The sequence below is a fragment of the Fundulus heteroclitus genome, unplaced genomic scaffold, assembly GCF_011125445.2.
Source record: "Fundulus heteroclitus isolate FHET01 unplaced genomic scaffold, MU-UCD_Fhet_4.1 scaffold_81, whole genome shotgun sequence".
Lineage (NCBI taxonomy): Eukaryota > Metazoa > Chordata > Actinopteri > Cyprinodontiformes > Fundulidae > Fundulus > Fundulus heteroclitus.
The window spans coordinates 730,892-802,980 of record NW_023397263.1 but is presented as its reverse complement, the minus strand read 5'-3'; the positions used below and the strand labels follow the sequence as shown (position 1 = coordinate 802,980).

Here is a 72,089-nt window from a genome sequence, read left to right as displayed (position 1 = left end):
GGCATTTTTCTCATTTTAAATGTTAGTCCTCCAAGGATAATTATTTATTGTCAGTTGATAATATAAATGATCTTGACAAAACTGCACCAAGTTAGCGTCCATTGTCTTATTACGCCCCCTAGTGTCTGAAAAAAGTTTTGGTTAGGCTACGATTAAACAACCCGGCGATCCAGACAGTAGATACCATGTAAAGCACTTTGAATCCTGCCAGTGCGAGCACACATTTATTCACGGGCCATAGGCGGAGCCCTTTGGTTTTATTTTAAAGTTTTAAGCCTATAAATGTACCTCTCCCCCCTCATTATTATCCCAAAGCTATTTGCGCCAGGCCCCCTCCTTCCTGCTTTGCTGTCCTAATTAATGCCTGAAGTAAATACCACGAGATTCGTGGAAATCTAAACATTTTGGAGCTATTGATAATGATAAACCAACATTTTTGTATTTTTTTAAACAAACACTTAGACAACAGAAAATAAAGTTCCACTGTTTGTAATGGCGAGGGGAACAGGCAACAAAGACCAACGACAAAGACCAACGACATGAACCAACGACAAGGACCAACAGCATATACCAACAGCTGAGAGCAATGACATTAACCAATGACGGAAGCTACAGACGTGCAGACAATTACGTGAACCAACAACAGGTGGCAACATCATAAAACAACTGCAAGGTGTAGGTTAGTTTACTGCACATGAACTGGCAAGATCACAGTGACTTAGCAACACAATAGCAGATAGACATGTGCAACCTAGACATATGCAACGGCTACATGTGCAACATAGATATATATATAACATAGACATGTGCAACATAGACATATGCAACATAGACATGTGCAACATAGACATATGCAACATAGACATGTGCAACATAGACATATACAACAGACATGTGCAACATAGACATATGCAACATAGATATGTGCAACATAGACATATACAACAGACATGTGCAACATAGACATATGCTACATCTACATATACAACAAATACATGTGCAACTTCTACATATGCAGACAACACATATGCAACAACAACACAACATCTAGACATATTACATCTGCAACATAGATATATATAACATAGACATGTGCAACATAGACATATGCAACATAGACATGTGCAACATAGACATATACAACAGACATGTGCAACATAGACATATGCAACATCTACATATACAACAAATACGTGTGCAACTTCTACATATGCAGACAACACATATGCAACAACAACACAACATCTAGACAAATTACATCTGCTTATTTTTGGTACAAACGGAACCCCATATAAAACTGTTCCTTGAATGCTGTTCTCTGATTTGTCTTAAATACATTAGATGGTGGCCTAGAATCAGCGGCCACAGAGGGGGAACAAGGTAGGAAGATACTGTATTATGGTCAGCATAGTTTTGGGCATGAAATGAGGTCACATTAAAATAACAACAATATGTTTTCACTTCTATAGTATTATTCAAAGTGGAGAGTGTTCTCCGAATATCTGATGGGACCAAGGCCAAAAGGTAATATTGAATGTCATCACTATCAATATTTCATACATTTACATAATTATTTCTAATGAATAAATAGTTCCAAACAATAACTGTCTACACATTGCGCCCCCCTCCCCCCAAGCATGCTATTTGATTTTGCTCTGCAAGCAGGGATGGAATGGAAGTTCAAATCTTTGCCTCAGATAGGTCCAATCACAGAAAAGGGTGTGGGTAGCATTAAGCTGATTGACTGTACAGTAACATACAGTCATTTGATCGCCATTTGTTAATGCCACCTTGAATATGAGCTTCCACCTAGATTTACTGGGCCAAAGCTGGGAATACAGAGTCATGTATTTAAGAAGCTGTTGGGAATGACTTATGTAGAACCCTTTTAAGGTCTCCTTTATGTGTTGTCCTGTACCTAAAGTGTTACCTACTGACATTTCTCCAAGGTTGAAGATTGTTTTAACTCAATATGCCTGCTTAAAATCTCCACTGATATTGCACATATACAGTGACTAGGGAGGAACTGTTTAGAAGGTGTGGGTCACCAGAGTGCTATTCATCCAATGCTCTGGTGGCCTACTTAAGGAAAGGCAAGAGCCAAAAAAGGTGCTCATGGCCAAGTTGCACAAGTCGGAGGTCAAGCCAGGACCACGAATCAAGCTGTCAACAAGTGTCAGCAAGTTGTGTGAAGGTAACTGAGGTTTAGAGGTTAAAGGAAAATTCCGTTTTTTAGCCCTTTAAGGCCCTTTTCTGCTTTGTTTTGGATGAACTAGAGTGGTGAACACCGAAATTTTGACGATTGGTCCTGTCTCGACTTTTCTGACTCGTTTTTCAGGGTGGCTGACAATGGGCATACTGTAGTAGGCTACTCAAACATGTCCTAAAACAACCCTTAACGTTCGTTTTCAAAACTGTGCAACTCAGCGAGTAGTTAGTGGAGTTTGTTGACTATTAAAAGCAAATATATCTGCGCAATGTATGATTCGTATTTGAACCTGAAGCATAGACGGTGGTGCAGTAATATCAGAGTCTTCCAACAGAATTCAATGGGATTTTACAAAATGCCAAATAAAAGACGACAGAAACTGTATTTCGCTACGCTACTTGTTTTGGAACATCAAGGACTAATTCTGTCACTTCTGTAACTCATTAATAGTGATGCTAGACATACCTGTTATTACAATACAAAACTGAATTAAAATTGTCATAGAAAACCAAGAAAGCAACCGATCCAGAAAAAGACTCAGCAAACCATATGATTGAGGAGCTGAAGAAGCAGTTGGCAAACAAAAAAGATTCAGAGGTAAAATAATAATATAATAATAATAATATTGACTGTATTTTATTTGGTGTACTTTAGGCCAATGTAATAGCTATGGTGTGAAATTTACTAAATGTAGAATGCTGATATGTTATATATGTTTTGGTTTAGTTAAGTAACTCAAATGAGGTGTCATCAGATGAGGAGCAGCTACCCAGAAACTGGAGTGCAGCACGGCGCAGTTGGATCTCATCTCTGTTTGGCGTTGGGTGTGCTGGATTGATGGTGTTGTTAACAGCAGAAAATATTAAGACTTTGACTTAGACAAATTTTAGTGAAATTTTGTTGCATACACCTTACAATATATGAAATATAGAGAAATATGCATCTCTCCTGAGCAGAGAATCTAGCGCTAGCACTAGCCCTGGTAGTTCAGAGGAAGACAGCAGCTAGGAAGAAGAAGCTGTGGGTGCAGGAAACCCTCAGGTTTATGGAGCAGGTCGGGCAGTTCAGGCTTTTAAGCAGGGTCCCTTTTCATAGCTGTTACAGGCTGGCCTTAGGCTTAGAGTTTGACAGTTTTCTGTCAATACACAGCACTACATTCTGTATTTTGCTTTCTGGTGTTCGCACATTTCGTTCTACTGACTTTGCTTAACTTTGACTGCAGCTTGTGCGCTAGCTTCCTTTCGCTTTACTCGCTGCAGCACTTTTGCGCCCTTGTGTGGCGCATGCCATTGAAAATAGAGCACAGCGTTGTGCATGCTGCCTCCTTTCTGATAGCCCCATTAATCAACCCCAGCCTTTATCCCACTCTTCATATCACAAATGACAAATGGAAATTTCTAAAATGGTATCAAAACACACTAATGACACCAACATTTGTTACCTTCTTTTAAGTTCTTTTTAGAGCTTCCAGCAGTAGTGACACAGCTGAAAGACGTAGTTGAAAGAATCACCGTTCAGATATCAACTGCTGTACCCACCTGTTCAACAACCATACCATCTGCAGAGTCACCGGTTTCTCCACCCACTTCTCCTCAAGTTTTGCCTGACCATGATGATACAGTATCTACCTCAAAATGCATGGAGATGGGGGGGCGCTAGAGCGCTGCAATGGAGTAGACGCTTTTTTGTGAGGCTCCGTGTCATCTCCTTAAACCTCACTTTTAACATAACACACCTGGCCCTCTATTCAATATTGTTTTATTTTTAGAGCTTGGGTATACTTTTTTTCTACTCTTGTTCCAAAATGGGGAAGAAGGACGGCGCACAGAAGGAGGCAGCTCAGTTGAGTTCCGGAGCTAGCAACGAAGCTATCCTAGGTGCTATCACAGCCCAGGGGGTGCAAGTTGCTAAACTTTTCGATCATATTGATGACCTTAAGAAGACAATGGAGGGTCGTTTCAACGCTATTGAATCTTCTCTCTCTGCCGTGCAAAATCAACAACGGAAGTTAGAGAGCCGAGTCAACGCCATTGATGAAGCCATGTCGTCTGCCGATGGCCGCATCTCAGCCCTTGAAGCCTCCTGTGATCAACTCCGGGAAGCTAACGCCATGTTGAGAGTGAAGCTAAGTGATTTGGAGGGTCGGTCCCGCAGATGCAATATAAGGGTGCTTGGCATCAAGGAAGGTGTAGAACAAGGTCGTCCTACTGACTTTATTTCACGGCTGTTACCGGAGGTACTCGGGAAGGATAATTTTGCCAAGCCCATCAAGATTGATCGCGCCCACCGCAGTCCTAGGCCAAAACCATCACCCGAGGAGCGACCACGTGCTATCATCGCAAAGATCCACAACGATAGGGACGTGGCTAACATTCTGCGACTCAGCCGTCTGCATTCACCCCTGATGTACAACGGAGCCCGTGTGTCCATCTTTCCTGACTACACAGCTGAAGTTGTGGCGCAACGGATGGCCTACAATAACGTGAGGAAGAAGCTAACCGAGGCGGGCGCTAAATGCTCACTACGCTATCCAGCCAAGCTGCAGGTTGTACACAACAACACTGTTAAGACTTTTCTCTCTCCGGCAGAGGCTGAACATTACACTGCTTCCATCGCTGCCGCAGCAGATGTCTCAAAATAGGCTCATAGGTTTGATAATTTTTGTACTTTGAAGCACAATATCGTTGGTTGTGTTTTTTTGTTTTTCTTTTCCTAATCGTATATCAGTTACATGTTATATTCTCAGCGGTCATTCTGGATTGACATTTCTTTCTTTATTCCTTTCCTTAACTTCTTTCTAGTTTGAATATTCTCTGGTTTGTACATCCCCTTGTAGCCGTTATATACCTGATTCTGAAACTTATAATTGTCCAGGTGTGTTATTTGTACTGTTCTTTGTTTTTTGGAGATCTCCAGGGTTTTTGCTCCCTATCTAGGAGTGGTTATGGAAGTTCTCGTGGTGTGCTGCTCTGGTCAGTTCCCAGCAGCCTCCCTTAGCTCAAAGGGAAGCACTGTTTGTTTTTTCACTGCAGTGTGGGAGTGGGAGGAGGGTGGTTTGAGGGCGGTATTTGATCATTTGGTTTTAGAATATGGGGCAGGGAGGGGTGGGTGGGTGCCTTTTTCTTTCTTTTTTTTTTTTTTTTTTTTTCTTTCTTCTCCTTTTTCCTTTTCTTTCTTCCTTTCCTTCCCCCCCCCCCTTTTTATTCAGCTCAGACATCACCTTTTTGTCCATCGTTCTGAATGTTCTTTGATTATGCCCCTTCCATGCCAGCTATGAATCCGATTACCTTCATTACCTGGAACTGCAGAGGTATGGGAAGGGCACTCAAGAGGGGCAAGGTTTTTTCTCACTTAAAGGATCTGTCGGCTGATGTTGTGTTCTTGCAGGAGACACATATCTCACCTGCAGAGCAGAGACGTTTGAGGACTTCATGGGTGTCGCGGGTGTATCAATCCAACTTCACCTCCAGGGCGAGAGGAGTGGCCATTCTCATTCGTAAATCTGTACCTTTCATATTTAAGTCACAGGTGACTGATTCAGGCGGGAGATATGTTCTTATTACTGGCTTTATTAATTCTGTCCCTCTGGCCCTCCTTAACATCTATGCACCTAACTTTGACTGTCCAGACTTCTACAAAAGAGTATTTAATCTCGTAGCGGAATACAGCGAACATAGGATCGTTGTTGGCGGTGATTTTAATTGCTACCTCGACCCTATCCTAGACAGGTCTTCTCCTAAACCTGCTCCACCATTGCAGTCCACATCGGTTATAACCAAATTAGCAACATCTTTGGATCTGGTCGATGTCTGGCGGCATCTACATCCCACAGAGTGCCAATACTCCTTTTTTTCTTCGGTACACAAATCCTCAACAAGAATTGATTATTTTCTGGTTGATTCAAACTTATTACCCCGTGTTTTCAAATCCACCTACCACCCTATTCTCATTTCTGATCATGCACCGTTGTCAGTTGAATTTAACTTTGATACTCAAAGAGCACAATACAATTGGAAACTTAATCCCTCCTTAAACTTGGACAGCTCCTTTTGCAAATTTGTCTCTAATAAGATTGTAGATTTTTTGGCCTACAATGACAATGGCGCTGTCTCTGATTCTACTCTATGGGAATCTTTCAAGGTTGTCATAAGAGGTGATATTATATCATACCAATCTAATGTTAAAAAGCTCAGACGTAACCGTCTGGCTGAAATTGAGAGGCAGCTGGCCACACTGGAAGATGCATTCCATAGCTCCAATTCTGACCACATATTTACCTCTATTGTGAACCTAAAGTATGAATATAACTGTATTTTGGGTGAGCGGGTTATGGATGATATCCAGAGGCTCCGTCAGAAGTATTTTGAATTGGGGGACAAGGCAGATAAAATACTATCTAGGCAGTTGAAGGGGATGCAGGCTGAGCGAGCCATTAATAAGATACTTTCTCCATCAGGCGAGCTTCTGACAGATCATAAGCTAATAAACAAAACTTTCTTTCAATACTACAATAAACTTTATGCCTCCAATACAACTGCATCTACAGAGGATATTACACGCTTTCTTGAGCCATTGGACATTCCAACTCTTGCAGATGCTGCCAGGCTGGAACTAGATGGTGAGGTGACTCTTGAGGAGATAAGGACAGCAATTCGCTCTTTTCCTAGTGGAAAGGCAAGCGGCCCTGACGGCTTTGGTATTGAGTTTTACAAGTCTCATATTGATATAGTGTCACCACTTTTACTGCGTATGGTCAGGTCTTCCGTGGAGGTTGGCCATTTTCCTGAGTCTTTATATGATGCTAATATTTGTCTTTTACTCAAAAAAGATAAAGACCCTACCAACGTGGCATCATATCGCCCCTTGAGCCTGCTTAACTCTGATCAGAAAATTATTGCTAAGGTCTTAGCCAACCGATTGTCCTCACACATTGGTGGTCTGGTACATCCAGATCAATCTGGATTCATTCCAGAAAGATTCTCTTTCTCCAACACAAGGAGACTACTTAATATTATGTACTCTCATGCTTTCCCCAACTCTGCAATCATATCTTTGGATGCTCAGCAGGCTTTTGATCAGGTGGAGTGGGGATACATGTTCGCTGTTCTCAGAAGATTTGGCTTTGGCACAGGTTTTCTGTCTCTGATAGAAATGCTTTACACTCAACCCAGGTCTCAGGTGTTGACCAATAGAGATAGATCACCCGCCTTTCTACTGAAACGTGGTACTAGGCAGGGCTGCTGCCTGTCTCCCATGCTTTTTGCTTTGGCTTTGGAACCCTTGGCTGTTGCCATTAGGTCTAATCAACTTATCACAGGTATCACATGCGGTACATCAGAGCACGTCATAGGTTTATATGCAGACGATGTAGTCTTGACGTTGCTTGATGCTAGTGCCTCTTTTCCACCGCTTCTTGAGGTGCTGCAGAGCTTTGGACAGCTCTCTGGTTTCACAATCAACTGGACTAAGTCTGCCTTTGTCCCTCTGTCTGATGGTCTTCACTCTGGTTTCCTGAATAGTTTACCATTAAAAATCTCCCATGACCACTTTATGTATCTTGGTATCAAAATTCCTGTAAACTCCAAGCTACTTTTCCAATTAAATTATTTAGAGTTACTCTCTAAGCTAAGAAATTGGATCGACAGCTGGCGGCTACTCCCACTCTCATTAATTGGTCGAATTAATATTATCAAAATGGTTGTCCTTCCTAAGTTTATTTATCTCTTCCAAAATATCCCAATTTTCATTCCTTCTTCCTTTTTTAATACATTGGATTCAATTATTATGCCATTCATTTGGGCATACAAGCCTTCCCGAATCTCTAAAGCGCATTTACAGAAAGCTAGATGTGAGGGTGGCTTTGGCCTTCCGATATTTCGGCACTATTATTGGGCCTGCAATGCGAGGGCTTGGACATTCTGGACCTCAGGCTCTGCCGGGGCGGGGACTCCTTCCGTTTCTCTCCCTGGCTGGCCTCAGATTGAATCTTATAACTTGTTGCTACAAACTTCTGCCTCATTACCTGCAATACTATTCTCTAAACCAGAAATCCCCCTAAAGAGGATCATGTCTGACTTCATACTCAGGAACTCAGTTAAGATTTTGACACAAATAAAGAGGGTCCTGAAACTCCCAGATCTGTCCATTTATGCCCCTTTGTGTAATAACCCCTGCTTTAAGCCAGGCCTCTCTGATCCCGCCTTCAAACTCTGGTCAGCCAGGGGTCTCTCCTCTCTCAAGGATCTTTTTACCAATAAACAGATTTCATCATACCCTCAGTTACAGTCTAAATTCAATTTGTCCCCAAATGATTTTTTTCGTTATTTGCAGGCTAGGAGTTTCGCAAACCAACTTGCTTTGAGCACAAATCAGCTTTCAGCGCAGCATATTTTTTATGATCTTCTTATAAAACCTCCCACTTCCAGATGTCTAATCTCACTGTTTGTAAATGTTTTCTCTATGCCAACATCATCTACTCATATCAGAGATGCCTGGTCAATTGATTTGGGAGTTACTATTTCCACTGCGCTTTGGGTTCGTGTGCTGTTAGGAATAAAAAACTGCTCTATTAATGCCAGATTGCAACTAATCCAGTTTAAAGTGGTGCATCGCCTGCACTACTCTAAAGCAAGGTTAAATAAAATATTCCCTAGTCATCCAAGTTCATGTGACCGATGTGGACACCCCAAGGCTACCCTTGGACATCAATTCTGGCACTGCCATCGTTTAACAACCTTTTGGTCTGACATATTTAATCTTTACCAAACGGCGTACAAACATCAGATACCTTCGGACTGTCTCACTGCTCTGTTTGGTGTCTCTGACTCCTGCTCTGCTCTGCCCCTGCCTGTTCGTGAGGCTCTGGCCTTTGGGATGGTCGTGGCTAAACGTGTCATTCTTACAGAGTGGAAGTCTGCCTCACCTCCCTCCTTTAAATGCTGGCTGAACAACATGGCTTCTTGTTTACATCTTGAAAAAATACGCTACACTCTCAATAATGATGTACGCAGATATGTTGGGACGTGGGGGCCATTCCTTGAACTTTTGAGTGGTGCCACTGGACACGTGTAGTGATGGATTGGCGTCTGCAGTGTGGCTCTGCTGCCTCCCTGCCTGTCAGAAAGCCTCTCGGTTGGTACACAAGGGACTTAATACACCCTTACGCACTCATTTCCAGCAGTATGCGGAGGAGCTGAATATTTTATTTAATTATCATACTTGTTTTGGTTATACAAATTAACCTTCCCTTTTTATTTTTTTATTATTATTATTATTATTATTTATTTTTATTTTTTTTCCTCTTTCTTCCCCATCTATCTTTTTTGCTGTTCTATCTTCTATTCTTGATAACTTGGGGTGGGTTGGGTCAGGGTATCGCTGTTTTTGTTGTTTTTATGGTTACATAAGTTATAGTTGGGCAGCTGTACTCTGGAATTTATTTGTAACTGCAATCTTGTTTGGATTCATTCACTAATGTTGTCATTGTAGAAGATCTCAAAGCCAGCGTCTTCCGACGCCAATTAGTCATTGCAGTCTGATCGATGTTCTGCATATCTTTGTATTTTGATAACTGTCCTGCAGTTTTGTTAATTTGTTGAAAACAATAAACATATATATATAAAAAAAAAAAAAAAAAAAAAAAAAAAAATGCATGGAGATTGTTTGTTATTGACACATGTATGAAAGCGTTTGGCATACAATTTCCCGGTTTATTAACTGTCCACACGGTTTACCTATACTCATTTGAAATCTTGGAAGATAAGGCCACTTATGTTCAGTAAACTATCTTTAATTGCTTTAATTGTTTGTTTAATGGAGTTGTTTTAATTTTTTTGAAATTTTCATGGCTTCCTGATTTGTTTGTTCTGGATAAGTTTTCTCCCGGTGTCAAATAGATACAGTAGATGAACAAATATTTTAGGCAATTTTACAGTAAATATTTTGTGAATAACATTCAAATCTTCGCAGGTGCCCCTTGTGCCAGGTTATGATGTAAATGTCCCAAGCCGAAAGCTGAAGTCTCTACGTACCACAAGCTCAGCACTGTACATTGGGGATCTGGTGGTGCTCGTGTATGGTAGAGAAACACTGTCCAACTCAAGTTTGACCGGGAGGCAGTCAGGGGCTCATAAAGATGTGGAGTCGAAGCCATAACTGGATACCACAAAGCTTGACGCTATACTTGGTAAGTGCATGTATTTTAGGACAAAACCCATCCTAAAGTAAATTCATACATGCTGTTTTCTCCTTCTTTTATGAGCAAATTACTTTAATTCAATTCAATTTTATTTATATAGCGCCAAATCATGAAACATGTCATCTCAAGACATTTTACAAAATCAAGTTCAATCATATTATACAGATTGGGTCAGATTATACAGATTGGTCAAAAATGTCCTATATAAGGAAACCAGTTGATTTCATCAAAGTCCCGACAAGCAGCATTCACTCCTGGGGAACCGTAGAGCCACAGGGAGAGTCGTCTGCATTGTACATGGCTTTGCTGCAATCCCTCATACTGAGCAAGCATGAAGCGACAGTGGGAAGAAAAACTCCCCATTAACGGGAAGGAAAACCTCCGGCAGAACCGGGCTCAGTATGAACGGTCATCTGCCTCGACCGACTGGGGGTTACAGAAGACAGAGCAGAGACACAACAAGAGAGACAAAAAAGCACAGAAGCACACATTGATCCAGTAATCTGTTCTACATTAGATGGTAGTAGCGGGTGAGCCGTCTTCTCTGGATGATGTCACAGTTAACAGAACGCCAGACCAGGTGTACCTACTATGAAGATAAAAGAGAGAGAACAGAAAGTTAAAGCAGAAATGACAACACATAATGCATAATTGAAGAACAGTAGAACTCTATAGAGTGAGAAAATTAGATTCTGATATCCTCCAGTAGCCTAAGCCTATAGCAGTAAAACTATAAAGGTAGCTCAGAGTAACATGAGCCACTCTAGTTATAAGTTTTGTCAAAAAGGAAAGTTTTAAGATTAGTCTTAAAAGTAGACAGGGTGTCTGCCTCACGGACCAAAACTGGGAGTTGGTTCCACAGGAGAGGGGCCTGATAGCTAAAGGATCTGCCTCCCATTCTACTTTTAGAGACTCTAGGAACCACCAGCAGACCTGCAGTCTGAGAGCGAAGTGCTCTGTTAGGAACATACGGGGTAATCAGAGCTCTGATATATGATGGAGCTTGATTATTAAGGGCTTTATACGTTAGAAGTAAAATTTTAAATTCTATTCTTGATTTAACAGGAAGCCAATGAAGGGAAGCTAAAATTGGAGAATTATGATCTCGCTTGTTGATTTTCATCAGCTGAAGATTTTGAACTGCATTTTGTGGACATCCTAATAGCAAATAATTACAATTGTCCAGCCTTGAAGTAACAAATGCATGGACTAGTTTTTCAGCATCACTCCTGGACAGAATGTTTCTAATTTTGGCTGTTGTGCAATTATACACTGTTTAAAGTTATTTAATGTTTCATAAATAACTCTCTGTCTGTTAAGTATTGTCTGGTGATGATCAGCTCTTAAGCTGATGTCAGGACAATGGTTTAAAGGGATGAATTCGAGCACTGGCGATCTTTTTAACAGCAAAACCTGCACACACATAGAATAAAAAGAAGTGACAACTTCTTTTCAAGTCCAAGAATTTAATAACAGAAATAAAATGAACATCCAGAGAACATCACTATGTAATGCTGTTTACCTGAATTAACACAATATTTCGATTAATAAATCCTCTCTACTAGGCTAGTGAAACTTAACTAAACTACTAAGCAAAATGAAGATAGAAAGAAGCTAAGCTAAGGAACTATTTACAAGCAAAAACAAACAAGACAAAACAATAGTGGTTGGTTATAATCAGAATACTTTGATTATCTGATTAACAAAAACATGGAATGGAGTTAAAACATTTGCCATGTATTTCAATCCATTCACAATGCAAAGCCCAAGTTGAACAAAACATTATTTGTTGAAATAATATCCTGAGGACCGGTTTGTCCTGTAAAATCATTTAAACCCTTTGTTAATGCAATTCTCCCTCCAGGCGCATGGGGTCGCTGCAGCAACTCGGTGGCTAAGAGGTTGCAACATAAAGTTGCCAAAATTGCAGGGAAAAAGGGCCCTTCAGGAGGAGAGAGAGAGGGAGAGAGGCCGTCCTTCCGGCCATGTCTGCAGCAGGACAGAATTCTTTTTGTCACCTCTTCCTTACTGTTCAGGATCCAATCTGAGATCAACTATTCATCATGGCGATATTATGGCATAACATTCCTGATGTGAAAAAAGGAAACTCGGGAAACCTGTTTAATATGGGATTTAAATGACATGTCTTGGTCGAAAATAACACCAAGATTTTTTACTTTATTACCAGAGGCCAAGTTAATCCCATCCAGATTAAGTGATTGATAAAAAAGTTTATTTTTTGAGGACTCTGGACCAAAGATTACAACTTCTGTCTTGTCAGAATTTAAATGCAGGAAATTTAAAGTCATCCATCTTTTGATGTCATCAAGACATGCCTGTAGTTGAAGTAATTGATTGGATTCATCAGGATTTATGGATAAATATAGCTGAGTGTCATCAGTATAACAGTGGAAATTAATCCTATGCTGTTTGATAATAGTGCCACTGATCAAAGGGAATATCTCCTTAAACAACTTGGTTGGGATTGGGTCTAACATACAGGTAGGTTTAGATGAAGCTAGAATTTTAGATAGTTCAGAAAGCTCTATTGCTTCTAAACACTTCAGACACTGTGCAGGTTCTAAAGATTCCTCCAACGGTCTCTCACTTACTGAGGACGAGGTAATCATGTTTTGGAGGATGCCAATTATTTTATTTTTAATGGCATCAATTTTATTTATGTAGAATCCCATAAAGTTATTACTGCTAAGAGTTAAGGGAATGGATGGATCAACGGAGCTATGACTCTGAGTAAGTTTGACAACTGTACTGAAGAGAAATCTAGGATTATTTTTATTCTCCTCAATTAATGATGAAAAATATGCTGCTCTAACTCTGCGAAGGGTCTTGTTATACAACAATAGACTGTCCCTCCAGATTAGGTAGGATTCCTCTTGGTGTGTAGAGCGCCATTTTCTCTCTAATTTCCTAACATTGTGCTTCAAGGAACGCAGCTCTGAATTAAACCAGGGAGCCAGCTTCCTGTGAATAATCCCCTTCTTTTTCAAGGGGGCTATATTGTCTAATGCAGAACGCAATGAGGAAGTCACACCGTTAACAAAGGTGTCGATTTCTGAATGGGAAGAAACAGCATTGCTGCTATCTACAAATAAAGTCTGATATATTTATTTGGTTACTATTAGTTTTAATGCCAATGGAAATACAGAGGGCTGTTTCACAGTCTGATCATTCCATCCTGGCCTTTTCTGTTTACAAAGCTTAAGTAATTCAGGTAAATGCACATTTCCAGCTTTCTTCTAGAGGTCATAAGGCCGATAACATATTTACTGATGCCACAATCAATAAGTTGTGTGCGCCATAAAAATGTCCCAAACAAGGGACATTTTTGATGGAGACCTATGAGAGATCAAAGCACATCATACTCAAGAAAGGAAACCTGCTGCTATTATAAAGGAAGACATGCGTTTGACAGTACTTATGTCAACAAATGTTAAACATTTTTCTTACCTATCACCGGTTATTACACCGTAAACTGCAGAAAATACGTGCAGAGTTGCTCTCTCTGCCTTTACTGCCGTCGGCTCCTATGGCGGAGGGATATTTCAGCTGGATACAGAGTGTGGGCAGTGCAGGCAGGTCTCATAATAACCGCTGTTTCGTCACTTATTTTAGAGCCCAAATAAGCGATTTCACTTTCAGAAACGTGCCCAAAAAAAAAAGCAACCCGTGACTCATGAAATTTAGAAGCGCTTTTAGAAAAAAGAAGCCCAAAGTCGCATGTTTCCGAGGGTAAAAGAAACCCTTCGGGGCGGGTGTGTTTTGCTACAGTTTTCTAGCACTCTTGAAACTATGGAAAGCGCCAAGGGTAAAAGAAACACAGTCCGGAGAGTGCGGCGGGGGAAAAAACATTAGGGAACGGTGTGTGTGTTTTGACGCGACGTGCGTTAACGGCGACAGAAAAATTGTCGGCGTTAAAATGGGTTTGCGTTAACGCCGTTAATAACGCGTTTAACTGACAGCACTAATTATATATATATATATATATATATATATATATATATATATGTGTGTGTGTGTGTGCGCGTGTGTGTTCCTGTATTACCACCCTCGAGACTATTCGTAAGCAAATCACCTTCCATATTAGGACAGGAGGAAAAGTTAGGACCAAAATCATGGTCCCAATAAGGAGGGTGGATAGAGTAGCCCTAGTGGTAAAATCTAGGAAAATCTTCCTGAACCTAATGAGGTATTTTAGATGAATGAGGGTTTTGCTCACATGCTGCCACTGACCAACTCGTGTAATTGCAAGTGTGTGTGGCAACTAAAATGTTTTGCTCACTGTCCCACCTATGGCCAACATGTGTAATTACAAGTCTTAAAGTTTTTGCCCACTGTATGAAATCTGGCCAACTTGTGTAATTGCTCAGTATCATGTTTTACATTATTTTGCTTCATATAGCACATTTGTTTAAATGGTGTAATTGTAAGTGCACCACAATTTTTTTTTACCTCTTTCAAAAATGAAGTAATTTATAAACTTAAACATTATATGGCATCTTTATTAACTTTATATACTCATGTGCTAACTAAAATCTTATTTATGCTCATAAACATTGTGGATTGTGTTTTCTGGTATAACATAAACCTCATAAGACCTTAAGACTCTCCATCCTCTTTCAGAGAAAGGGATCTATAGGTTAGTTAATCTGACTGGCCCGCATCTGTTGGTGCTGGATAGCATTTCCAATAGCTATCCTATGGTGCTGCTAGAAAAAAAATTGGGGAGCATTAATTGGGGCTGGGCCATATTATATTGTTTATGAATATACCGGTAAAACAAATTGCACGGGAAAAAACTATGTCATGATATGCTAATTTCTGTCATAAATATGCCATTCCACCACGCAGAGGATTACGCTCTTGTGAGTCATACAGTAATACTCAAGTTGTACAGGTGAAGGCAAACGTTGCTTTACAGCTTAAGAATCAATTTCCAAGTGGTGTGGAATTATTTTTTGATTAAAAATGACGTAAAGTGGTCCGAAAGGTGGAAATCTGTCTAAACTATTTCACCATCTCAAGTATCATCACCCAAATATTTACTAGGGGTTCAGGAGGGACTTGCAGCAGCTAACACTACTCAACCAGTGAAACGTAAGATAGCTCAGTATGGCATCGTGTAGTCCCTCGCCAGCTGTTCCCCGTAGGATAAATCAACCACATGCTGGAAACGTACATGCCAGTCCAAACCTGATAAGTTATGATAACCAGATAGACGGCTACACTCTGCTCATAATTAGCAATCCTTTCAGACAGAAATTTATTTATTTTTAGCATTTGCCACAAGTGTAGCAAATTATACTTTGTTTAAAGACAGCATATTTTTGATTTATGCTATATTTATTCTTAAACAATCCCAAGCTTTCACTTTATTAAGCTGATGGCTGGAAACTAGCAGTTAGCTAGAAGCCACTAGCTGATAGCTGGAAACTAGCAGTTAGCTGTCAGCCAATAGATGAAGCCAGTGGCTGGAAGCTAGCAGTTAGCTAGAAGCCACTACCTGATGGCTGGAAACTAGCAGTTAGCTAGAAGCCAATAGATGAAGCGGGTGGCTGGAAGCTAGCAGTTAGCTAGAAGCCACTACCTGATGGCTGGAAGCTAGCAGTTAGCTAGAAGCCAATAGATGAAGCTGGTGGCTGGAAGCTAGCAGTTAGCTAGAAGCCAATAGGTGAAGCTGATGGCTGGAAGCTAGCAGTTAGCTAGAAGCCACTACCTGATGGCTGGAAGCTAGCAGTTAGCTAGAAGCCACTACCTGATGGCTGGAAACTAGCCATTAGCTAGAAGCCAATAGATGAAGCCGGTGGCTGGAAGCTAGCAGTTAGCTAGAAGCCACTACCTGATGGCTGGAAACTAGCAGTTAGCTAGAAGCCAATAGATGAAGCCGGTGGCTGGAAACTAGCAGTTAGCTGTCAGCCAATAGATGAAGCCGGTGGCTGGAGGCTAGCAGTTAGCTGGAAGCCACTACCTGATGGCTGGAAACTAGCAGTTAGCTAGAAGCCAATAGGTGAAGCTGATGACTGGAAACTAGCAGTTAGCCAGAAGCCACTACCTGATGGTGTCATATCTATGTAAATGTGACTCTGAAGAACGCAATGACTGACGAAAAGGTAGATTTTAAAAGGTTTATTGTATGGTTGGAGATGGATGGTTCTTTCTGAGGTTTGAAGGTCTCACGGGTTCTGCCAGAAAGATGGAGAAGGTGGTGAACAACTTGAGCTTGGTTTATTGAGAAGATGAGACGTGGTCGGGAACTCACTTAGGCGGTAGCTTGGGTTTGGTGCAGAGGAGAGGTACTGAGCATACGTCCGGGTTGTCGGTGCAAGTCCTGGTTCCTTCTCGGTGTTGTGGCTGGCTGGAGGGTGGACAGGCAGGTGAGCGCAGGCAGGAGGGCAAACAGGGTTCCGTGGGTTCAGTTTGGTTCTTGTGGACTGATCCAGGTTGGCTTCTGACAATGTGACGAGGTTTCCAGGCTGAGGTCAGATGAATGGGTTTCTGGAGCAAGGAGGCAACAAGAACAAAAACAAGGTTAGTAACTGGTTTCAGGAAATCACGCGAGAACATAGGGTAGAGCTGTACCACGCAAGAGCGCAAACGAACTGACGCCCTTCTTCTTCTTTATGTTTTTTTCTGGCGGTTGGCACGCAACGAAACGGTGCATTACCGCCACCAACTGGTTTGGAGTGTGGATCAGAATGACTTATAAATTAAACCAAACTACCAAAACAAAACAAACACCCCCCCCCAAAAAAATAATAATAATAAAAAAACTAAAAAATTAAATCCTATCAATTAAATTACTTAATCTAAGATAATGAAACATAATCCCATAGCACTCATCTCTTGAATTACTTCTAAGCATTTCTATTAAATCAAATTTTATTATTTTCGTTTTTAAATTTTTAACCATTTCCCATCTTTCTTCTTTATATTTCTTACAGTATATCATAATATGCTCAACTGTTTCTTGTTCCCCACAATACTCACATCTTCCAGTGTTATGCTTCCCTATTTTGAATAATGTTCCATTTAATCCTGTGTGCCCAAATCTTAAGTCTTGATATGATTGTTTCTTCCCTTCTGCTCCTCCCTGCACAACTCATTTCTCCCACTCTCCTCTGAATCATGTACAGCCACCGTCCTTTCCTCTCTTCCTCCCATTGCTTTTGCCACCTTTCCTTCATCTTCTGTTTAATAATGCTCTTTACTTCCATCTTACTAACTTTAATTGAGATATCAATGTTTTCTCTAATTGTAGCCTCCTTTGCAACCTTATCTGCCATTTCATTTCCTTTTATTCCCATATGTGCTGGTACCCACAAAAATATAACTGTAATTCCCATCATTTGAATTCTGAACAATGTTTGCTGGATTTCTATTAAAATATCTGGTCTACTATCTGAATGACTTCTCTGTAAACTGATTAATGATGAAGATAAATCTGAACAAATTATTACTCTGAGAGGTCTTATTTCCTCTACCCATTGTACTGCCAACAAAATTGCTACCATTTCTCCTGTGTATATTGATATGTTATCACTGATCCTCTTTCCTATTGTAATTTTAAACTCTGGAACAATAGCTGATACTCCTATCTTATTAACTAAACTTTTTTGATGCATCTGTGTAGATCTGAATGAAACTATAATAACTGTTAATATATTTCTGTATTGTATCTAAATTCAAAATAAACTCCCTATCTTTGTTTTTCTTTTTTAATAATTTAAAATCTACTTTTGTTTCAGGTACTATCCAAGGTGGAACTGCTGGCATTGGTACTGTCGGACTGAAAATTAAATCAACTAATTCTAACTCAGTTGCTTTTTGTTTAACTGTCCATCCAAAGCTCTCCCTTTTCTCCATTTCCCAACAAGACTTTAAAGTGCTTTGTGCTGGATGATTATCACTATGACCTTTTAAATTAGCCCAATAAAGACAACTGAGTTCTTCTCAGCTCTAATGGCAGTTCTCACATTTCCACCTGGAGTGCTGCTGTTGGAGTTGTTTTAAATGCCCCTGTACATAATCTCAAAGCCTGAAACTGTATGTTGTCTAACTTTTTTAAAGATGAACTCGATGCAGATCCATACACCACACAACCATAATCCAGTACTGACCTAATTAATCCACAGTAAATGGCCTTCAATGCTTTTCTATCAGCCCCCCAATCACTTCCCACCAAACATCTCATAACATTTAACGCCTTCCTACATTTGTCCTGTATTTTCTGTATATGTACACTCCATGTTATCCCCTCATCAAACCATAACCCCAAAAACTTAGTGCTTTACTCTTTCTAATTCTTGATTATACATTTTTAGTTTTATCTCTGTACTAATTCTTTTCTTTGTAAAAAACATTGTCCTTGTCTTATCTACTGAGAATTTGAAACCCCATTTATATGACCACTGTTCTATTTCTGTTATTGCATCCTGTAGCTTTTTCTGACGCCCTCCTCCTGGTTCCAGCTCCTTATAAAGGCTGGCAATCAGCTCTGATGAAACACACCTGCCCGTCAAACCCTGCAGAGAAGAGAGAGCAAGGAAAACAGGCCTGCACCTAGACCACGGAGTATGACAGATGGCTGGAAACTAGTAGTTAGCTAGAAGAAAAAAAGCAGTGGAGAAATAGCCTAAGTGAACCTACCCATCCCCCACCCTGAAGAACTGCTAAGGTTACATGTGCTGTATGTAGAGCAGGGGTCAACCTTGCTCAGGCCTCCAGCTCTAGCATTAGTGCTGTAAAATATTTGAGATCCTGCCAATTAAAAAACACATTCCAAATTGGCCCTAAATGAAAAAGAATTTTCTGCCTGAGACTCAGAGGATGTGAAGTTGGAAGTTCCTAGCATGTTTGGATAGCTTTCTAGCTTTAGTAATAGGACACAAAAATTCTTGAATAGCTGTGTAAAACTTGTAAAATATGTAGAATTTGACTATACCTATTCTCCATATGGCTCTATCAGTTCCAATCTCAACCAAACCCCCTAAGTATATACCTCCCGCAGTTTCCCCATAAGATGTAAATCAATTAAAAGGTCCTAATTAGGACCAAGGATGGTTCTTATTGAGACCATAAGGTATCACACACATCCAATGTTCTATCAACATCAGGAAAACGGTGTGTGTATGTGTATGATATACAAATAGTCCCTATAACAACTATCACCCAGGTTCTGATAACAGATTTTTTTTTTTTTTTACTTTCCATCACCATATCTTTGTTACCTTTTTAAATATATGTTTCTGAAGTCTAGGAGCAATGGTTTGGTCCAGGAAGATAGGAAAAATAACAGAATCATCTCAAATTTGTGACACAGTTTTGACTGAAGTAGATTAAAGTACAGTCTGTTTGTTCCAGTAAGGACAAAAAAACAGCTGCTGCAAGACAAAGACTAACCCTAACCCTACCCCTCATTTTTTCCCATACCGGCACTCAGTACGGTCAAAAAACAGCTGCTGCAAGACAAAGACTAACCCTAAACTTAACCCTCATTTTCTCCCATACCGGCACTCAGTACGGTCAAAAAACAGCTGCTTCAAGACAAAGACTAACCCTAACCCTACCCCTCATTTTCACCCATACCGGCACTCAGTAAGGTAAAAAAAACAGCTACTGCAAGACATAGGAGGGGGCTACGTGGATTAGATTAATTATATTGTCCCTTTATGGGGACATTCATATGTTACAGCAGCAAGCAAGATACAAAAAGAAGAAAGACAACAGGGACATACAATAGCAGGTAATACCACCAGTATCAGCAGTTGTAAATGGGCTCGTAAAAATAAAATTGCACATTGTTATGATATTATGATATAGAGTGGATTATTTTACAAAAAGTTCAGATTATTATTGTTATTATGATGCACAGTGGATATTGCACATCGAGTATTGCGCACTATTATTATTACCATTTCACATTTCCCAGTCCTTGGACAAATTTTTGTACGATTTTTGGATGTCAATTTTGCTCTATTCATCGCAAAAGCTTATCCATTTTGAAAATGCTACCATTAGTTGGGCAGAGGAAGTTTCAGAAGTTGAGTATCTGGCAGTATTCATGTTTAAAGTAAAGTTTATATTGGACCTAACAAGTGCAGTAATAATATATAAAAAAGTTTTTATTTTTTCAATATTTGAAGTTATGATAATTTTGTTAAATTTTTTTCTGATTTATGTATGTCATTTTAATGTTCCTAGAGTGTCTAGAAAGCATGATCCTAACAAGGTAAGATTTTTTTGGTGGAGCTAAATAAGCCACAAATGTCAGAATGTGTGTGTGGTGTTTGTGTGTGTGTGTGTTATGTATGTGTTATGAATATAATATTAGGAACAGACTTTTTTCTTCTATGGATTTTTAAGTATTGAAGAGATAAAATTACTAATATGACAAAAAAGTCCTAGGACAATAAAGTTAAAAAAAAGACAAAAGTGGTAATATTATGAGAGAAATGTCATATTATGAGAATTAAAGGGGAACATTTCCAGAATAGTCACAGTTTGCAGAACTATTTCAGTCCTGGAGTAATAGGGCCAGGTTAGATGTTTTAATTATTTGTATTCTTTACGAGAATAAAGTCAGGAGAAAGAAGCGAAAGGGATACAAAAATAAACCCGTAATCTTTCAAAAATAAAATTATTACGAATATAAAGTATATTCTGAGATTAAAGTCCCTCTGATACTGTTTGAGTCTAACGGCAGATTTGCCACATTCAACATGGCGGACGCTCTGACTCATCCACAGCATAGGCAGACCCCACCCAATGAGATATCTACATATATAATGTCTATGGAGCAGACTTGTGCGTTCTTAAGACTGACCGCTTTCCCAGAATGTATCTCTGTAATACCCAGCCATCACAGCGTCTCAAGATGTCTCAATAAGTAGAATTAAGACGTCTAAAGACATTTGTGCACATTAAGACGTCTTAGGACATCTTAAGACAAAAATCTGAAGACATGCACCCATGTCTTAAGACATGCAATCGCAGGAAATGGGATGCTCTCAGACAGTATTTTGTGTCTTGAAGACATTGAGTGTCTTGAGATGTCTTAAGACATCGTTTTTTTGTCTTAAGACATTCAAATCTTAAGATGGCTTAAGACACCCTTTGCAGCCTGTCTTAAAATTAAAGCATTGTTAAGCTATCTTGTTTCAACAGGAGTTTTATGGTTATAATTTTGCGTACTTATTTTCATGTAAAATCTTATATAGTGTTATTGGAGTTTTAAATAATAATTACACATACACTCTGCACGCAGTGTGCAGTTGGTGGCTACAGTTATACACACAAACCTACACTTATTTCTGATTCTGCCTTTGTATTCATTTGATGCAAAATACCTACTTTTTTATTTTATTTGCAAAACACGACTATGGTAAAAATGTTTTTTCTCCAGATTTCATATGATGAAGTAACTCCTGCAGGAGCAAATATACTAAAAAAGTATTAGTGAAGACTTAAAGTCTTAGGTTGTGGCATCTGGTTAAATGTATTACAATGCAAAAAAAAAAAAAAAAAAAAAGAAGAAGAAAGGAACACATTTAGCTGTAATATTGATAATAGTACCATACTAACCCCAGGTAGCAGGCCATACAGGCTTTCAATGGTACTGTACATTACCCAATACACTTTATAGTGCTTCACATTCACCCACTCACACACACACACACTGACACAGTAAAAATGGCAATAATAAGATTAATGAATTTTTTTTGCAATTTATAGGGGGAAAAAAAATCACACAACATAAAGACATGTCAATTTATTTTAATGTATGATGCAGCAAAAATGCCAATAACTATCTGATAAAATGAACAATGTCAAACAAAGTACACACACAGTGCTCAAAACAACGTTTGATGATACTATGCACCCTCCATGTCCTGGACTGCCTTGGTAGCCTTAGCCTGTGTATCCTGTCCCTCCTTTAGGGCCTTAAGCCAGGCCTGCAGGTATACGGTCACAGTGTCTTTGCAGGACTCGTTCAGCTCTCTCCCACTGCTAAGGACATGGGCGAAGGCAATTCTTGTACCCCTTGTCACCTGTCTGTCCACATCTTCCTCCGTACTCTCACATGTTAATTTCCTTGCCTGTCTCCGGAGTTCTACAAACATAGTGTACCTGCAATTAGAAAAACAAAAATGTAAATATATTAAGAGACCCTGAGTATGTGGGGGAACCACAAGACTTTGATAAATCTTTGTGATGACAGTACAGCAAGTCTCTTATCTGCATACAGAAGAGATATAGCATAAGATCATGACATGGTAAAGAAAGATGTAATGTGCAGAGCTTTGCAATTAGAACACCTATATACAAATACTACATTATTAACTTTTCATACCTATAGTTAATGAACCATTTATTAATGGTTTTGATCTGCAGGCCTGTTACCAGCAGTTCGGTCTTCTCTTCTGTGGAGGGGTATCTTTTATGTAGATAGAGAGCCTTGCTCTTCTCCAGTGCCCTCTTCTGTCCACCCTCATTGGCTGAAAAAAAACAAATAAACAACGATACAGAGGGTTTTAAACCAGGGCTTTGAACCGATTTTTTTTTCCCAATCGGTTCGTTCCGAACAGAAACTGAATTATAACGTTTCTGGTTATGAGTTCCACCAATAAATTGACGTTCCCGAACCGGTTAGAACAAAAAAATACTGTTCCCGGAACGGTTAATTCCGTTCCTTTCGTTTGACAAATATAGCTATTGATATTGTGTTTGGAATGAGCGTTTTTCTTAACGATGGATTGTAATTTACCTCTTATTTAAGATGTGTAGCTCTAGTGGAGACACCGCTCTCTCTCCATTCAGTCAGCAAATGTGTGATGTGATGTCACACAGGAAGTGAACCTCAGCCGTCATGGTAACGTGGGCAGGAAAATAATTACTTTTTTTTTTTAGTTAATTAGGCAACAAAAACTTTGAGGAACAAAATAAACCGGTATTACCCATTACCATTATTTTTAAATAAGTGTTCCAGTTCCAGAACATAAAAAATAATAACGTTTCCGGTTTCATTTCTGTTCCCTGTAAAATACAAAGAGTTCCCGGTTTTCGTTTTCGTTCCTTGAACCGGTTCAAAGCCCTGTTTTAAACACCATATACTCTAGAAGTCATACATTATTTTCCTTTTATTCTCTTACCTATCATCCTATTCCTTGCATTGAGGTGGCAGGGGCATGAACATGCCAGACAGGGACAGCATGCCCCATCCTCTCGTCCAGCTGACCCTCATGCGATAAGTCAAAGACAAGAGTCTATACAGGAGCTATGACAGCTCTCCATTCCATTTTCTATATTAACATGCATTTCATAGTATCGCTTAAACCCCAACATATTTTTCAACCTCCTGTGCAAGAATGACATGCCCAAATTTAAAAGGCTGCAGTTTCAAAAATACTGGGGCAGGCTGAATACTTTTTGTCATCTGTGACATAAAAACTGCTAAAGAGGTCAGAATCAAGATATGTTGGTCTGAAAATATTCATTTGAAAACACAATTTATTTTTATCACTCACTCAACGCTTTCACTCACCTCAAACAACTCTCCCTTTGTTGGTGCCAAACCTATCAAGATTTGGCACCAGGATTTGTCCCCTTGTCTCCCGGCGTCCTCTCCTCTCGTCCCCTTCTGCTCCTGTCTTCTCCTAAATTACAAAGAATTTCAGCTGGCATGGTCCATGCTTTACTTTTTTAAATGGCATTAAAGTATGCTCTGATTCATATAGACTGTTCTGGTTCAGAATCAGACATACTTTAATGATCCTGGAGGAAAATTACTTATCTACTTTTCAGTAGGAAAAACAAGCATTTACATCTCTTATGAAAAAGTAGCGAGTAAGCAAGTGATCTCTAGTGGTTCAGATGCAATATTTGACACATACATATTAAATGGTCTGTCCTGTCACTACAATATTCAATTCAATTCAATTAATTTTATTTATATAGGGCCAATTCAGGAAATATGTTATCTCAAGGAACTAAAATTCCTTCAGATTATATAGATTGGTAAAAAAATGTAATATCTAAATGATGAGTATTGTATTTAAATAGCATTGCATAAAATGATTTGTGGAGCTCAGCCTGATGAAAACATTAACACGTTTTATTAACATAAAACTCAGTTAGCAATCACACACACAGCTCAATGTTGTCCCTGTGTGATGTTCAGGGACAGGTCAGGACAATCTGAGGACAGCTCTGAGGTTGAAGTTTAATGTAATAATGCAGGTGAGCTACCTACCTACGTATGGACAATGTCAGCTGATCAGCTGTAGCCGCTACTCTCTGTCCTAAGGTTATTTGTAATGTTAGCTAACATGAAGTGCAGCCTACTGCTAACTCATAACTTAAAATTGTGTGTCATTTTTTTTCAAATTGTGTACACAGTGACAGTTAGTTAGTTACAGATACCACAAACCTTGATTTTCTTCTTCACTGCTTGACTCGTTCCCATATCTTGCGGTGGCGTTAATAACGTTTGGTGGCGTTTTTTGCACATTATATCATCAGGAGGTTGTCTTTTATGTGCTCAGCCACTAGATTTAAAGGTGTTTTACCCAATAAGAACACTGCAGCACCAGACACAACCAGGAGATCCCTGATCGTTGGGGAAAGGCAGAAAGAAGATGCACCTTCCTTTCTGATCTAAATCCTTCCTTTCTGATCTAAATCCTGCTTAGTTCAATAATAAAGTCTGATATTACAAAAAACTCACTCTGCTTGTTCTCCCTACTTATGCCCTTGGTGCAGAAGATAGATGAAATCTTCAACAGAAATGTTATTATTAATTCTGAAAATATGTGAATAAAAATACAAAGCATACAGAAAATGCAGCTTTATTAAGTGACCTGGTTTATTTTATTTAGCTTTTAATTTCTTTTCAACATTTAGTTCTACTACTTGGCTTGTGCTTTGGTAGTTTCATGTTTAAAATGACAAAAGAAATATGAAAAACTTATGGTCGTCAAGTTGTAGTTACTCTCATATGACAGCAGATGGCAGTGAAAGCCCAAATTCATAAGATTAAATGTTTGAAGTCAATTTTTAAACGTCTGTCTACCACTTTTTTGTGATTAGAATCATCAGTGGCCGGTCTAAACATATTAAATTTCCAAGAATGCAAAGTGAGCATGAAACTATACCATTTTCCAGGGAATAAACAGTATTATGTGACGCTATGTTTAATTTTTTTTGTCTGTATGTACTGTTTTATTATCTCCATGTCTTTCTTTAAATGCCTCAGTACTACTGTTTGTATTATAACCTAATTTTGCAGACTGTATGTTAGTCTAACAAAGCTCCAGAAGCCAGAATCCTGAATTAAATTGTCACACCAAATACTGTATGGCTTGCTGATATTCAAAAAAAATACAATTTCCAACTAATTTAAGTTTTACAAATTGACAAGGAGTAAGCACTAGCTCAAATATTTGGTTCCCTAATCCTTCACACACCCCAGGTCATCAAGATCTTCCCTCCTGTGTTCCTCCAACCAGCTCTGCTGCTCCTCACCTATCAAACACATCCTTGAGGCCATTTTTGTCCAGATTACACCTTAATTACACTTCTCTGCTTAATTTACACACTTTATATGGATGATGAAATTATAGTTTCAATGTTTCAATTTGTCCAAATAACTTTATTTTGTGTCCAGTGGTTTCAATGAGAATTTCAGTTCTGCCTCCTTTATATCCATTTTAAACATCATAAACATATCATTCATTAACTTGTTTATGAACTGATTTATTGTAGTGGAGATCAAGGCTATGGCTTATAACTGGTCGGACTTCAAATGTGCAAAGCAAGTTGCTGAGTGAACAAAGTTACTCTTGAGTGGACTAATTACTGTTTTCCTAACACACTCCAGGTCCTTCACATCATGTGTTCTACCAACCAGCTTTCTTAAGGCCATTTTTGTTCAGGTTGCAATTGAAAGCTTCATTTATTTTTTTCACCAATATAATTGTTACAATTTGTCCAAGAAAATTTATTAGATTTAGTCCATTTAACATATTTAATGTATTACTATGCAAGAAGGATCTGTGTCTATCATCACAGTGTTGCTCCAAAATCAGACTGATGCAAACTTGCAAAGCATGTTGCTGTGTGAGCAAAAATAAATCTGCACTGCTCCATACTTGATGTTTTTTTCTTGCTATGGTGCTCATGACCTGTGGATCAGCCTCAGTTATATTGTAGAGTATGCTTAATTTGCACACATGCTTCAATTTTATTCCTTAGCAGGATATGTTGCATCTCAAACAATGGGCCATCTTTAAGTGCACAGCAGTTGTGTATAGTATGGTTCAATGAATCCATAATATAAAGCCTTAAACTGGTTTACAGTATACATCTAAGAGAACCATAAGAAAGGTCAGAAAACAGATAACCTTTGAAACTTTTATTATCACCAGGGTTTTTTTTTTTATCAGACTTTTCCAAAGCCATGTGAGCCCTTGATTTCCATCATGGCTTTAAATTGCTCCTCACACTCCACTCCTCTTGGAAGGAAAAGGGTGATGCTGCAGGTAGGGGAGTATGGCAGGCGTTGCTCTCCTGGTTCCTGGTCAAAAAATTCAACTGATGGGTTTGGTGAAGACCCAAGCGGAGGAATAGTATCCGCCCCTGACACAAACACAAGTATTTGCTCAAAGGAGATATCTACTTCTCCATCTGTAGAAGGATAGGGAGAGGTCACTCACCATTGATTCAAATGCAAATTAAGGACAGTTGTGTAAAATTACCTTCAATAGACCAGTTCATTGTTATTGTTTTGATCCGGGTTTTTCGCGCATGCGCGCCGGACTGGTTGGCAAAAGACGAACACAATGGCGGACGCAAACAGAGAAACTGACGGGTTCTCCACGTATTTTTCTTCTTTAGATAACGTATCACAAGATCGTTTTAAGAGTAAGTTGATGGTTGATGGTGTCAGATTGCCAGATCCACACAGCAAAAGCCTGAAGGGATGGAGCGAGTCTGTGAAATGCTGGCCAAGGGTTCCGTACCGCGACATATACAGCTGCCTTATAAACACGCAGGCCAGTACACACGAGAGAGCACGAAAGCATGAAACCACTGGACGGCTACAATTATTTTATATCGGGAAAAAGGCTCCAGCAACCCCCGCAACGCCATGAGGGATTAAGCGGTCAGAAAATGGATGGATGGTTGTTCACATGTTTGTGTAACAGCACAAAGCGGAGTCGCACACAAACCGCGTCTCAGCAGAGGAAGACCTGCCCGGTAGGTTGTTCACTACGGATTATTTTGGTGTTTTTGTCTTGTTAAAATGGGTGGGGGTGTCGGCGACATTACAGCGTAAACACAGAAGTACTAGCGCCCGTGAATGGGGGCGTAATAGCAGCAGCAGCAGCTGCTGTAGTCGCTGCTGCTAGCTGCTGTAGCCGCAGCGGCGGCTTCTCCGGCCCGTGTAGTGTTTACACAGCAGCCGCTGGCTTCTGCTGCGGCAGCCCGTGAACGGGCGGAGCAACCGCTGCCTGCTCCGCCGCCGTTGTCTGAAGCAGCCGCTGTCTGCTGCTTCAGACAACGGCTGCTGCTGCTACCGCTTCTCCGGCCCGTGTAGCGATCGCCACCTCCCCTCCGCCGCTATTTAAGTAGAGCAATGACTAGAGCAGAATTAAGTTGTATTTACCGGAGATGAAGTGTAGACTGCAAATTCTGTCGTAGTATGATGGCTCCCCCAGTCCATTGGGAGTGTCTGCCTGCGCTCTTTTCATTGAAAATATCCATTTCTTTCTTCGTCCTTCCTCCTTCGGTAAACGACAGAAACGTACATCCAACGATTTGGAATGCCTCTCTGTGCAACCGGGAGCACAACAAGTCGTAGGCATTGCTTAGATTCCAAAAATAAACGAACTGAAAGTACGCTCTAAATCACCCGTTTTGTCATGTAGTAGACGAGAGCAGCTCTGTTTTTTGCCAACCACAGTGCCCGGGTGTAGCGCTGACGTCACGCGTGACCTACCCTATAGCAACCAGCCACCAATCCCACCAGAAAATGGTCTGCTCTTCAGCCTCCCTGCGGTTGCTTCCAGGTGGACTCCATTTTATGGTGAAGAGAGACTGCATGCAGCTTCTCCCAAGTTTCTCACCTACGTTTGTAAACACAGGGAGAAACTGCATACAGTGTCTTTCCACCACCTGCCAGAAACCACCACATGAGTTGAACCCACTTATATATTGTTTCACCATGCTGGCCAATCTGTAAGTTAAAAAAAGGTGTAAAAACACACTCGTCTTTTCATTTTCTAATTATAACAACCAAACAAACAAAAATCTCCTTCAATACTTTTATTGCATTTGTAGTTGTTGTTACCTGTGGAAAACATAGTGCTCAACAACTGCTGAACGCAGGGATAGCGTCACATAATACTGTTTATTCCCTGGAAAATGGTATAGTTTCATGCTCACTTTGCATTCTTGGAAATTTAATATGTTTAGACCGGCCACTGATGATTCTAATCACAAAAAAGTGGTAGACAGACGTTTAAAAATTGACTTCAAACATTTAATCTTATGAATTTGGGCTTTCACTGCCATCTGCTGTCATATGAGAGTAACTACAACTTGACGACCATAAATTTTTCATATTTCTTTTGTCATTTTAAAGGTATACTATGCAACCGGGGTTGATTTTCCGGCGAGGCTCCCCCCAGAGGGCGAAAGTAAAAGTGCACTGTCGTAAAGATGCTCAGCTGTTCTGGTTTCTCCGTCAAGCCAGGCGCGCCGCCTCGCCAAGCCGCAGCATCTCGCCAACATAAATAAATAAATAAATAAATAAATAAATAATAATAATAATAATAAAACTCGATATGCTTGCATGTTTATTTGACGTTAACACGCGGTTCTTTGTTGTTGCTTTCGGGCGTGCATATAGTGAATGGCAGGGCAAAAACACATGGAGTTTTCGCCGTAAAGCAAGACCGACTCTCGCGGTCTTGCAGGATACTTCTGAGCCTATGGGTGCGGGCCGAGTGCTCCTGCAATTGCAAGCCCGGTATTTCCCCCACAGACCACCAGGGCGGCTGAGAAAACCTTTGTTCAACCTGAAATGACTCATTTAATCATCCAAAATGGTATGGAACACATTAATTAACTGAAAAATGTTGCATAGTATGCCTTTAAACATGAAACTACCAAAGCACAAGCCAAGTAGTAGAACTAAATGTTCAAAAGAATTTAAAAGCTAAATAAAATAAACCAGGTCACTTAATAAAGCTGCATTTTCTGTATGCTTTGTATTTTTATTCACATGATAATATTTTCAGAATTAATAATAACATTTCTGTTAAAGATTTCATTTATCTTCTGCACCAAGGGCATAAGTAGGGAGAACAAGCAGAGTGAGTTTTTTGTAATATCAGACTTTATTATTGAACTAAGCAGGATTTAGACAGGATTAGAAAGAAAGGTGCATCTTCTTTCTGCCTTTCCCCAACGATCAGGGATCTCCTGGTTGTGTCTGGTGCTGCAGTGCTCTTATTGGGTAAAACACCTTTAAATCTAGTGGCTGAGCACATAAAAGACAACCTCCTGATGATATAATATGCAAAAAAACGCCACCAAACGTTATTAACGCCACCGCACGTATTTTACGCGAGCGCGCGTTTTTTACGCAACCGCGCGTTTCCAGCCAGAACGCGCGGTGACGTAAAAAACGCGCGCTCACGTAAAAGACGGATTGGAACCGCGCGTTATTGTACCGGCGATAATTGTACGGGCGATAATTATTGGCCTTTGCCATACATTTGCAACAGTGTAACGTCAGCTGCTCCCCAAGCTTTGTTGGGTAGCAGTATAAAGCTTGTGACTCCACATTACTTCAGACTTTTTGAATTGAGAAAGCTTCCTGGATAGGAAGCAAAACGTCTTCAAACTTCGGAAAAAAGTCCAGTTGTTTTTTTTTTTACTTTTTTTGACATGCAACAGGTGGGTTTGTAATTTGTTTCAGAAAAGGATAGATCACTTCCATCTTGATGCTCTCGGTGTTGCAAGACTGCAAATAAGTCTGATTTGGGGCAACATGAAGGTTCAAGTCCAAAAGTTTGTTAGTGATCTGATTGTTACGATCGACAGACCTCACTGGCTCAAACAGGTAACTATAGTTATTCAGGGAATGTTCTTTTTTTAAAATGGATCTATTCCTTATAACTTTTTCTTTTTGCTACGAAGCGATGAAATTCATCACACAACACATTGTTCTTTCAGCTCCCAGATCTTCATCATTTGGCATGTGCCACTGGATGTGAGGTGCTACATCTTATTCAGATTTGGCCCATAATAACCAGAGATGTTTTGTGTTGCCCTGAGGCATTTACAGCAGCTTTAGTTGAATACATTGGCCACAACAATTGCGGCCTTGTCACCAAAGCCAACAACTTGCTCAGTGGCTATTTGTCTTCAATCCGATCAGCAAGTCTGACTGATGAGGAGGCAAAGCAACTCCAGGTCCAAATTAATGACCATCACAGACTATTTGAGAGGGTAATTTTCATTGAATTATGTTCTGCCTTCAGTGCTACCATACGTTTATAGATTAAAAAACTTTTTGTTTACATCTTTTTAAGATTTGGAAGGCAAATGTGGCAAACCGGGCCAACATTCATTGTGGCTATCACATTGGGGAGCAAATTGATATGCTGGGCCACCCTATGATTGGTGACTGCAACCGCTTTGAGCGATACCACCAGAGGATCAAGGACTTGGGTAGGTAAAACTTCCGTACATTTCATATACTAGGTCCTGAAGGTGTTTGAAGCTCAGTCTTGATATTTTTGTTGTACTTCAGTTATCGCTCACAAAAATGGTGTCAGTATTGAAAAATCAATGGTGAAGAGGATTGCTGTGTTGGATACCCTTTGCACACTGTCAACACCAAATGATGAAACAGCAGAAAATACATCTGTCCCCGGGCTTCTAGGCTACGCCCCGGTTTACAGGCCATTAAAATATTCTTTGATGTTCCATCAACGATGACTAAAAAAAGGTAAAAACATTATTTTATTTATTGTAATTAATTTCTTAACAGGGTTGCACATTGGAAACCAAATGCTAGAGCTATCCCACCTGAAAGTGTCAAAAATGATGCGCCAGCCAGACCTCATGGAGAGAATGGGGGATAGAGTCCTGACACAGGAAGAGATCTTCCTTGGCCCAAAGGTGTGACTCCTGTAGTTAATCTCAATCCAGTACAGGAAAATACATATTAATAAATATTAATTATACATTATGAGGTAAAGGTACTGTAAGCACTGTCTTCTCGTATGGGAACATCATTAACATAATTTACTTTTATTCCCAAGGTTTGGATAATGGGAAAACATGGGAAAACATGTGATCAACGTCATTAACAACCCTCTCTCTGGGCAACCAGAGAGATGCATTAAACACCAAACTACCACACTGTCCCCACAAAAATATAAGTACGTTATCAATGTTTATCATTTGTGTAATAGCAGTAGTAATGTACTGAATTCAGAATATTTTTTCAGCCAAATTCACAAAAGGATGGCGCAGAGCAGCAATAGTACCAGCAACACAACATACTGCATAGCATTTCCCAGAAGCTGTGCATCATTTTGTGTATTATACCCTTGGATATTTATCTAAATAAATGGAATACGCCTTTTATAATATACCTTTTTAATGAATGCAAGTGTTTTAAAAATATTTAATCTCATTCATATGTTGTGCCAGTTCAGACGTGACAGAAAGCGGGCATCAATTCGGGACGTAACGGACTGCGTTACCCATGATGCAATGTGGTCAAAATGGCCACCAACTCCCATCACGCAACACGGCAAAATGGCCGCCGATCAAGATAAGGTTGCTATGGTGATGGCTATAAAAGCCGATCACACACGAAAATCTTCCTTCTTCCCTGGCTTTTAGCCAACCCGAGGAGACACGCACACAGCTGATTCCGTTGGGGTGATTCCCCGCCACGTGTTCGATTGCTCGCTGGACCGAGATTTTTCGACGCAACGGTTATTCCCTGCTTTTATAACAGGAGGTCGACTTAAATAAGTACTTTTAAATTCCCTCTGATCAAAAGACTGAGAGACGCCGCATCTCCCACTGATCGAAGAGGACCCCGCTTTGTCTGGCCAACAAAGCGACTGTTGAACCCGGTGGAAGAAACGAAGGAGTTTTTTTTCCCCGTCCCGCTGCAGCCTGCGGAAAACTGCGCTCGTCAAGGCGCGTCCAGAAAGCCACACTCGGAGCGTTCCGGACCAGCCCCGAGGCACCTCAAAGTAACGGGGTTTTTCCCCTTTTATTTCTGTTTCACCAACAGGGTGTTTAGAAGTGCCTGGGCAGGCGTAGAACTTTGTAGGTGTTGGTTAATGCTTTTATTCCACGACGAAGTTGGAATTATTTTGCTGAACATTTTCTTTGTATGTGCATGCATTTTACAATTGATTTGCTGTGTTGATTTGTGATCCATCAAGAACCCCGCCGTGGGTTATTGCTTCATTCCTTTCCATCTTCTTCCCTGCTTCCCCCCCCCCCCTCTCTCTTTTCGCTTCTTCTTATTAGTTTAATTTCTTTGTCCGAGCTCAAGTCGCGGGCTTTGCTTTAAACTCCCAGTTAGCTGCGCCCCTCGAAGCGAGGCATTACCCCATCAGCGTAAGCGTGGTTACGTCATTAGGACCTCCCCTCATACGTCATCGTAGCAGCCATCTTGGGAGGGTGACGTGTATCTGAACTGTAGGTAGCTTAGCTGAACTAGCTTTGTGTAAGACATCAAAGCGTCCAGTGAGATTCCCGAAGCTGTTCTGTCTGTCAATGCTGATACGTGAAATGCCGGTGTTTCGAGGGCGGTGTTAAACAACTTTGAGTTAAGTTAAGATCTGCTAACCGCTCATTTTAATCCATTGTTTATTTTTGTTTTGTTCTTTATTTCTACATATATATTTTTGCATGTTTTAGTTTAGTAATGAGTAAGAATTCCAAAGTTGTTTGAATCAGAGAATTACTGTAACAGGGAATTGCTTTTGGTTCAATAAAACCAACCACTGCGGAATAGACATTGTTTTGTGTTCAGTCCAATTCACAGTTACATGGTTATTCAGAAATCAGAGCTAACCTCCTTTGGAGTTAACATCTGACATTAATACAGAGACAATATCATTGGATGGTGATAAGGAATAAGGATTTAAACTCTAATTGCAGTTACATTGGGGTACTCACAGCCTGCTGGATAAACCTGGTCGGTTAACAGTCCGACCTGATCATTTATTCCAGCATAAATGAGTTCATAACAGCAAATTAACTAATACATTAGTGGTATAAATACTTATAAGCTTATAGCTAACATCACCACCATTTGAACTATATTTGTTAAAGCGGAATTTTGAGTTGAATGATTTATTATTTAAATTATAATACCAAATTATAATTAATAATAATAATAAGCATATTCAACCAGCTTATGGCATAACACATAGATTTGATGTAAAGACTCTCAGAGTTGGCTCATTTGTGGAGATAGCCCCCTTCAACCCAACCCATGTGAATGACAGTGAGAGGCAACTAGTGCAAATCACAACTATATGGGCTTCAATCTCTGGTAAAGTAGTTACATCTTGAATATAATGTGTAAACAGGATTATAGAGAAACCAGGCAATGTAAATCTCATAGCATAATGCATAACACTAGGTTAAGTTACAGTTTTACTAGAGATAATTTTTGTATCCCATAGCTACATGCACAATGTTTCTCCCCAGATATTCCACTGGTCCTGTTTAAGGGTACCACTTTCTTGCTGCAACGCACAGAAGACCCACTGACAGGCTGCAAACAGTATCAAGAAGGCGGAAAAATCTTTTTTCCAACATCAGCCATCACTGACACCCTCCTGTTCCTCCACCACAAATGTTTCTGGGAGCCAATTGAAAACCAGGGATCAGGACAAAGCCTGCTGCCACCAATGTGAATAGTATTGTCAATTAGTTGAAAAAAATTCACAATCCAAGGAACAAATTGTTTCTTAGAAATGCATATCTACACTCTTATACAGAGTAACCTTACCCCACACACACACACACACACACACACACACACACACACACACACACACACACACATGCAGGTAACTAGATGTCAAACCCAACCCTCTTAACATGTACAGTATGTGCAATAATTGCAATACATTGAACTGTATTTCCCTATGTTTTATTATTAAATACTCAGTGTGTCATATAGGGTTTGTCATTCTTTTATATAAACAAATAGTTTGTAAACTATTATCAAGGAATAGTGGATTGTGATATTTTACTAAATTTTAGTTCTAAGACGTCTTCAGATATCTTAAGACATCTTCGTATTTCCAAGACATCTTGAGACATCTCAAGTCATCTCAAGACATCTTAAGACCATGTCTATAGACACGTCTTGACTTACCAAGACATCTCAAGACATCTCAGCAAATGTGTCTTGAGACACATCTTAACACGTCTTGAGATGCGGTGATGGCTGGGTATGTATTCTTGTGTGTTTTGTCCTGTGTTGTAGCCTGTTCATCTTGACTGGTGTTCCTGTGTTTCTCTTGTTGTCTGTGAGTTCAGTTTGCCAGTGAAAATAAAGTTTATTGTTCACCTACCTGTCTCTACCAGCGTCTGCATTTGGGTCCAGTTCTCTGCAATTCCTGCTTTGGGACATTTTGTGGCTGCCGGCTGTGGCAAAAGTGCCACAAACGTTTGCTGTAAATATTATCAATAAAACATGATTATTTGAAAGTAGTTATAGACTAACAGGCATCTATAATACATAATTTGCCTAAAAACAGCAACAGGAGTGCGGCAACGGCCGTGGCACTTTCATGGCAGCTGCATGCCAATGAAGGTGGCAGTGGAAGTGCCACTACTAGCTGCCACTACCACCGGAAGTGCCACTACTAGCTGCCGTTATCACCGGAAGTGCAATATTTAAAGTCTTTATTGCAGCAACTTCAGGAAACCAAAAGAAAGTTGCTGAGAAGCTGAGGTCGGGCCGTTCCTTGTCTGACGCGCTCGTTGACAAAAAGAGGAATCCGCTGAGATCCAAAAGTGCTGATGTGTAAACTTTATTGACAAAAATAAAATAAACAAATAACGTATCCAAAATTTCTTGACAAAGGTTAATCCCAGCGATCTGCATAGCGGTCAACAAAAAATACAGCAGCCCGCTCACCCACTCTTACCGTGACACTAACAGGTGAGTAATATGCCCAATTAGCAATCTCCGCCCACATCCTGTTTACCCATACCTCCACAAACAAATAACATAACAAAAGTTTTAAACCCAGACAAACGGACATCAAATTATCTTTCATTTATGGCTCTTACAGTCTTTATAGCCTTTTTATTACCAGAGTCAGATTGTTTCAAAATAAAGTTTGAGGTAATTTTTATAGAGACAAAAAAGTGATTTCCTTTTCATTATTTTGCTTTTGCTAATATGGAACTTTGCTAAGAACAGAATCCGATTTATGATTTATCTGCTGCCACAAATAGGCTATGTGCACGATGTTGTTACGCAACTTCCGCTAACTGAAATGGGTAAGAGAATATACTTCCGGTTCGGCTGTTCACCCACAGCAAGCAATGGCGTTCTACACATGCTGCCTTCAGGACCTTCCAAAGGTAACAACTAACGATGTCCTCCGCTTTATACGAACCTTATCATCTGCTCCACGGAGTAGAAAAGAGAAAGGCTTCAAGTTTTATATGTTGAATTACATTGACAACTTTGAAGATAAGTAAAGTACCAGTCGGTCACTGCTGAGCTAATGTTAACGGCCTAGGTAGTTTTTTTTTATACTGTACATACATATACTGTTTCGTTTTCACTTATAATATAATTGTTTTAACATAATTTCAAAGCCATTGTTTCAGGTTAGGATTCTGTTTTAATGTTTTAACCACAGTGTCCAACAAAGACTCGTCAGGGAGAGTGAGCTCAGAATAGGGTGAAATCACATAAAATGATGATCTGTCCAATGCAAAGAGGACTATATTTTGGGTGGTCTTATGTAGCTTGTGTGCAGCGTAAGTTGTAAGTATTTCTAGCTGTCGAGTGTTGGAATATTTGCGCACGTATAAGTTAGCTAACTTTAGCATTAGCGTTGCAACAAGAGAGTCCCAGAAGCTAGTCTGTAATGACTTCAGATTTTTGTTATAGTGTAAGTTAAAACATATTTGATGCTGTTAGTGCCAAGGTTAATTCCATGCCTGTTCATACTGCTCTTTTGCTTCTTTTTACTTCTTCATTTAAAGATTGAAACAGTGCAGTTTCCTGTGGCAGCGATCTCTGTTGTTGTTTACGTTGCGTGTGTTTGGTTGGCAAATATGTTCAGAAATGTGCATCTTATTTAAGTTATGAAGTCAGGGAAACATTAATTTTTGTAAACAAAGTTTCTTCATAGTACTATTTCTTATTAAAAATATGCATGGTGCCTACTAAAGTCACTGATGTGATGACTTCGCATTCGCTCTTATAAGCCTGCTTAAGCTAGTAGTTTTAGATGCTCTGTGATGCATAAAAAAGCTTGAAATTAATTAAAAACGCTGATCACCAAAAGCACATTGTGGTGCAAAGACAGTTCTTACTCTGTAGACAACTGCAAGCTTTCAATTGTATTTGTTTGACAGTTTGTTTTGTACTAGTTTGACAGTTTGTTTTTGATTTAGATTACATTTGAAGACTGCTCCCCTGTAGAGATCGCAGAAGTTGTGTTTTCCTCTGTGGCTGGTACCAGTGCCAGCCCAAGCCTCTTGGGGGGCCCTAAGCATAATTTTATTTGGGGGCTCCCCCACTGACTGGGGGGGGTGGGGGGTGGGAGGGGTTATGTGTGTGTGTGCATACACACACACACACACACACACACATATATATATATATATATATATATATATATATATATATATATATATATATATATATATATATATATATACATATATAGTGTATTAGCATCATCGTTTATCACTGCTATCACCACCTGAACATATGTCAATACACATGTATGTATGTATGTATATATGTACAAATGTATGCACGTATGTATATGCACATATATACGTGTAGGTATGTATGTAGGCGTATATGTATATATATATATATATATATATATATATATATATATATATATATATATATATATATAAAAATATGTATATATGTATGTGTATATATATATATATATATATATATATATATATATATATATATATATAAAAGTATGTATATATGTTTATATATATATATATATAGATCACTATGAATTTAAATAACACACCATATGCCCATTCCTATTTCTTTTTGTATTCTTCTGATCCATTGTATATACATATGAAGATTCACTGTATATAACTGAATGCACCTTTCCTACTCTGCACCTTCTTGTATTAACCAATGTGGCAAGTGAATTTCTCCATTGTGAGATCAATAAAGCCTATCTTATCTTATCTTGTTTTGGTGTAAATAGGCTCTATGCAGCGGGGATTGTGACGTGTTTCCGACTACACTTACTACTAGGCAAACAGTTTCCGGTTCCATATAAGATCTGACGCGCGAAAATTAACAACAACCAACATTCTAGTTATTCTTATCTTTGCAGCTTAACTATGGAGAAAAAGGTGTTCCGATATCAAAAACTAATGCGACCTAGATCGGAACATTGTTGTGTGCCGTCGTGCGTTGTGTCAGCAAGATACAACTCGACGGTGAGTTTTCATTAATTTCCCGTGGAAGAGGATCTAAGAAAAAAATGGATTGTCAAGATCAGGAGGGATGACTTCCAAGTCAACAAAAACACAAAGGTGCGTAGCGTTCATTTCAAACCCGATGACTTTATGGAAGGGACTAGACTGAGACGTCTGAAAAAAGGGGCTTTCCCTACACTGTTTGAGTGGATCTTTCCAAGTGCAGCCGCCGAGGTCAAGTGTTTGGGAACGGCGAGAGAGACCACTGCTCCCTGATCCTGACTCGGACGTAGAGCAAGATATGGACTTTGACGTGGAGAGAAGTAGACACGATTATTGTTCAGTTCCAGAAGCTGCAGCTGTGGACATCGTATTGCATAAAAATGAGGAGTTGACGAGGGAGCTAGAAGATCTACGGAAGGAGTTGAACCAGACCAAGATCACACTTCGCTTCGGTCTCCAGAGATTTGCTGGGTCAGATGAGGACATACGCTTTTATACAAGGTAAGTTAAACTTATATTGCCTGTGATAAGCATTTGTAATAGCATTGCCTTTGGCTTGAAAACACTATTCCACGTTGTTATTAAATATTACTGTTGTTGTATAAGCTAGATGCACGTAAAAGTAGGCCATAATTTTTATGACTCATGAAGTATTACAAGATTGTTGTATCAGTTACTTGTAGTTCAGCATTGTTATTTCATAAACTGGAAATTACTATACTATCTATAAAGCTAAGAGTAAGCCTTTTATGTCATGTGAGAACCAATGCATGTTTATTTCTTGACAGATTTGCAACCTACAACCACCTGATGGCCTTCTGGGAACTAATTGAACCGACAACGCACAGAATGATTCGTGTCACCAACTCCAAAGTCACCAAGGAGGCTGGAAACACTCGGGCACTTCCTGCTATAGACGAGTTCTTCCTGTTCATGATGCATCTTGCTTTGGGCCTCAAGCAAAAGGACCTTGGTCATCGCTTCAATGTACATCAGGCCACGGTGAGCCGCATCATAACAACCTGGGCCAACTTCCTGTACTTTGTCCTGGGGTCAGTGTGCATTTGGATGCCGAAAGAGAGAGTACGAGCCCATTTGCCAGAGGAATTTCATCTTTTCCGAGACACGCAGGTTATCCTAGATTGTACTGAGATCCGCTGCCAAACACCTTCCTCTTTGTTATTACAAAGTGAGTTTTTTTCAAACTATAAGTCTCACTGCACATTCAAGGCTTTAATAGGAATGGCACTTCATGGAGCAATAACATTTGTGTCTGGACTATATGCAGGGTATATAAGTGACAGGGAGTTGTTCAAACAGTCAGGGATCATTAACCTTCCTACCCCTGACATGGCCATCATGGTGGATAAGGGCTTCTTAATTGACAACCTAGTGCCATGCAAAATTCACCGGCCTGTTTTCCTGACCAAAGGAAAACAACCTACCTCATGAAGTGACCCACACTCAGTCTGTGGCCAGGCTCAGGGTACACGTTGAACGTCTTATCCGCCGAGTGAAGGAGCATAAGTTGTTTGATACAGTCATCCCCTTGTCCATTTCTGGTAGCATAAACCAACTGTTTACAGTGGCATGTTTACTTGTGAACTACCAATGTGGACCACTTGTTAAGGCATGGAGCCACTGAGTCTAAAAACCCTCATCCTTGTTAATGAGCTAAGGTAAATGTAAATATTGTATACTTTTGTAAAAACTATGGATTTCACACTCTGTTCATAACTCTGATCAACAGACAAAACTAAGACAGTGTTTCCTTATGCATTTTTTATTATAATTTCATAATGCATAACATTTATTTACTAGCCTGTACAAATCTCAATATATATCTATATATATATATGTACATATACATGTCCATGATAGGTGATAGGTGTATATATTCTAATGTGTATATATATATATATATATATATATATATATATATATATATATATATATATATATGTGTGTGTGTGTGTGTGTGTATGATTATTTTGTGTATATATGTAAATATTCTTTAAAGTGTAAATAACAAATTAGAATACAATAACAATAATGCTGTATATTATAATTGATTGGACCACCAGTGGTATGTGGCCACACTGTAACACACAGTCATTAAATAAACCAACATTTGTACAATTGTAGAAATTGGGAAATACTTCACTGGTTATCTAAAAATGACCTAAACATGCAAACACTTCTGTAGGTAGTGGTAAAAAAAAAACAGATCTGCTCGGTCTCTAATGGTGCGCATTACATCGCTATTTTTGTATATACGCTCAACAAGCATGTCCTCCTGCACACATACAACAAAATCACACCACTCTAAACCTGTTAGGAGGATCTGACCTTGCACTTGCCAGTAATACTTGTGCTGCCTCCTTAAGCTGCAAAGAACCATCCGACATTTTCAGGTAGGGACAGTCAACAGAACTCTGGATGTTGAAGCATTTTATTTCAAGCAGGCCATACGGTGGGTTATCAGAAGGATCGAAAACGACTCCATCGGGAGAACAACCCAGCCATGGAGCATCAGGGTGTATAATGAACCCGCAGGGTGAATAATTCACATTTTTTAAACTGCAGTACTCTGTCACGGCAGCTAGCTCCATATCGATTCCTCTCCTCATGTTCTTTGTCATGACAGTCCCCCTCAAAATTCTCTGTGCCAGATTTTCAGCAGATGTATGACATCGAACATGGCATGCCTCGTGAAAGCGTGTAGATGTGACTCGCATCTTTCTCAGTCGATGCCATTCCTGGCATGAGCTCTGCTCCTGTGTTGCAGCTTCAACCCTGTGGGCCATGTCGAATGACACCTGTAGCGATTTCATATATACATGTTCCTCCTCTGAGAACACATAAGCGCATGTGGTTGGCTCAAGCCTATAGCTTTGGATGGGAATAGAAGGTTGGGGAGGGGCGCCTGGGAGGTTGATGATTTCCCGCATTTCTGGTGGTTTTAGCTGGAATGACAGCACACTCCCTGCCTGGACAGCCCCATAAGCTGAATGAACTAATGGGTCTTCTGCTGATATGCCCATGGTGGTCACTAGAGGTGCAAGCAAAGGAGGAAAGTGCTTGTATACCTCTGCCACTCTTAATGTGGCTAGATCTGGCATTTCCCCGTCCAGTGCTTTGTAGAGAGAACTTCTGATAAAGGTAAAGTGAAAAAACTTTTGTTTAAAATGCAGCGTACATATTTAACACATAAACTAAAGGTAATATAATCTCACCTCACACAAACCGCGGTTGAATTTTTGGGTTTGCGGACCTCCATGTCACCCACCGGACCTGGCCTAACACCCTGACAGCAAAGGCACATTTTGACATGGCATCACATGTTTTGACATGGCAACACACGTGCATAAGTACAATTCACATGACAGAGAGATGACTTACCAAGGTCCTTGGTTTATGCCAGATCTGCTCAGTGTCTGTGCAACTGTGCACTGGGGGTACAGCAGGGATGTTTAATTGAGAAAGGTGGGCTGTTTGATACAGTAGTGCAACCAAATGGTTGCATAAGGCCCACCCCGCCACACAGGAGCAGTGGGTACTCGCCGAAATCACAGGTTTCTAGTGTTTTAATACCATCTAAGGAGAAATAGAAGCTTAGATGACAAATATCTCTCAAGAGCTAAACTGTTAGTAAGAGGAAAATATAACTAATAAAAGCATAGTGTATTCTAGATGAGAGGCACATATGTTAAAATGTAGGCCTACTCATTCATGCCCATAAACAGTAGACAGAGACTAAACCACATTTAGATAATGCTACTTATTAGCTGATATGGGCAACTTATCAGCAAGCCTAACCATTACCCTAACATTGACCCTAGTCACCCTACTCTCAATTCATGTGGCTTTTCATTTTTCCTCATGGATCTATGACAGACTGCCCGCACGCTGACCTCTCCTGTCACCTTGTCTTTCATTGACACTGTTAGGGAGAAAGATGAACATACATTTTAAACATACATACAATTATTAACTTTTGCATATAAAATAATGGCATTTTTTTAATGTATAAGATTTGTCTAAATTTCAATAAACACTAAAAAGAGATGAAAAATTAACATTTTGCTATGTTTAAATGTTTAGTGATATCTTACGATTTCTGAATTTCATCGCATTTTTTCTCTATAGAGCTGATATGGCAACTACTAAATACACTAGGTTTCGTCTATAGACAGTAGGCTAAAAAAGGTTTTGTCATGCTGGCATGTGTAGAATAAGTGCGTGTTGTGCCCCGCTTTCATCAACAAAAATGATCAAATTTTCATTTAATTTCAGTTTTCCTCAAAAACATTTGAGAAGTAGTTATACCCTTTGTGAACAAAGTCACTAAGTTTCAGTTCAATGCGTTAACATTGTTTAATTATACATTTTTACCGGGTCGAAATGACCCGAACACCACCTGAGGTGTTTAATATAGTAAGTACGTTACTACTTACCCTCATAGTTGTCGATATAGCTGCCTATGTATATTTTAAATCCCTTTTCCCGCCTGCTGTTGGGAGCAGCACATGACTTTTTTATGAGTCGATCTACATCATTTACCGTCAGACGAGGTAAGTCCTGAAGACAACTGACTATAAAAGAGAGCCATATCTGTCTGTGTATAAACCGGAAGTCGAACCGGAAGTTGGTAGCCTAGTACACGCGAACGCGGAACTGCGAGGTGCATAGAGCGTATTAGCACCTCAGGCTGGTTTTCTTTCAGGGTGGTCCTGGTGTTCTTGATAGCCTCCGGCTTTGTCTTCAGATCTTAGGGTTGAATTTTCAAATGGTCTTTGGACCTTTGGTGTAATCCAGAGCTTTTGATTCACCCAGGTGTTAAAAGTTTTGGATAACCTTGACATTATACATCCACATGTCTTAACTTACAAAAAGACTCAATTTAGAACTGAATTTAGAACTTCAGTCTACAGGTAAAAGCCAGTAAATTAGAATATTTTAAAAAACTTGATTTATTTCAGTAATTGCATTCAAAAGCTGTAACTTGTACATTATATTTATTCATTGCACACAGACTGATGCATTCAAATGTTTATTTCATTTAATTTTGATGATTTGAAGTGGCAACAAATGAAAATCCAAAATTCCGTGTGTCACAAAATTAGAATATTACTTAAGGCTAATACAAAAAAGGGATTTTTTAGAAATGTTGGCCAACTGAAAAGTATGAAAATGAAAAATATGAGCATGTACAATACTCAATACTTGGTTGGAGCTCCTTTTGCCTCAATTACTGCATTAATGCGGCGTGGCATGGAGTCGATGAGTTTCTGGCACTGCTCAGGTGTTACGAGAGCCCAGGTTGCTCTGATTGTGGCCTTCAACTCTTCTGCGTTTTTTGGTCTGGCATTCTGCATCTTCCTTTTCACAATACCCCACAGATTTTCTATGGGGCTAAGGTCAGGGGAGTTGGCTGGCCAATTTAGAACAGAAATACCATGGTCCGTAAACCAGGCACGGGTAGATTTTGCGCTGTGTGCAGACGCCAAGTCCTGTTGGAACCTGAAATCTCCATCTCCACAGAGCAGGTCAGCAGCAGGAAGCATGAAGTGCTCTAAAACTTGCTGGTAGACGGCTGCGTTGACCCTGGATCTCAGGGAACAGAGTGGACCGACACCAACAGATGACATGGCACCCCAAACCATCACTGATGGTGGAAACTTTACACTAGACTTCAGGCAACGTGGATCCTGTGCCTCTCCTGTCTTCCTCCAGACTCTGGGACCTCGATTTCCAAAGGAAATGCAAAATTTGCTTTCGTCAGAAAACATGACTTTGGACCACTCAGCAGCAGTCCAGCTCTTTTTTTCCTCAGCCCAGGTGAGACGCTTTTCGCGCTGTTTCTTGGTCAACAGTGGCTTGACACGAGGTATGCGGCAGTTGAAACCCATGTCTTTCAAGCGTCTCTTGGTGGTGGATCTTGAAACTCTGACTCCAGCAGCTGTGAATCTCCCCTACATTTTTGAATGTTTTTTTTTTTACAATCTTGACTAGGGCGCGGTGATCCCTATCGCTTGTACACTTTTTCTGACCACAGTTTTTCCTTCCCTTTGCCTCTCTATTAATGTGTTTGGACACAGAGCTCTGAGAACAGCCAGCCTCTTCAGCAATAACCTTTTGTGTCTTTCCCTCCTTGTGCAATGTGTCGATGGTCGCCTTTTGGACAGCTGTCAAATCTGAAGTCTTCCCCATGTTTGTGTAGGCTTCAGAACTGGACTGGGAGACCATTTAAAGCCCTTTGCAGGTGTTTTGAGTTAATCAGCTGATTAGTTTGTGGCACCAGGTGTCTTCAAAATTTAACCCTTACACAATATTCTAATTTTGTGACACACGGAATTTTGGATTTTCATTTGTTGCTGCTTCAAATCATCAAAATTAAATGAAATAAACATTTGAATGCATCAGTCTGTGTGCAATGAATAAATATAATGTACAAGTTACACCTTTTGAACGCAATTACTGAAATAAATCAAGTTTTTCAAAATATTCTAATTTACTGGCTTTTACCTGTAATTTAGGCGTCATGTAGCGTAAAAACACGCATTGAACGTGCGTATTATGCTTCTAGTGTACATTTATTGACTGATTAAAATGAAAAACTAAGCTAAGTGTAGGACGTGCGTATGCTGCTTTGCAACGCGTCTGGTGTAATTCCTCTTTAACATCGGTCTCTCCTGAGGGAGAGCTATCAGTCTCTGCCGGGAGGACAGAGTAGTTGGACGACACTGCCCTGTTTCTAACATAAAGAAAAAATAAACTAAACTTTTTTTATATTGAATTAACTTGCTAGGGTATACTCCGGGCGTGGCTGCCTTACATGAATGCACTTCAAGTTTAGACATTACAGTCAGGCAGTCTTGTAGACAGGTCAGGGGTCCGATCAGGTAGCGACACAGTGTACTGTAATGCTCCGCTACAGTGTAGTGTAATATATATATATAGCGCACTGGATTCTAAGCCGCATCATCAATTTTTGAAAAACATTTAAGGATTTTAAGTGTGCCTTATAGTCTGATGCATACGGTAAGTGGCTTTGCAAATGTACATTAACACCATCTGTACACACCTCCAGTCAGATAATTTTCTCTCAGAGAGAGAGAGAGAGAGAGAGAGAGAGAGAGAGAGAGAGAGAGAGAGAGAGAGAGAGAGAGAGAGAGAGAGAGAGAGAGAGAGAGAGAGAGAGAGAGAGAGACAGAGAGAGAGAGAGAGAGAGAGAGAGACAGAGAGAGACAGAGAGAGACAGAGAGACAAAGGACCTCAGGCCAGAAGCACGCCCCGCAGTGCAAGACTTTGAACCTGTGCTTGATTATTGGGGGAAACATCTCCAGCTAGCATTCAGACACTGCTTTATTTATGATAATCAATCTCCAGCACAATATGTCAGCTAACACCATAGCAAACATTTTAAACAAGCTTCTCTGTCTCAAATACAAAACAGAGAAACTACAGTGCCTCTAAAGGCTCATGAGTCTTTTTCTTCGAGTCCTCCAGCTGATGCAGTCCAGCTTTCCAAGGAGCTCCCAGGTCCCATCAGAAGGTTATCACTTTGGGCTGCTTGGGTTTGGCTTTTTTCACTGGAATGTGAACGTCCTCCAGGTCTGCGCTCATGTTGTTGGACAACCAACCCAGAGTCATTGAGTTAGCTGGAAGAATCAAACAGACAAATATGAAGGATTAGACACAGTGTCATTCTTTACACATTCAAACCCTAGAAGACTTTCATGATTCCAACATGATGAATTTGCTATTTTTTAAAGCAGCAGAACACTACTGTACAAAAGTATTTCTTAATGGCCAATAAATCAGGCATTTGTTGACATATTGCTCTGATTAGACCTCATTTCCCAGAATATTATGCTTTTTCCTGATAAAAAAATAATTGAATAGAAGTATTGCTATAACTTCAAGGTAATTCTTCGTCGAAGTCTCCCTTCTTGGGAGACTTAACTCTCATTAGAATCTGAACAATTTTAAGGAAAGTTTTAAATAGTATGACGTCGATTTTTGAATGAAAAAACATTTGTCACCAATACTTCAAAAAAAGATCTCTTTCATCAACACTTCAAGTATAGATTGGCGATCTGTGGATCTTTCAGCATGATGAAGCACTTTGTCTGAAATATAACTCTATTCAGTTTTATTTAACCCAAAGAGCATTAAACTGGATGTTTTTTCATTTGTTTGAGTTTCTATAGTATAAATCTGTACAAAGAAATGGAGTCACATTTAGCCTTATACAATAACGTAACACACCTCGAAATTATAGAAACAACTTCAGGCAGATGTGAACTGAATAATCCTCTGTTTCTGACACACATAGATGTAAATGTGCATCGGTCTGTGCTCCGAGGTGCATTAAATGCTTGTGAATCAGCTAAAGAGATTTTTCATTCTCACTGAAGAAGGACACTGGGTTGGATCAGCTTAATTCGGGTGTTTTGATTCCTAAAGTGGAGACAATCACATATGTCCATAAATAGAGCTTGTAATTGAGGAACAATGGCAGCGTTGACGCTGCTGGAGTACATCAAAGGGAGCTTGTTTATAGAGATCCCGCTGACCTGCTTTGAACTGGGCCCAGTGGTGTTTCAAATTCTAACTCTGCTGCGGTCTTTGCAACCAGAGCTTCTCAAAGGGAGCTGACTGACAGGTTGGGTAGTTTACATCCCTGAGCCGTCCCAAGCCAGCCCCCAGGGAGAACGTTAGTGTTGTTCAAACACAAAATTAATCTAAACCGAGGCTCTAATTTGCAGCAAGCAGCCGATTTCCAAACACAATCAGAGCTCAGACTGCACTCATATTGCTACAACCCTGCTCAAACCAGGATTCTACTATACTATCATAATACTTACAAATTGTTCTCATTATTATAGTTGTGTCTGGAAGGAAATAAAAGCAGGCTCCATGCACGATCGCTGACTCATATTTTTATTTAACATCCTCTTCTTACAAATTTCAAGTGCTTCACAAAGTGTGTGGTGACAGTCTTCCTCATCCAAGTATTGGAGGCATATTCACGTCAATACAATGATTTGGCATAGGTTACGTTATAATGATCTGCATTAAGCTCTAATCAAGCTCAATGCAGCAGCCAGGCGGCGCTGATAAACACTGCAGAACAAAACAGGTATGAGCAGCAAAACTTTTTATTTACAGCTGTTGCTTTATTGCCGTACTGACGTCACTCAAGAAGCTGATGGTTTCCTGTCGTTCACTAAAAATGTCTCTGGCTGACAGCTTTGGTGCCATGGTTGTGTGGTGGGTATGTTTACTGATTTGCATATGTACTTAGGGGCGGGGACAGGGCGGCCCTAGGTACATGTGCAGTTGTGTCCATTTATCAAGGCAACGCATGCGGTGACCCGTCTACACACGGTTTTGTACATCAGAATTTTTTGGAGTGCCCCAACTCTCTCCCTACCGTCAACCTTTAGTAGGAGAGCTGCGCACTCTTTCACACAAGGCCCCAGTTCTTCAGAAGCGTGAGAAGAAATGAGCCAATGAGCCGTGATAAACTCCAAGCACTAGGATAACAAGAATGGGTCAGAGTTTGGAGCAGAAGCTGATATCCAGCATACCAGAGGGATCCACACAATAAATACTCGCTCTTTTTTAAACACACAATGTATTTATTAATGAACGCCTTTAAAACTTCTGCAGTGTTTAATTGTTCTTCTGTGTACTACAGGAACATTTGAAAAAGGAAAAAATAGAAATCTTTCTCATGATTTCAGAGACTGAAAACTTTTTCAGGATCAGTTGCTGCCTCATACATTAAATGTAGTTCATGAGCTCGTTAAACAGCAAAACACACTCACTTGCTGCCTGGTGCTCTGGACAGTCCTTCTGGAAATGTTCCACCGAACCACACACCCGACAACAGCCTCCTGCAAACACAGGTCATCAGTTCAGTTTATCAGAAAAAACAGCATGGAAGTAACGATTAGCTAAATAGTAAAAAATGTAGTGTATAGGTGTGAAAATCTCTACTTATACCTGCATAATCAGCAGACAGGCACATCACCAACCCCTAAACTGTGGTCATTGAGCTAGAAATGCAGAATCTCTTCTATTGTATGATTGATTGCTGCTACAGCTGGAAGATTGCTCCATTTGATTATTTTGTCTTGTAATGGCAATGAGAATTTATCTTAACAAGTGCCCAAAAGTAACAATCCCATTGTGCATGATGCAATTTGCAGACACAAAAACATGAAAAGATAAAAAAAAACAACAACTAATAAATGACAAGTGTTTCATTTTTTACTTAGTTTTACATGTGCAAGTATGTGTTCCTGTTAAACTTGTTGCTGTAACTTTTGGACAGTTGAAAGACGTCCGTTCTATGTACAGATACAAATATTATAATGCAGAGCAGTAAATTATCTTTTCATGAACAAAATAGTGCTGTGAGTTGATCTGGACCTTCTATTGACAGACATTGAAGGGGTGGGAGGTGTTGCAGCAAGGAATGCAGAGTAATTCAAAGCAATAATGTGTGTGTGTGTGTGTGTGTGTGTGTGTGTGTGTGTGTGTGTGTGTGTGTGTGTGTGTGTGTGTGTGTGTGTGTGTACCCTGTGCATAGAGTCCTTTGGGGTTGTCAGGGCAGGAGCGCGATAGGTGTCCAGTCTGACCACAGATGAAGCACTTGGCGTATGGGTATTCACCTGAGGGAGATAGCACAATTACAACAGCTATACATGCAAATGTAAAGTCGTCCTTAGTCCAGCTGAGGGCCTCACCCAGAGCCGGGTCCACTTTGGCTCTGCATTTATGGATCTCGTGTTCTGTGGAGCCACAGCGGAAGCAGATACCTCGGCCCATCTCCTCATCTCTGTCGGCTTCGGGACAGTCAGCCAGACCGTGACCAGGCTTCCTGCAGTTAAAGCACACCTGACGAGCAGAGAGGGAGGACAAAGTTACTTACAAAAATTGTCATAAAATTACTTTGTGTATATATATATATATATATATAGATATATATATAGATAGATATATATATAGATATAGATATATATATATAGATATATATATATATATATATATATATATATATATATATATATATATATATATATATATATATATATACACACACACACCTTGTTAAGCTAATTTACCCCATTCAACCTCCCAGGTATGCTCCATGTTATGAATGCAGTTGTGTAGTTGAATAAGTTGCCTTATCAGATTAAATGTCAGTTTTTAGTCTTGGATTTTGTGAAATAAATGTCTAGATAAATGTGATTTATAGTGCGGTGCAACATATATGTTTTTTTCCTCTTAATGACGCATTTTTTGACTGATGCGACTTATATTCCGTAGCGAGTTATAAAAAATTAGATCTAAACAAATATGGTAATCTACAAATCAAACAGAAGATGTTCTCAGGAAGGTCATTTGCACTACAACGGTCTCAGGCTGCTACATAAAGTGCACGAACATTAAAGTGTTAAGATTGTTTTTTTAATTGTTATATTTAAATGTTATATACTGTTTGCTTTCGATTGTTAATATGTTTTATTTTTGTTAAAGCCTGAGTTAGACTTGCACGTTGGGTTGTCGCCTAGGACTGTGCAGACTGGGCACGAGCCCGTGGAAAGGCTGTAGACGTTTTTATACTTGACATGGATGCAGGTGCAGTATTCTCTAAAAACACAGGAGGGCAGTTACTCAACATAACCAGTAGAGTTGCAGTAAACAAGAGAAGAAAAAGATGATGTCACACATCCAAAAAGGCTGTGCGCAGTATTGTAAACAATCATTAAGAATCGTTGGTGTGTTCATGGCAGCTAAACAGAAATAAAAGAAGAGCTAGAGACAGAAAAATGTAGCATGTTCACCCGTTGCACACAGAAAGATGTGAAGAACAGAAATACAATCTGAATCTAAAGCCCATAGGGATAGTTTTCAAATAAAAGGTTTAAAAACACTTTGCTTAACTAAATAAAAGCCTATTGCTTTACATACAGTGGGTTGTTTTAAACTTGATTTACGCTAAAAGTGATGGGAACAAGTCATAATTCTTGTTTGTACCCATAAATACGGCCATTAAACGCACCTCTGAAAGACTGCCAAAAATATGAGTTTACTGTTTTCAGTGACATAATAAACAGTAACAACATAGCATTTAACAAAGTTGTGCTCCTGTAAAAGTTCTGTGCCATGTCAGCACGGATGAAATTGGCCAGCGAGGGCTCCTCTGAATTCCCCTAATTTGAATAAAACTTCTTACCACTTCTGATAAAGCTCTTCCTATGCTGCTTTATAACCAATTTTAGATTAGATCAGCTTGTTTTGCTACTATGTGTGTAACGGTTTGGGTCTTTACCACTCTCATAGGGCTGGGCAATCTAGAGAAGCAAGCATATCGATAGAATAGAAATCATATTGATAGAAATCAATAATTAAAGAAATTAAAAACATATTTTAAGCGCAGCCGTGGCCATTTTATGCCGTTGCTTAGCGACCTATTTTTAGAAACAGAACACACATACACTGGATTGAAACAAAATCCTCTATTCAACCAACTTTTTACCAAAACTGCAATTTTAAAAAAAAAGAAAAAATAACACATGATTTCTGAAATCTTTGAAGGGGGCGGACCTTGAAGGCGGAGCGTTCCTGGGTCTATGTTTGTGATTGGTTGGGAGGCTGTAATGACTGTAGTATTAACCTACATGATAGGCTAGAATGCAAAAAGGAAGGAGAACTGTTCTTCTGTTTAACATTTTATTGATTGATTGAGCTTTGTAAGTATACTTTTTTCCTCAGCCATGGCTGAAAAGTCAGTCTTAGGGAAATGTGTTTTCTGTGTACAAGGAAAATGAAAAGGCTCCATGTGATCATTAGTACTGAAACAGTCTAATTACAGAACTGTGGTGAAAAAGTTTAGAATTAACTTTAAATGGTGAAAACGTCGAGCCAAGATTTTCCTAATGCACTTGCAAATATTCCCCATAAACTCGGTAAAAGCTTTAATGGAATGGAATTAAATTGAATGTGTATTTTTACTCCTAAAATAAGATAATTAGATCTACTGCACATGAAATATGATGTAGATGAGTTGTTCATATTTTAAGTACATAATTCTTATTTCAGTGGCAAATACTCTTATTTACCTGCTTAAATCAAGGACAAATACAATCATTTCCAGAAAATCTTACTGACTAGTTCCCTTTTTGCAGTGCAGACTGTCTGACTGACTAAACGCTAGCTCACAATCCTGATGAAGTAACCTCACAGGTGAGGTTTGGAAAGTGAAATTCCCCCAAGTTGAATGCTCAGTGGGCTTTTGAGGTCTAATAGTAAATTGTCCCACGACAATAAAAAGGGAAATTCCTTTATTGTTGTGGGACAATGAAGGAATAAAGGCACGCGCATCTTCACGCCCTGTTCAATGCAATAGAGAAAGTTCCGAACAATGTTTTTTGTGTGCATCTTATAGAAGTGATGGCCGAGTGGTTAGGAAGCCAGGCTTCCGGAAGAAGTTAGACAATTTGGACAAAGGTGCAAGAGTCAGTTTGTATCCACTTTGACACAAACCAATTGAATGAATTTTTTGTGACAGTTATATTGAGTCACTGATTATTTTGACAACCCTACAACGTATTGCCTCAGAGGCGGTTGATACAAATGCATATCATGCTTATTAGATCAGTGTTTCCTTCTACTTTATAACTGTGCATTTTGTGCTGGTCTTTAAAATCCCAACGTTTGTAACGTGACAAAAAGTGAAAAGGTTTACAGGGAGCAAATACTTTTACAAGCCACTGTACAGAGGCACTATTTGGTTCAAACCTTCAACTTCGGTATAACTCACCATATTATTCTTCTTGTCCCTCTGCCTCTTCACCCTCCTGTCCTCCCGTCTCTGGTCTTTTTTCATGGCCACCTCCACCATGTCCCTCAGGTCCCGTTCTGTCCCCTGCTCTCCTTCCTTCCCAGCAGGCCGGGCCTGTCCACTCTGGTTCAGATACTCTAGGAATCCATTTACATCCTCGCTGATGTACTCTTTCTTTTTGCGGTTGGGCTTTATCCCAGAAGAACTGCAGGTCCTTCTCAAAGGGTCCCTCTGATCTCGCTGCGACGGCCCAGTAGAGGGAGCGCCATCTCTTCCCGCTCCTCTTCTCCCAGCCGCTCGAAGCTGATTCCAGGGAGTTGCCTCTGCTGGTTTGTGTTTGTGTACATTATTGGCCCTCGCCCACCTCGTCATGGCTTTAAACGAGTGACTAAAACGGCAGATAAACATCAAACTGTTATGACTTTATATGCATCTGATCACTCTCCACCATCATCTAACAACAAGGTCTTCTCTCAAAGTTAAAGTCCTTTAATTATTAATTTTATATTAAGACCATTATCTCCTTATATTTTGTGGGACATTAAATTCGTTTTTGTTTTCCATTAGTGCTTTCATATCAGGAAAAGACTACCATTTTAGGGTGACAGCTATGCACCAATCACTGCAAAAAAGGAACTAAAGGTGAGTAAAAATTTCTTGAAATTAGTAGATTTATCCTTAATTTGAGTCTGTATTGGTCCTTGGTTTGAGCAGGTTAATAAGATTACCTGCTAATGGAATAAGATTTCTGCACCTAAAACAGGAACAACTCATCTCCATCATTTTGTTTCAAGTGTAGTAGATCCAATTATCTTGGCAGATAATCTTATTAACTTGCTCAAATTAAGGAATTTTTACTCATCTTTAGTTCTGTTTTTACAGTGAGCATCCTCCGGCCTGGAACAGTTTCAAAGTCGTCTTTACACAGACCATATGGCTATTAGACGATCTTTGGCTCAAAATGATTTCTGAAGATCTTTGAAAGTGAAATTTGGCAATTGCTGTCTATCCTGGTCTCTTTACAAACCGCTTCTCTTCATTTTATTCTGGCTAGATTTTCCTAAAATCCATGCAGTGTTGCCACACATTTAGCTGCAGTCCTGCAGAATCCAAGTAAACTGGCTAGACGTAAAACACGCAAAGGAGTAAAAACAAGATAAAAAAAAAACAGCATGAACAATTGCACAAAAAAACAACAACACGGTGGATCGGTCGCCTGGTGTGATGTCACAAAAAGCATGCGAGCGCCAGGCTCGTTCTTGGAAAGCGAGATTTTCTAATCTGAATAAATACAGATAGGAGTGAAGCTGAAAATGTGCTGGTGCCAGGTTGTTCTTTCTTCTTCTTCTTTATGGATTTTTTTTTTGCCGGTTGGCACGCAACGAAATGGTGCATCACCGCCACCAACTGGTATGGAGTGTGGATCAGAATGACTACTAACTATTTATACTAAACAAAACAAGTCACAACCAAATAAAAAAAACTAAAACAAAATAAGATTCAAAACCTCTCAATTACATTAATTAATCTAAGATAATGAAAAACTATTACGTAACACTTATCTCTTGAGTTTTTTCTAAGTACTTCTATTAAATCAAATTGTATTCTTTCCATTTTTAGATTTTAAATCATTTCCCTCCTTTCTCTTTTATACAGTGTACCATAACATGTTCTACTGTCTCTTGTTGCTTACAGTATTCACATCTGCCAGTGTCATGTTTACCTATTTTGAATAATGTTCCATTTAATCCTGTGTGCCCAAATCTAAGTCTTGATATGATTGTTTCTTCCCTTCTGCTCCTCCCTGCACAACTCATTTCTCCCACTCTCCTCTGAATCATGTACAGCCACCGTCCTTTCCTCTCTTCCTCCCATTGCTTTTGCCACCTTTCCTTCATCTTCTGTTTAATAATGCTCTTTATTTCCATCTTACTAATTTTAACTGACACATCAATGTCTTCTCTTGTTGTAGCCTCCTTTTCAGCCTTATCTGCCATTTCATTTCCTTTTACTCCACTATGTGCTGGTACCCACAAAAATATGACTGTAATACCCATCATTTGAATTCTGTATAATGTTTGCTGGATTTCTATCAAAATATCTGGCCTACTGTCTGAGTGATTTCTCTATAAACTGATGAAGATGAATCTGAACAAATAATCACTCTCAGGGGTCTTATTTCCTCTACCTATTGCACTGCAAACAGAATTGCTAGCATTTCTCCTGTGTATACTGATATATTATCACTGGTCCTCTTTCCTATTGTAATATGAAAGTCTGGAACAATAAGGGATACTCCTATCCTGTTAACTAAACTTTTTGATGCATCTGTGTAGATCTGAATGAAACTGTAGTAACTATTAATATATTCTTGGATTGTATTTGAATTCAAAATAAACCCCCTGACCTTGTTTTTCTTTTCTAATAATGTAAAGTCTACTTTCGCTTCACGTAATACCCAAGGTGGAACTGCTGGCAGTGGAACTGTTGGACTGAACATTAAATCAGTTAATTCTAACTCTGTTGCTTTTTTTGTTTAACTGTCCACCCAAAGCTTATTCTCTCCCTCTTCTCAATTTCCCAACAAGATTATAAAGTGCTTTGTGCTGGATGATCTTCACTATGACCCTGTAAATTAGCCCAATAGTTTAGAGATAACTGAGTTCTTCTAAACTCCAGTGGCATTTCTCCCATTTCCACCTGGAGTGCTGCTGTTGGAGTTGTTTTAAATGCCCCTGTACATAATCTCAAAGCCTGAAACTGGATGTTATCTAACTTTTTTAAAGATGAACTCGATGCAGATCCATACACCATACAACCATAATCCAGTACTGACCTAATTAATCCACAGTAAATGGCCTTCAATGCTTTTCTATCAGCCCCCCAATCACTTCCCACCAAACATCTCATAACATTTAACACCTTCCTACATTTGTCTTGTATTTTTTTGGATATGTACACTCCATGTTATTCCCTCATCAAACCATAACCCCAAAAACTTAAAGTGCTTTACTCTTTCGAATTCTTGATTATACAACTTTAGTTTTACCTCTACACCAATTCTTTTCTTTGTAAAGAACATTGTCTTTTTCTTATCTACTGAGAATTTAAAACCCCATTTATATGACCACTTCTCTATTTCTGTAATAGCATCCTGTGGCTTTTTAACAATAAATTTCAGATTTCTTCCCCTCTTCCAAATTTCCTCATCGTCCGCAAAAAGTGAAAATTCCATCCCATTCCCTATTTCCTTGAAAAACATCATTAACTAATATGGAGAATAATAAAGGACTTACTATGCTCCCTTGAGGTGTTCCGTTCTTTATATATTTTCTAGAGTAATTCTTCCCTATTCTAACTTGTGTTAATCTCCCTTGTAAAAAATCCTTAATCCATCTATATATTCACCCTTTGACACAGTCTAATAAACAATCCTTCTCTCCACATCATATCATACGCCTTCTCTATATAAAAGAAGACGGCCACAACACTTTCTTTGTTAACTTGTTCTAATTTCATGTTCTAAACTTACAGCTGGAACCATTGTATTTCTTCCTTTCCTAAAACCACTTTGGTATTTGGCTATATATCCTTTCTTTTCCATATAGAATGTTAACCTTTCATTTATCATTTTCTCCATTATCTTGCATACGTTAGATGTTAAAGCAATAATTTCCTGGATTTGTACAATCTTTTCCTGGTTTGCATATTGGCACCACCGCAGCCTCCTTCCAGCTCTGTGGCAGTTTCCCATCCTCCCATACTTTATTATATAATTCTAGTAATACATCCTTTGAATTTTCACTGAGTTGATTTATCATTACATAACAAATATGGTCGTTTCCTGGTGCTGACATCTTGGATTTCTGGAGAGCGCGTTTTAGTTCTGTCATTGTAAAAGGGTTGTTTAATAAGTCATTATAATTTTCTTCTTCTTGTAACTCCTCATTCTCCCTTACTGTTTTTTTCCCCTCCCTCTTTACCAATATTATTTGAGCTGTGAATTTTTACAATAGTTTTAGCCAGCATCTCTGCATTCTCCTCATCTCATACAAATCACCTTCCCTACTAACTGTATCACCAATAGGGCTCGGGATCCGCGTTGCATTATGGGACGTGGCGGCCATATTGACAGCAACGCAACGTTAAAATACCTCTGACATAACGTTGTTGAACGAAGAGACGTAGAAGTAGAGTTGAGAAAGAATAGATAGAAAAAATATGTTAAAATCCCGAAAAGGATCTGAAATTTACCGGGACACACTAAATAGAGAAGCCAGGGACCGGTATGTTGACAAAATCAGCATTATTATGGAGCGCCGACGACCACTTGTTGCCACTGTTTTGCATATCGGAGGTCTTCGGCTACCTAGTTTGTGGTGTGATCGCCTAGACTTCAGAACAGTTCCAAAGCTACAAATCCTTGGAGTCTCATGTGCAGTTCACGAATGGATGGGTTCAGGAGCGGCAGATTATAAAGCCAGCAAACAGTGGGAACACAGTTATTCACACAAAGGTAAGCTGTGCTCAGACGGGCTCTGGCACCTGCTAACCGTTAGTACTAACAACCACTCACGCATGTAATGTACTTTTAACTAGCTGCTATGTGTTTCAAAGGTGTAGTTAGTAACGTTAACTGCCAGCCCTCCCTAAACCCTCCGGGTTTCTCACGTATTTGAGCCTTTTCCCGCTGCCGTTTTAGTATTTATGTGCATGTATGTGGTGTGCGGCTGAAGGAAAGAAACTGTAGGCTATTAAATAAAACCGTGCCGCTTTAACTTACCAGAATGAAAATGGAGGGAACACACTCTCATTGACATCGGGATACTGTGGAAAGTTATGATCGGTAGTCTTAAAGCCGCGATCCAAGCGAGCCGACAACTCCGTTGCGCTTGCTGTCTCTCCCGTGGTTCCGCCTCCAGGCAGGAAAGCGGTGGAAAGTTAACCCATTTTCTATGTTTTTCCCATGGCGATCATGTGTTGCGCTGTTACAGCCCACAACACAGCAACGGTTTACCATGGTTGAAATGAAGTTACGGTAAAATTAATCAAATTAAAACACGGCTGAGAGAGGGAGTACAGTATGCGGTAGTCATAGGCAGTAGTCTGAGTAGCGGGGGCGGAGCCGCGGAGGCTTTCAATATGGCGGCCACACAAAGTAATACGTCATGACGACCAAGCCCTATTGCTCCAGCAACTCTAATGACAATTTTTTACATGGATTATAAAAGTTAACTTTGATATTTCCTTCTTTAATCCACACTTCAATTATTAAATATTCCAACTCTTTTTCTATCCCTAAAACTCTATATTGCATTCCTTGTTTTATAATTATATATCCTCCTCCACAACCCTCCCCCCTATCGCTACAGACGCCATCATATCCTTTAATAACAAACTCTAACTCTGATGTTTCTTGAATACATATAATACCTGGTTTATTTTTTAAATCTTTAATAAATCCTTTAAACTCTTGACCATTTGCTATTAAGCTTCTTGCATTCCATTGTACAATAATCAGTTTGCCTTATCCCCTGGGCCTCCTGCTTTTCCATCTGCTTCAAGTCTTGTTTTGATATGCTCCCATGATATATCTTTTATGCCCAAAAACTTCTCAGCTCCCTTAACTATTATTTTAATTTTCTCAGTTTTGTGTTTAACTTTATCAGAACAGTTGATCACATATGCCACAAACAAAATAATCTTATCCACTGACAGTTCTGGATTTGTTTTCTCTGTTTGACCTGGTTCTATTCTCGACACCTGGATAACATTGTCAGCATCCACCTATCCTTTTTGTCCTTGTACTTTCTTCACTGCTTCTGCATAACTTATGTTGTTAACTGTTTTAACCTGCTGTATTTCCACAGCCCTCTTCCTGACTCAATGGAAATTTTAGAAATTAACCGGAGAATTTAAGAATTTAGTTTCATCTCCATCTGAGAAACAATGTCTAACCCAGCGCTGCACGGAGAAGTTATCAAGTGGCTCCAAGGACCGGAACTGTCGTTTTTACCCAAAGAATCTACACAGTTTTATGGAGTCCCTTCTTTCCCTTTTCTGCCATTTTCTCATTATTACCCCCAAGACTTTTCAATGCATTCGTATCACAAAGGAGTGTCGTTCTCTAGCAAGCAGCAGAACTGGAGGCGGATACAGCAGTTTTTCCCAAAGCACAATCTGAACATGAAGAAGGCAACTGTTGATGGAACGCTTCACTGTAAACCCGGAGCAGCTGACTTGTTTGTTCACGACATCAAAAACAACCTGACAGCTACAGAGATCATGGCCGAGCCAGACATGAGCACAAACCGGAGGAAGGCACAAATCATCGTCCGCAGGCACCTGAAGCACAGAGCTCTCCTCCCTGATCGGTCAACTTATGTCTTCCTCTACTTCCCGAATAGCCATTCTGACCCAGTCACGAACCAGCTTATGCCAACCGCCGATTCCAACTCCACCGACAGCTCTCACGAAAAGTCGATATCCGAAAAGATCATCTGAGTGTAGCGAGGTTTCACTCTCCGACCTTTCCCTCCTGGGCCTTAGCATCTCCCCGCCACGTTGTTCTGTTAGGGACCACCCGTATCTGACACGAGTTTGATCAACGTAAGAGAAAAGGTCCAGCCGTAGCTTAAACATCAGAACCTGTGGCCGAGAAGGAAAGCTAACCCAGACCGAAAAGGTTGCGTTAGCACTGTCTGTTGCCAGCACATGGCAGCTGAGGAGTTGTTAGCTAAGCCGGCAGAAACAGAAATCTCATAAAAACCATCAGGGAAAGAAATTCAAGTCGAAATATGGCTGCAAATATTCACCAACATTAGAAGAGTCGAGTTAACTTCATCAGACGTATCAAACTCGTATTTTCTTCTTCTTCTTGTGTTTCTTCTTCTTCTTCTGGGGTTTAATGGCGGTTGGCAACAAACTTTTAGCAGCATTACCGCCACTTACTGGTATGGAGTGTGTTTTTTGACGGATTATCTATCTATGTATGTATGGAGGACCAAGTCTTCCATAATTAAAAATAAACACAGAAATAAATAAATGCTTAATAAATAAATATGCATATGATTAATTGGCACCAAAAATACAATACACAAATAAATGTAGGTAGAAATTAAATTATACAGTCAGACATAAATGTATATATCTCTTTTAATTAGCTACTTTATTTATTAATTACTTATTTTTTATTATTTTATTTATGTGCATGTTATAATATTTTTGTCTGTTTTATTCTTTCTTTGTATTTTTTTGCCCTATGTATTTCCTCCATGCTATTTATTTCTGCCTGTCCTATTTACATTTCTGCCTGTCATTTTTACATTTCTGTATGCATTTCTGCTTCATTATGCAAATGAGGAGGGGTGGGTCTTAAGTTCTGCCCATTGGTTGGTTAGCATTTTACTGCATCCGTCGAATCTACATGGCACCGGCCTCAGTCACAACAAAGATGGCTACTGTTGAGAATTAAAATCTTGGAAAAATCATCTTGATTGGTAAATGTATACTCTGTCTCCATATTTAATTTCCATGAATTAAATATGCATTTAAACTGTTCTACCTCTTGATTAATGTCTTCTCACTTGCGGCCAAATCCGGAACTGGGGAAAGATGGGTTTTCAATAGACATGTAACAGCAGGCCGGTAAACCCAATCTCTATCACTACCTACGACGAAGTTGTCAGTGAGCAGACATTTAGCAACTGTTTTTGAAAACAATGCTAACGTTATAAGTATTGACTTTATTATTTTTTGTTTGGACGCTCTGACAGAATGTGTGTTTCAGTTAGCCCCACACATGGACACGTATGTCGACAATGTAGTTTTTCAGAATCTGGAGGAAGCGGCCCATCTTTTTTACTCGGTCGCCAACGCTAATCACACACCTGGCATAGCTGGTCGCCCTGCTTATATACTACCTGTGGATGCCCTGGAAGGACTTTTACATGTGGGATTGCCTGTTGGTGCCACTGCAAGGCTTTTTGGAGTCAGCAAAACAACAGTTCATCGTCGGATGGCAGAGAATGACATATGGTGAGTGTACCATTACATGTGATGCCTATAGAAGCAGTGTGTAACGTTATCAATTCACAAGAATGACACAGGAGAAAGACAAACCCTTCCTAGCTTGTGTTAATTTACATAGTTATGGAACTGAACAAGAATGCATAGAAAGTAACGTTAAGTCGCGCACAGAGTGACTTCAGACTCGAGTCGGACTCGAGGTGCAGGAGCAGCTGCTCCGCCATTCATCATAAACTTTGGCTGAACGCAAAAAAGGTTAGTAACCTGTGGTGAGTAAACAGGTTTAGCTCAGCATTGGCTATCTAAAGTTAGCATGCTTGTTGCTTCAGCTACGACCTACGGGAGGTTTGCTCTGACACTGTCCTTCGCTATGAAAAGATGAATAAGCATTTGTTGACTTTCCAAACTTGTGGTAATCGATTAATGAAGGCTAATCATCTACGTCCCACAGGCTGCCATCACGTTAATTATTACAGCTTGGCTGTTGATCATGTTACAGTTTTATTTAGTTATAATGTTACACTGGAGAGTCTGGTGGTGTGCTGACTGACAGTAGTTTAAGCTACTGATTACATTGCACATTACACAATTGTGCTCTGTGAAAAACAGATTATAGTTTATTGTTTTGAGAGTCTAATTTATTATTACCGTTATTATTATGTACATGTCAGAGATGGATGTGATATACAGCACATACACATACAAGCATACATGTACACAGTGTGATGAGTGCAAAGAATGCTGGAATAAATAACTATTATGAGCGGTGTTATGTACATGAGGTAGGTGGGTTTGGTATACAGTACATAACATATACAGTATAGTATGACAATAACAACAGTAAGAACCGGTCTGAAATAGAGTGATAAATAAATAAGTGGTCGCCGAAATTTCCAGTTGACCAAATTGCTTTTTTTTTAAGGGTGTCAGACCTGCTGTTCAGCAACATTTACAACGAGGAGTTGGATGCAATGGTACAGGAGATCCTCAGATGTCATCCTAATAAAGGATATAAGATGATGCTGGGCCATCTGAATGCTCAAGAAACACAAATCCAAAGTAAGAAGGCTAGTGTGTGTTGGTTATAACATTAATAAACACTGTAGGCATTACGTAATATCGAAATTACAGCTGCTTGGTCATCATGACCACATTACAAACAGTTGTTTATCACAAGTGCAGTACAATATTTCTTTTAAAGCACCAAAAATCATCTTCACAATGTAGTCTCTTTCAATGAGTTGTTCTATCAAACATATTGTGACATTTGATGTGGCCCATTGCTTAACACAGCATTTTCATTTGTGTTCTATGGACAATGTCTCCACAGACTAACAAATATGTGATCTATAATCACTATTTACCTGTTTTTCAAGGAAGTCGAGTGCAAGAGTCAATGAGACGTGTTGATCAGGAGGGGGTTTCTATGCGCACTGTCCAACTCCACACAGCAAGACGCAGAAGATGTTCTGTTTCGATGGAAACCATAAACTTATAAGGTCATAATGAGCTGTTGTAAATAACACATCATAAAACAATTCAAAATAATGCAATATTGGTTTCATGTACATTTTACCATCGGATTGTCTTTGAAGGCGGGCTCACCTGTTTACACAATGGAATTAAAACTAATTATTTATTTAATATCATCACTCATGCTGCCACTTTCTCATTGTGAGATCGGATTTCACACTAATTTCTTTTTCCATTAATGGTGTTTCTTGAAGGTTACTATGAAGTACTTTGCGTTATTCTTGAAATCACAATACACTTTCCATTTTTTTTATATTGCAGATGGCGATTTGTGGTTCATGGAGGCATTGACGGCTTCAGCCGTCTTATTGTGTACCTGAAAGCCGCCACCAATAACTGTGCGCCAACGGTCTGCAACTGCTTTCTTGAAGCAGTCGGTGTATATGGAGTGCTATCACGTGTTCGCTCTGATAAAGGAGGAGAGAATGTCCAAGTGGCCCATTTCATGGTGTCCACCAGAGGCCCAAACAGGAATTCTCATCTCACAGAAAGAAGCACACACAACCAGAGGTGATTTCCTTTTGTAAAACTGTAGTAAGTTCCACTTTTAATCTTGTTTTCCTTATTGGCCTTTTTAAAACTTCTGCTTTGGGTTATCTTATTTTTTTCAGTTGTAGTTCTGTTACATTACTTTAGTAACATCGTTCATTGATGGGAACAGTGCAATCAGTGGTGGTAAGGGTTCTATACAGTAATTTATTAATTTTGTGGACATTAAATGGTGTAAGTTTGTCCTAAACTTTATTCTTCTATGTCCATTTTGGTCATCATGCGCAGATGTTTATGTCATATATTTAATATGTATACATCCAAGTCATTAATGACTTTATTTCTTGTTTTTGTATTTTTTCTGTTTGTCCAGGATAGAGAGATTGTAGAGAGATGTCTTTGGAGGGGTTTTGGATCTGTTCTACACAACATTCTGCAATGTAGAGGCAGAAGGTCTACTCAACCCGGACAATGAGATCCAGTTGTATGCACTGCACTGGGCCTTTCTTCCACAACTTGACAGACATCTGCAGTTGTTCAAAGATGGCTGGAACCACCATTGGCTGCACACGGAGAGGAATCAGTCACCACACCTCCTGCCAAAGCCAGCATGAGTGTGAAGATCCCTACCAGGTTTGTAGTAGAAACAAATCTCAAGGTTTATGTCAGAACACTCAAAGGGCCTAATTGAAATGATGGTCAAGGTACATGAACTAAAGGGGCATGTGGGAGCATTGAGCTGACCCACCAACATTTGCGTTCATCTTGGTCATGGTATTAAATTAGCTTTAGTTATACTTTAGACTTGGAACAACCATTAAATTAGGGCCCATAACTGTATTTACAACACACACAGATCTGTTTATTTAGCAAGCTTTAGCAAGTGCCATTTTAGTCTTAAGTGCTGAGAATTTATGAAATGTATCTAAATATTTTGGTCAGAGTCCCTGTTTAGCCTGAATATCTACTAAAACAATAACAGGAGGAAAAGCTTAAACAGGCTTGCTGTTGCAATGACCTGGATAACTGAAAATCTGCACAGGGATACAAAAACAATTTGTTTTTCCAAGTGAATACCTTCCCTTACAGACGACAGATTAAGATCTCAAGATCTTACTAATTAAAATCCATCTACATGATGTTGAATTTCTAAATTAAAGCCCTCCAAAATATCGACGTTAAGTAAATTTCACTTAAGTTGCTGCCGATGTTGCTACTAAACGGTCCGATTTCAGGGGATACTGTCACTTCAGCCTGGCAGTAACATCTCCAGAGGATGCTCAACAAATTTCATCCACACCTGAAGTGGAATTTCAAAATAAAGGCCCTTCAAAATCTCCATATTTAGTCACTTTGTCCTCAGTTGCTGTCAATGTTGCTACTAACCCTTACGTGTTAAGTACAAATTAAAAAAGCAACACAACGCCGCGCCCATGGCGGAGCGGTTAGTGTGAACCATGTTAGGAGGCCTTTACTTCTCGAGGCGGTCGGCCCGGGATCGACTCCGACCGCATGTCTTCCTCCCTCTTCCACCCTCTTCCTGTCAGCTCACTGTCAATAAAACGTGTGCCACTAGAGCCGCAAAAGACAAAAAAAAAGAAAAAAGTTCTATATCTCAATTGCTGAGGTTTACATTTTCACACTAAGTACATATTAAATACTTACACGCGCAGAAAATAAAACAAGGTCCAGAAAAAAAACTGAGATAGAAAAAGGTAACCATTAAATGTTCAAAAATATTAAGAACATTTACATTGTTTGCTGACACAGAACATTTTTATTAACTAACAAAACATTGTTTAACAAAAAAATCTTTTTTTAATTCTACAAATACAAAACTTAGAATGTAACTCTCTCTACAACTTTAAAACCACACTTACAAAGCACAAACTGATTTGAAAAATAATAACCTTCATAGTTATCTCCTATTAGCTATTTCATCATTAAATGGAATTTATCAGATAATATTTTTAAATAAGGAAATCTGTTCAGTGATTGTTCCTTGGCTACATCGTCATCCAAAATCCTGTTTGCGGTGCAGCAAAGTGTCATGAATCAGTACTAAGACTGACACTTAAGATTTAGTCCTACACTTAACTCAAATTAGGATTATGATGTTGATAACTTTTAAGCACATCTTTGAGCCAAGATTTTTTTTTTTTGTTGACACTAATAACAGTCAACTGTTATTAGTGTTCGTATGAGTAATTCTGACAAGCTTGATAAATATGGGCCCAGATTTTTTAAATATTACATTTTCAAGAGTAAGTATGTTAAATGCATTAAGAAGATATTCTTATGTAATATATTGCTAAAGTTTTGGACTAAGGCCAATATTAAGATGATGTCCAACATACTGTGTCAAACAGAACACTAGGCTTGTAAGTAATGATCATTATTATAATAAAATGTGATTTTTTTTTCAAGCTGTATGCTAACGAAATTTTGTTCTGTACGCACTTTGTGCATACAAAATGACAAGACATCTATCTATCATTTACTTATTCCCTAAGCCCAAGATGACATCCTGAAATGTATTTTTTTGTCTACAGCCGAAAGGTACTCACTTTACTGTCATGGCAAAAGAAAGAAACCAAAATCACATTTTTAATAAGCTGGAATCAGAGAATTTTCTTTTTAAAAAATGACTCAAACACAGAATCATTCAGAATTAATCATTGCAGCACTATTACAAAGCACAATGATTAATGTTTAAATTTGTTTTAAACCATTGGTTAAAATTAGTCCTTAAATTTCACTAGACTTGCACATGTTTGTTCTTGCAATTAGAATTAAGGGTTTATCAGTGATTGTTTGATAAAGATCTACCTGAACAGGCCAAACGGCAAAGTATTTTCCTCCACTGTCTGTCTATCCTTCTTTATCGACAACATGACCCTCAATCGACAGTTACATACTTCTTAAACTGTTTGCAAATCTCTTTTAGGTTGACATGGACTATGGCATTAACTGGGAAAGTCCACATGGTCACCACCCTGAAGGAGTGCCAGTGCCCGATGTTCAGGTTCCACGGCCCTTGACTGGAGTGGAATTGCAAAGACCTCAAAGACCTTTTTCCAATGTTCTGAATGTTTACAGTGAAGCAATTACAACACTGACCGACATATTTGGAGAGGTTTAAAAAATGTATTTTTAACTTTAAATATGTTCAGACATTTAAGTTAAAGTTAATTGCGGATAGTTAACATTTGGTGATACTGACCATAAGTAATGGCACATTTGATTTTGTATGTGTTCCAAAACTATAGCTGAATAGAAGGGTCTTTAAAGTATAAGGCAGTGCTCATATTTGCTTAAATTACGTTGCTCACATTTGAAATTGTCTCACCAATTTATTGATGACTAAGTGTGTTGAGCTTCAAAAAAATAACTTAAGTCAGTAATTCATTTGCCGAATGTTTTTTTTACTACCAGTGCTTTGAACAAATACAACTAAATGAGATCTGAACTTGTTGTGTCGCTGTCTCTATCAGTGCTTGTGAACAAATACAACTAAATGAGATCTGAACTTGTGTCGCTGTCTCTATCAGTGCTTGTGAACAGATGCAACTAAATGAGATCTGAACCTTTGTCTCTGTCAGTGCTCAAATCTGACCAAATCCAGAGTAGGAGGAGGACATGCTTGCCATCAGGTCATGAATAAAGTCTTCATAGTTTGTTGTATTCTTTGACAGCTTCAGAGTCAAAAACAAGTTGATGACTGTGGTAGGGCACAATTGATGATTTCCACCTCCAAGTTTGAGGAAACAACTCCCCAGCCAGTCCAGAAGGTGAGCAAAGTCTTCAGGACTTCCGGAGTACCTTACAAAAATACACAGGGGAAAAAATTCAATACACACACTGACACTCACATACTACATAGAGCGAGTTTTACTCCAGAACAAAGGCAACGTACCATCCTCTATAAATTTACAGAGGAAGGTCATTACTCTGCAATGGTCCTCCAGGCTGACGATGTCCTCATCGATGTCCTCATCCATTGGCCAGTTGATATTGTCCAGAATCATCTACCAAACATTTAATAAATTTGTTACTTATATGAAATTATGTTTCTATACCCTGATAGATTTTAACAGATACCTTATAAACTAAGATGCAACAAGCACATAAATGGGAAAAAGTAATTAAATATAACAAATGTATTTGCATTACTTGTGGCATGATCTCTGCATTGCAGGCCCTTGGGAATAGGACTTGCACAGCATCTGGCCTGGAGCTAAAAAAGTCCCAAACACCGGTGTCTTTCAGGCCTCGTCGGATTTGTTTAACCTGCTGGGTTGTCCGTCCAAGAACTTGTAAAATAAACAAAATCAGTGGGGTCTACTACGATACATTTACATGCTTTATATTCCAAAACTCATTCAATATAATAATTCAATTAAAATAATTAAATAACGATATATATCGATTGATAGAAGTATGGTTCAATTTAAAAAACGGGTCAGTAAAAAGTTCAATAAAAGAACAGTGCATTCTAGCCTATCATGTAGGCTAATACTACAGTTATTACATCCTGCCAACCAATCAAACGCAGGAATGCTCTATTAGCCTTTAGACAGTTCAGAGAGCACGTGTTTTTTTAACACTTAGTTTTTTGTAAAAAGTTGGTAGAACAAAGGGTTGTGTTTGAATCCATTTATTTAAAAATAGTTCATTAAGCAACAGCATAAAATGGCCAGAGCTGCACTTAAAATTTATATTTTGAATCGTTTTGATAATTATCGATATTGATCAATATGATTTCTATTTTATCGATATGCTTTTATTCTATATCGTCCAGCCCTAGCATATATATGGCTTCACTCAATTTAAAACACAGTGTATACTTGAATCTTTGATTATCCATTTAAAAACAGCTCTGGTGTTATGAAGATGCAGCATTGAGAAACTTGAACATATGGTACAAGTTATTAAAATTTGCAAGACTATCCTTTATAGCAACACACTTACAATCAGTAGTGACCTCTGTAGGTGGGATTCCAGGACCAGGTGCAATTCCTGTTGCTACTGATATAGGATGACAACCAGTTACTAAGTGCAGGGCCGGTTCTAGCCCTTTGGTTGCCCTAGGCGAGATTGAGTTTTGCGCCCCCTCACTTTTGCCGTGCGATATACCAGTACTGTTTTCAGCATCTGTTTAGTGCTTCATTGAGTTGTGTTTACAGTTCCACAAAGAGTGCTGTACGGTGAATTGTGCCTACAGTTGTGCAAAGTGTGTGTTACAAAATTGCAAATTGAGTGCAAAGCAGTGTTTGTTCTTTTAGTTTTGTGAACTCAGTGAGTGGATTTGCTATAAGTATTAATAGTGTTAGAAATTGTGCTATAAGAATCAAGGTTGTGTTTAAGCATTCAGAAAAAAAATGTAACTTAGCATGGAGTGATGCATAGACAACAAATACCAGAATAGGTTTCAGAACCTTTTCTTTTGTATTATTTTTAGGGCTGGGCAAGTTAACGCGTTAATTTTGCGTTAATTCATTAGACTATTAACGGCGATATTTATTTTATCGCGCATTAACGCATGTTGCTCACATGCTTTCAGTCAGTGTCAGTCAGCACACGCGCTGACTGCAGCACTCTGCTGCTCCCCCTTCCCTCTCGTACATGGCTCAGCGGCGCCAGCCAATCAGCACGCAGGCTCAGCCTGGCCCATCCACTCAGCTCTCACACAAACTCAACACACAAACAGCTGAGAGAGACCGCAGCAGCGGAAAAAAACATGAACAGGGGAAGTAGCACCGTTTGGCTTTATTTTAATACCATAAATGAAATCAAGCTGTATGTTTTGTAAAAAGCCGGTTAATTTCAGTGGAAACACAACAAATTTATCTAAGCACGTGAAAAAACATGAGCAAGAAAACGTCGAGCCACAGAAACGGAGAGAGGAGACGAAACTTCTGTCATTGCCCCGACAGACCCACAGACGTCACTGACTGAGGCGTTTCAGTCCTCCATGGAACATCCAGGTAGATCAGAGTGGTCATCTTCAGCAGCAGTTCATGTTAACTTTCAAAGTAGATATTATCTATCATATGTTACTGGAGCCCACACAGAAAATGTAATTAAGACCTTGAAAGAACCCAGTACATATATCCTATTAAAAAGTGTTATTTAAGATAACATTAGCTAATCCTTTATTTATCCCACGATGGGGAAATTTATAAGATTAAAGCAACAGGCAGGTGCACACAACACTGACAAAATTACATAAGGATTGAAATATATAAGAGGTGGATTAGCGAAAAAAAACACTGAACATAACATTATTGTTATTATTATTATTATTATTGAATTGTAATAATAAAATAAAAACCACAAAACCCAAAAGGTCAACAGTTTCATGATACATCAAGCTTAGGGAGTGGCTAATATACAGCAGGTCAAAAAAGGCCATATTTTGGCTGCAGTGCTTGCTGTTCTCTTATGAAGAAAAGATCAACCAGTGCACTAAATTCAATAGATGGGTTGAAAATATCCAGTATAAAATAAGATAAGTGCTACAAATGTTACAACACTTTTGTTCATATGGCAGCAGAACATTAAAATAAAAGTGCTCTTTACACTACTTTTGAATTCATTCTTGGAGTTTGCGCATACAATGTGATTAATCATGATTAATCGGGCAAATTATGCGATTAATCGCGATTAACGATTTTAATCGTTGCCCAGCCCTAATTATTTTAAATAATTTATTACACACTCAAAGTTAGGACTGTGCAAAAACACTCTTAACCATCTGTAAGGACACTTAGGTAAAGTATAACTAAAAACTGGATTAACCCTCTACAAACAAAAGTGCTTTATGAATACCATTACAAAATTAAAAGTTTGAAGTTCTTGTAGTTCTATCTAATAAAAGATGAACAGTTGTTTCAGGTATTTCTATTCACCTTCAAAATTGATGCAGCATTAAAATTTGACTCGTCTGGACTTCCTAATGGATAATTCGTTGATGGTATCATCAAATGAGATTTTATTTGAGACCTCTTGGTTGATGCTCATCAGTGCAAGCCCATTGAGGCGTTCCTGACTCATCGTTGACCTCAGGTAGGTCTTAAGTAGTTTTAATTTAGAGAAGCTTCTTTCAGCAGACGCTACTGTCATAGGTAGTGTGACAGCAATTCTTAGGGCCACCCACATATTTGGAAAAACTTCTTCAAGTTTCTTCTCCTTCAAGTAAGTCAGAATTTCCATTGTCGTCATGCCAGCTTTTGGCAACACTGGGAAATTTTTCAACTCAAGTGCCAGTTCCCTCCCGTCAATATCTTTATGGTCACCATGGCTCAAAGTGTTGCTGAGGGTTTCGCACTCCTTTGCGAGTTCTTCCTCTGGCACATTCTGAGAGTTAACCAACACTCCAAACTTCTCCGCAACATCACCTAAGAGTTTGAAGCGTTCTTGCAGTGATGTAACTGACACATCAACAATGACATTGAAAAAGGAAATTTCCAATTTCTTTAGCGCATCTCCCTCTGGCTCATCAGGGGATTCATAAGAGAACTGTCGTTTGGTTTTTCTCAGCCTCTTCTGCTTTAGGACAGTGTCCACATTCATCTCCTCACAGAGATCTCTTGCAGATACCTGAGCAGAAGCGAACCCAGTGCTTTTGTAGCTGACCAGAGAGACTTCAGTTGTTTTCAGGGAAATCAGAGCCCCATCCAGTTGCATAGAGATTGACTGCAATGCTTTGCTGACATGATGAATTTTGGCCAGCATGTCATACCACACAACGCTACAAATGGAGAAGCGGTATGACCCAACCTCTTCAGCCAAAGACTGTGCCCCAGTTTGAATCATGGAATCAGTGGCTTTCTCCCTGATCTCAAGAAGGGCATCCCTCACCACCGCTGTCTCGAATCTCACAGCCTGTACACTGTTAATGCGACTTTCCCATCTTGTATCTGACCAGGATTTCACAGTTGTTTTGACGTGGTGCTTTAGGATGGCCCACCTTTGTGTGGAGGCAGAGAATAGTGTAAAAATTCTCTGTAGGTAGCCAAAATAGTTCATTGCATCTGTGGAGCTTTTTGCTGAATCAGCAACAACAAGATTTAAAGTATGTGCTCCGCATGGGACAAATAACGCCCTGGGATTTTGTTGCAAAAGTCTGGCTTGGACTCCTTTTGACTTTGCCTTCATGTTGGCGCCGTTGTCGTAAGACTGTCCCCGGCAATCTTCAAAGGGAAGGTTGAATTCTTCTAGTCTCCTCAGAATAAGGTTGGAGAGGCTTTCTCCTGTGGATGACTCCACCTGAAGGAACCCCATGAAATGTTATTTTACTGTAGGGGTGTCTGTGTCATCTACTGCAACCATTCTAACTATAACAGATAACTGTTCTATGTGGCTCATGTCTGGGGTGCAATCCAAAATAATTGAATAATATTTGGCTTGCTTTATCTCCTTTAACATATATTGTAAAACTTTTTCACCAATGCAATCAATTAGTTCATTTTGAGTATCCTTTGATAAGTATGTTGTATTGCTGTGTCCTTCCTCCACATCAGCAACATGCTGTTTGAGGACAGAGTCAAACTTGGCCATGAGCTCAACTTCCTTAAGAAAGTTTCCGTTATTTGGCTGGTATAGCTTGTCTGAGTTCCCCCGCAGGGGAATATTTCGCTCGGCCAAAACACGGTATTATGGCTACCAACCTGGTCAGGACTTCACGCCACTTCCTCCTTTCAGCTTGAAGGAGTGTCATTTCTATTTGGTCAATTGTCTGGCCCTGTTCAAGTCGAGTCTCCAATTCCTTCCATGCGGTCATGTGCCCCAAAGCGGACTGTATAATTTAATTTCTACCTACATTTATTTGTGTATTGTATTTTTGGTGCCAATAATTCATATGCATATTTATTTATTGAGCATTTATTTATTTCTGTATTTATTTTTAATTATGGAAGACTTGGTCCTCCATATGTATGTATGTATGTATGTATGTATATATTAGTATTCTACTCATTTATATAATTCACACCTTCTATAATCAAATTCTATGAAATAATTTAGTTCTCTTTAAATATTGAATAACTATTTGTATATGTTTACTCCCCAAATACTTCCTCAAAATATCTAATAAATTAATCTTTTCCTTAATACATTGAACCTCTTTCCTCATATATCTTCTTTCTCTTTCATATTTATTACATTCTAATATAACATGTTCTACTGTTTCACACTTTCCACAATAATCACATTTACCAATATTATGTTTTTGAATTTTAAAAAGTGTATAATTAAGTCCTGTATGCTCAAATCTTAACCTTGTTATAACCCTCTCCTCCTTTCTATTTTGTCTTCCATTTCTTCTTTCTCTTACTGTCTTCTGAATTTTATAAACCATCTTCCTGTTTTCCTTTATCCCACCTTTTTTTGCCATTTTTTCCATCAGTTCTTCTTTAATAAAACTCATCCCCTCAGACTACTTAGTTTTAAACTGTAAATTAATAGGCTTTTGAGTCGCCCTCTTTGGCCCAATTTATCGCCCTCTGTTTCCTTCTACCCTAATATGCGCTGGAACCCACACAAATATAACTATAAAACCCAGTATTTGTATTCTGGAATATGAATATGAAATATTTCTAATAAATGTCCATCCCTACTATGTGGATTTATTATATTTCAAACTTAATAATGCAGAACTTGAATCTGAACAACTGACTGTTTTTTAAATGGTGTTATGTCTTTTCTAACCCAGTGTAAAGCTAATAATATTGTCATCATTCTGCCCAACATCTCCTTGTGTATAACTGATAATCCGTCTAGTAATTCGTTTTCCCATTCTTATATTGAATTCTGGACTAAAAAATGCTATTCCCTATTTTTCCATTTATTATTTGATGCATCTGTATACATTTGAATATATTGATAAGTGTTTAAATGTAACTGTACTGAATACCTATCTACAATGTAAGATTTATCTTGTTTCTTTTCCATTATTGCCATATCTACTGTCGCTTCTGGTAAAATCCATGGTGGTATAATTGATATTGGTGTTGTTTGAGTAATTTCTAAAT

The 72,089-nt window shown here is 39.2% G+C and overlaps 1 protein-coding gene and 2 long non-coding RNA genes across 5 annotated transcripts; 1 reads left to right on the top strand and 2 right to left on the bottom strand.

Moving 5' to 3' along the window:
* The first annotated feature begins 31,514 nt into the window (after nt 1-31,514).
* LOC118562168 lies at nt 31,515-33,976 on the top strand. Its single transcript, XR_004930481.1, has 3 exons — nt 31,515-31,613; nt 31,757-31,876; nt 33,902-33,976. It is a non-coding gene; the product is annotated as an uncharacterized LOC118562168 (long non-coding RNA).
* Nucleotides 33,977-40,113: 6,137 nt separating this feature from the next.
* Nucleotides 40,114-41,626, bottom strand: LOC118562158. Its single transcript, XR_004930468.1, has 3 exons — nt 41,544-41,626; nt 41,378-41,448; nt 40,114-41,294 (listed from the first exon to the last, which is right to left on the bottom strand). It is a non-coding gene; the product is annotated as an uncharacterized LOC118562158 (long non-coding RNA).
* Nucleotides 41,627-45,491: 3,865 nt separating this feature from the next.
* On the bottom strand, nt 45,492-58,929 carry LOC118562153 (zinc finger CCHC domain-containing protein 9-like). Of its 3 annotated transcripts, none has more exons than XM_036134422.1 (6): nt 58,821-58,929; nt 51,985-52,393; nt 48,905-49,055; nt 48,737-48,829; nt 47,981-48,049; nt 45,492-45,805 (listed from the first exon to the last, which is right to left on the bottom strand). In XM_036134422.1, exons 2-6 carry the CDS (start codon nt 52,375-52,377, stop codon nt 45,693-45,695), a joined length of 819 nt encoding a protein of 272 aa, XP_035990315.1. In that variant the 5' UTR covers nt 52,378-52,393; nt 58,821-58,929; the 3' UTR covers nt 45,492-45,692. The 3 variants fall into 3 exon arrangements, with proteins under 3 accessions (XP_035990315.1, XP_035990316.1, XP_035990314.1); XM_036134423.1 differs by having other exon boundaries at nt 58,825-58,929; XM_036134421.1 differs by lacking the exon at nt 58,821-58,929 and adding an exon at nt 58,318-58,352.
* Between the last annotated feature and the right edge of the window lie 13,160 nt (nt 58,930-72,089).

Excerpts from the sequence above, each read along its gene's own strand:
- LOC118562153 (XM_036134421.1), bottom strand. The coding sequence starts at position 58,337 with ATGATTTGTGCCTTCCTCCG. Across the intron at positions 52,394-58,317 it reads ATGATTTGTGCCTTCCTCCG|TCACTCGTTTAAAGCCATGA; the intron begins GTTTGTGCTCAT and ends CTGCCGTTTTAG. Across the intron at positions 49,056-51,984 it reads GGGACAAGAAGAATAATATG|GTGTGCTTTAACTGCAGGAA; the intron begins GTGAGTTATACC and ends TCTGCTCGTCAG.